General features: G+C 46.9%; 1 protein-coding gene across 1 annotated transcript; it reads right to left on the bottom strand.

Annotated features, from left to right (window-relative positions):
- Positions 1-25,317: 25,317 nt before the first annotated feature.
- On the bottom strand, positions 25,318-50,344 carry LOC147701864 (uncharacterized protein ZSWIM9-like). The gene is made up of 3 exons (XM_086930498.1): positions 50,214-50,344; positions 43,515-44,345; positions 25,318-27,562 (listed from the first exon to the last, which is right to left on the bottom strand). The coding sequence occupies exons 2-3, from the start codon at positions 43,850-43,852 to the stop codon at positions 25,564-25,566; spliced, it is 2,337 nt and encodes a 778-aa protein (XP_086786624.1). The 5' UTR covers positions 43,853-44,345; positions 50,214-50,344; the 3' UTR covers positions 25,318-25,563.
- Between the last annotated feature and the right edge of the window lie 21,745 nt (positions 50,345-72,089).

The following is a 72,089-nucleotide window of genomic DNA, read 5'->3' as shown; positions in this document are numbered from 1 at the left end:
TCGGCTCCATCCTCAGATTGTTTTTCGCCATTAGGGAAATTATGGAGCCTTGCAAGAAAAGGAAGGATGCCCATGTAATCTGTATCTAATTAAGATAATACTGGAACAGACAAGGGTAGCCGGGGATGCGGGTGGGCGTGTATAACTCTGCAGCTCTACATGCCAAGAACAGATGCATACTGGTAAGTAGCATTTTCCGTTCGAGGCATATGAACTGCAGATTACACACTGTGCATAGATTACATCGCAGTACCCACTCTTAGTGGCGACCACCCCTATCTGTTGCAGTAGTTTGAAATAATGTTTTGAGAACAGCCTGGCCCACATTAGCTTGTTGTTTGGTTTGCACATCTACACAATAGTGTTTTGTGAATGTGTGCGGTGTAGACCATATAGCTGCTCTGCAGATGTCATCTAGGGGAATGTTCCCTAAAAATGCCATTGAAGCCCCTATTTTTCTTGTAGAATGGGCTTTAGGAGGAACAGATAACGTACGTTTAGCTTTTTGGTAACAAATCTGTATGCATTTGACAATCCATCTAGCTATCCCAGATTTTGAAATGGGATTACCCTTGTGCGGTGGTGAGAAAGACACAAAAGTTGTTTGGTCTTACGAAAGGGTTGTGTTCTCCTGATCTAGTATATCAATGCTCTTTTGACATGTAGGATATGAAGAGCTCTTTCTGCTATTGTCTGTGGCTGTGAGAAGAAAACGGGCAGTTCCACAGATTGATTGAGGTGGAAGGGAGAAATGACTTTGGGCGGGAATTTTGAATTAGTATGTAGAACAACCTTATTATGATGCATTTGCAAAAACGGTTCTTGAATGGTTAGTGCTTGTAGATCACTAACTATTCGCAGAGAAGTAACAGCTACGAGGAAAGCAACCTTCCATGTTAAAAATTGTAGTTCACATTTATTTTTATTATTATTTATTAATTTTTTTTTAATTTTTATTTTTGATCCTCATTTACGTTCACGGTTTCCAACTGCCAAACAGCAAAACAAGGAAGAAAGGTGTAAAAGAGTTCAGTCATGCTGCCTCAGTCTGGACTGGCAGGAATGGCGATTAAAGAGTGGCAACAAATTCCCAACAGCAACGACTGGCTCACACCGATCGCCTTGTTACCCAGATGGCAGATGACAACCATTGAGCCAGTTGCCACCATTGTTATTGCCTGTCAGAGTACCAGAAGAAGGAAGAGACTGGCATAGCAGGGAGAATGAACCATGGCTGCGTAATCATCGGACCTGGGGGGAAAAAAAAAACAAAAAACCCAGACTCAATGGGACCAATCAAGCAAATGCCAGAAAGCTCTCTTATTTTGTTTCCCAGCCCTGGCGAGGTCTAGTTTCGAGATTTGGAGAATTGAAGGGCACCAGTCATGAAAGGAAGGGATGGAAGCATCCTTCCAATGCTTACAGATTTCTCTGCGAGCGGCCAGGATGGAATAGAACAGAAGGTCCTTTGCTGGACTACAAATTTGGTCCCCAACTCCAAAGATGACAATGCGAAGATCAATCACTACTGTGAATCCTAGAGAAGATGAAAGTTTGCTGCTGATAGAGTCCCAAAAAGGTGCTAGGTGAGGACAGTCAAAGAACATATGCGTGTCCGGGGCCTCTTTTAAGCCGCACCGTGCACAAGCCACTGGACCCCCCCAGGGAAAACTTGGACAACCTTTGGGGGGAGTAGTAATCCCTATGTAGGGTGAAAAGATGGTTTCTACAAAGCCAGGCTAAGTCCCACAGTACTTTGCAGGACATTAACCACAGATCTTTCACATTCAGGCCCGGCATCGAGTCTCCCCACAAAAGCTCAGGAAGGTGAAAATTGCCATCAGTTTCTTCCAAGATCAGATTGTACCATAAAGAGATCTCTTTTTTTGCTGGCGGTTTATCTAGCAAAAGAGATTCAAGTTCACTGCCTCCCCCTAATGGCATGTTGTTCCAGCATGCTGTTTGGGTGGTTACTGCTTGAGCTCAACTCGATATTTGCAAATATTTAAATCTAGAGAGATTGGGCCCCACCTTGCTTACTAGATATTCCCAAGGAAGCAGGGTCCCTTCCAAAAACAGATCTCCCCAAACTGTTATTCCAGCCTCTCTAAGCGGGAGTGCTAGTATGTCACCCACCCAGCCTGGAGCCAAGGGAAGATCCCATATTGGAGATCTGCTGGAGTAGTACCCCAATTTTATTGAAGTTCTCACCTTAGCCCAAGTTCTTGCCAGACCCTGCAGCACCTTCAGTTTAACTTTTTTAAAGAATTTGGGGTCACCAAATTTAAACAAGTAACCAGACTGCCCAACTCCTTCACACTTCAATAAAGCCAGAAACATACTCCCAATACCCTCATCTGTTGGCATTTTTAGGAGCATACGTGCGTGTGATAATTGAAACGCCCACGCATAGATCTGCACATCTGGACCCGCCAGCCCCCCCTTCTCCCTGCGGCGCCTGATTTTCTTCCAGGCTATCCTTGGATTTTTATTATTCCAAATAAATGAAGAATTTCACTCTGTAACTTAGCCAACAAAATGGGGTAAAAAAAAAGTGGAATTGTGTTAAATGAAAAAGAAACATTCGGTAGGATAGACATTTTCACCAGATTTACTCTGCCTAATAAAGACAGGGGGAGGTGCTGCCAAGCTCTCATTAGCTTCCGACATTCTTTTGCAACTGCAGCAAAGTTCGAGGGGGCGATCAGACGGATATCTTTGACGATGTTTAGCCCTAAATAACGGACACTTGACTTTGTTGCTCGTTAAATCCGCTCGCGTCATCATTCCACACCATTATCTCAGTCTTTGAGGCATTTACCTCGTAGCCTGAGACTTCCCCAAATTCCAAGGCTAACTTAATGGCTGCAGGAAACGCTGTGCTAATCTCTGATGCCATTATCATGACATCGTCCACGTAGAGGGCCACCCTCTTTTCCCAATCTGTATAAATAAAAGGCTTGATGGTATCCTCCTCTCAATTTCTGAGCAAAAGGTTCAATATAGAGATCGAATAGCAAAGGGGATAGAGGGCAGCCCTGCCGTGTTCCTCTTGTAACTGCAAAGGGTTCAGACAGGCCCCCATTTACCAATACACAAGCAGTTGGACTATGGTACAACAATTTTACCGCTCTGCAAAAACCCTTGCCTACATTGAATTTGGCCAAGGCCCCCGACAGATATGTCCAATTGACCCTGTCGAAGGCCTTGGTGGCATCCAACGTGAGGATAGCCAGTGGAATGGAGTCCTTGGTCTCGATATCTATAGCACCTATTACATCGTAGGTTAATTCATAAAGTTGGCGACCCCTGACAAAACCCTTCTGGTTAGGATGTAAAATATCGGGGGCAATATGGCCCAACCTGCTTGCCAAAAGAGATGCAAAGAATTTATAATCTGCGTTCCAAGATTGATATAGGACAATATGAACCATAGTTGGTAGCAGGTTTACGAGGTTTTAGAATAAGTGTAATAGATGCGCTATTCCAAGATGTTGGTGGAAGCGCCCCCTCCTGCAGAATTTGATTAAACAGGACAGCAAGGAAGGGAGATATTTCTACCACCAGATTTTTATAGATCTCAGCTGGCAGGCCATCAAGGCCTGTAGCCTTGCCTCCTTTGCTGCCCTGTATAGCCAACACAACCTCTTCCTCTGTAATCACTTTATCCAAGAAGGCACTTTGTTCAGAGGATAATGATGGTGAGATATCATCCAGCCATTTCTCTATACTATCCGAGGCGATGTTCCTATCTTCCTGATATATACTTTGAAAGAAATCTTTAAAGGCTGTTCTAATATCTGTGTCCGAGAAAAAGGTACCTCGACTTGTTATAACAGAGTCTATGATGTTGCGTGCCTGGTCGATTTTTGACTTCCAGGCCAATAGTTTGCCAGCCCCTTTGAAGTGGGCTAACTTGCTCACCTCCCATTTCTGCAGGATGCGTTGATTTAGGAAGGAAGCCAATTTCTCTTTTAGCGCTAGCAAATTCCTATACAACAGTAGTAGATCGCAATTAGGAGCATTGCTACTGTTATCTATTTCACCTTGTGCTGCAAGTAGATTAGTTTCAATGGACGCTATTTCTTGTGTGTATTGCCTCCTGCGGAACACTGCCTTGTTCTTAATTACCCCTCGGAGAAAACACTTAAAGGCGTCCCATACTAGCAAAGCCGATATTTGCTTGCATGAACTCCTGTGTTTCAGATTTAATGAATAAAACATTATCCGATGACCAGAGAAAAGATCGATCAAAAGACCAGGATCTAAAAGAAGATTTGATTACTCCAACTAGATCCAAGGATACTGAGGAATGATCAGACAGGTGCGAAGGCAAATAGCTAACGTTCTTTACAGAATCGACTAAATTACGACTTATTAGAATAAAGTCAATTCTGGATTGGTGTCGGTATTTGTAGTTTCGGTACGAAAATCCAGATTCTAGCCCTGCTCTTGCCGTCCAGATATCTATGTATCCATATTGATTCATAGAGTTAAGAAGGAAAGCTCTAGACTTTGACAATGCTTGCTGCCTACTGCTTGGGGTCTTATCAAGCAAGGGGTCGAGCACTGCTATGATAATTGGCTCAGGGAAGTGCAAAAGGTGAGAAAATAGGAGTTCCAGAGCTGTGGGATCATCTCGATTAGGCCCATAATAACCTACTAAAGTCAAATGTGCTCCACCTATATCTGCAGTGACAATTGCCCATCAGCCTCCAGAATCCACCTTCTGCGAAATAACTCTTATGTTAATAGATTTTTTAAAGAGGATAGTCACGCCCCTTATGTTTAATGTTTGGGAAGTAGATACTGAAGCATCTATCCACCTGTTCTTTTTGACCAACTCGAGCATCTCAGCCTCAATTAAGTGTGTCTCCTGGAGTATAATGACCTGCGCATCCGAATCTCGCAGATATTGTACGATTCTATTTGCTCTTGGTTTGGTGCGCAGCAGGCCATTAACATTCCAGGAGAGGATCTTAAGATTGCTCATGAGTCATAAATAGTGCCTTCCCCACAAAATCCACAAAGTCCACTCAATCTAGCTAAGAGAAGAAAGTCACCTCGACCTCCTACCAAAGTTAAGTCGACTACCCATGTTTTATCAAAAAAATTGTCAGAAACCAATCCGGAAATGAGGAAATTTTGATGCTTTTTTACCCAACCCCCTTCACCCAAGTGCCCCAACCTACCCCCCCCCCCCGTGAGAAACCCTTGTAATGTCTAACCGGATCGGGTCCGGTTGATGGTACCCCCTACCCTGCCCAAGCCCCCACAGAGTGAGTATTAGAACTAGGTTGTTTTTTTATATCTTCTAGTTGTTCCTCTTTTTTTTTCCAATAATTTTTTCCCTTTAATTGAATTACCCGTATTTGTAAAGGCACTTATTGCTTCCTATTACTTTAATTACTTCTTTTTCTTTAGCCCCCTGTTTAACCTAACCTAATCATTATGTGCCTCACTAGAAGATTGACAACAACTAAATAGCTAATTAGCTAAAAGCTGAAAAGCTAGAGAGGGGGGAACAGAGCAGAGAACTAAAAGTAATGCAGGACCTTAGACTGTTGAGTTCAGATCTCTACCTTTTAACCAAAGGCCCCCTTTTCCCCCCCAAAGGACATCAGTAGCTCATCCGCCGCCTGAACAGAGCGGATATTAAACATCTTGTTGTTAAACATGATCTTTAAGGCGGCGGGAAAGCCCAGCTGGACTGTTGCGCCAAGTTTCCGAAACGCATCCATCCTCCTTCCCAGTTCCCATTGCTTTTCCAGAGTAGCCCTGGATAAATCAGATTGTATCTGGAAGGTGAACCCTTTACCTGTTAAGGATTTCTGCCTTAGGGCTAAGTTAAGAATTTGCTCCTTAAGAGCGTACGTGTGAAAGTTTACTAAGATCTTTCTCGGCTTAGTCCTTTGGGGGTTACGCCTGAAAGGGTCTCTATGTATCTGTTGGATGTCTTTAGCAAACTCCTCTTCAGTTTGATCGAGGTTGAGGGACTGCTTTAAAAGCAGAATAATGAAACATTTAACATCTGAACCCTCGCTGCCCTCCGGTACGTTTAGGATTCGAATATTACAGCGCCTTGCATTGTTCTCCAATATTTCCATTCTTTCCGCTATTGCCAGGTCCTCCTTCTTGAGTTTCAGTATATCCTCTTTTGCATTATCAAGATGCAGAGACAGCCCAACAGTCTCTTCCAAAGCTTCTGTTCTTGAGGTGAGACCATCTATTTTGCTGTCTAGGGATTCACAGTAGCTTCTGATCTCTCTCTGGTAGGATGCAGACTCTTCGAACCCCCTTTTGATTTCAGCCGATAAGGTAGACAACATGAGCTGCAGGGAAGCAACTGAAATGCAAGTAGTGGAATTAGACGTGGAAATAGTATCACTAATGTTTTCTGTTATGAGAGGGGTATCCGAGATTGCTTGCAGTGAACTCCCAAGGCTTAACTGCACCTTCGGCGTTTGCCCCCCTGACCTGCTAGGTCTTGATCTGCGCCTGCCCTGCTGGATGGGTTGATAACGAAAACAGCAGGTAGTGGGCTGAGGGAACCCAAGTTGATGTTACAAGCTACATCACCCCCCTCCTTAGTTACCTTAGTTGGGAGACCCAATGGTACCTCTGCCATAGAAACACTTAACCCAGTTGAAGGTACTGGTAGCATAGTACAGTTATCCTGCTCAGTACAGCTAGGGGTTACACTCACCACTTCAAACGGGGAGGCCGACAGGGCACCCTCCATGCTTAAGGTTGGAAAAATAACTGGTACGGAGTCTGGAATGGTGTCTAAAACAGCTGCTGATGAAGAATGTGCCCCAGGGACTAACGAATAATCAGGTGGAGATGAAGCACAAAATACTTCTAAGAGGCCCGATTGTAGAGGAGTATCCGATGAACCGGGGGTGCCAGGGAGAGCAGAAGAGTCGCACTCGTGGGGGGGGATTATCTTGACTCAAGTCCAATACCTGCGGAATGACTTTAAAGAATGAACGCAATGAGGACGCTATCCTAGAGCTAGAAGCGAGCACGGGCTTAACAGCCTTGTCACCCTTTTTTGAACGTTTAACCTTCACCTCAGTTGAAAGAAATGACAAGGTTTTAATAGATGTACAGCCTCCTGAAAGTGTAGTGCTGCCTTGGGGTGACCCCCCCTGACTCCAGCTCAGAAAAGGATTGAGAAACCTGAACAGCTGATAAACCCCTTCTCCCCCCCCTTCTTCTTTCAGGTGTATATTCCTCTACCAGTGCCTTTGCTCTGTAACTCCTTGCACACAGATGGTACAGCAATAGGGGGGGATCAAAGGAGCTGCAGCAACTGAAGTTAGAGACCCTACCGTCTGCCCCACTTCTACTTTCCCCTTCACCTCTGCCGCAAGGGCCACTCTTCTGGTTGTCACTCCGCTATCACTGCTTCTGCTGGCGTCGCCGCCGTCGATGTCGCGGTGTTGGTAGAGACAGCGGAGCCACCAGCGATGACACAAGAGTCTCTCCAGAGACTCAGCAGTCGCCTTCCTCGGCGGAGCTCCAGGGCGGCCCGATTCCACGGCCACAAGCCCGTCTGCCTCTGCCTCAGCGAGATCACAGCAGCACCAACACCAGGAGCCACCGGGTCGGTTAGCACCACGCCTCCCGAGGTGAAGCACATCGACACGAAAGCACAGCGCCGCCACCCAAACAACGCACGAGAAGGGACAGCAGGAAGGACAACTACTCAGTCGGAATACGCCAGAACAATTCCACAGGTAAAGCTTTAAGCCTCTCAATGCGTTTTAAACAATTTTAACATGATTGTGCATGATTCTTGCTCTCCCGCGACCGCTGTGTACAACACTCTGCCGGGGCTTGGGGCAGAGTACCGCGGCAGCTAGCCTGCTACCGCCATGTTTCTCCCCGATGTAGTTCACATTTATGTAATGATTCGAAGGAGGTCCCATTAGCCGTGTGAGAACGGCTCGTCCTGCATGATCAAGTCTCTGCCCCACTGTGATGCCGCTGCCGAGGGTTCGACGCTGCTGTGCCCCGGTAACTGTTTTTGTCCCCTCTGCACTGCCAACCTTTTCTTCCCCATCTCTGCATTTGCTTTACAACTTGTAGCTTGTTACTGTTTTAACTGTATTTTTAGGCGCTCCTCTGTGCCACCCCCCACTCCCCGCTTCCGGCCGGTGCTCCCCCGTGGACCCGCCCCCTTTTTCCATCTGTATCCCCGTGCCCTCGCCCATTGGCCACCCCGCTCCCGCCTCCCAGCTGCTCCTCCCTCCCACTTCGCCTCTTATGGAGGCAGCGCAGCGGGCGCGCCAAAGGCAAGCTAGTCTGCGCCTGGACCGCGCCCAGCGCCAGGACCCCTGGACCCGGCACCCCCCGCAACACCAGACTGCACTACGACTCCAGCACCCTCCACGCACTCAACACCGGACAAGACCACCCCTGCTACCGGGCCACCCCGAAGCGCACCCAAGGGCCCTTCGCCTGCCGGAACTGCAGATTCACCAGCATCCAGCCCACCAAACCACCAACCAGAGAACCCAACCACCTCCGCTGCATCCTCCTCAACACTCGCTCCGCTCGCAAACACGCCATCAAACTCTGGGACTTCCTAGACTCTACCGCCCCGATGTCGCCTTCCTGACGGAGACCTGGCTGAACACGACCTCAGCACCAGACATCGCCATCGCCTTCCCAGAAGGTTACAAGATCTCCCGCAGAGACCGCACCAACTGAGTGGGAGGTGGAATCACCATCATCCACAAAGACACCCTCAGAGTCTCGACCAACACCGACGACACCCTCACCACCGCCGAGCACATGCACTTCCAGATCCATACCGACCCCAACACCACCCTCAGAGGAACACTCGTCTACAGACCTCCCGGACCACAACCACAGTTCAGCGACACCATCGCCAACCTCGTCAGCACCCACGGCCTCGCCTCCACGGACTACATCCTCCTCGGGGACCTGAACTTCCACTTCGAGAACAGCAACAATGCCAACTCCACCGCCCTGATCGACAACCTCGGACTCTAACAGCTCGTGACAACACCCACCCACGCTTCTGGACACACGCTGGACCCCATCTTCTCCACAAGCCCCTACATCTCCTTCAACCACACCACCGAACCCCGACACCCCCGCACACACAACCGATTCCACCACCCCTGCGGCCACCACCCGCACCAGCCGCCTGACCGGCTATCCAACGTCAGCGACGAAGACACTATCAAAACCATGAACTCCATCCACTCCGGATTCCCACCTGACCCCTGCCCTCACCACGTCTTCAACAAAGCCAGCACAACCATCGCACCCCACCTCCGGAAAACAATCAACAGTTCCTTTGAGACAACAACCTTCCCGGAAAGCTGGAAACACGCCGAGATCAACGCCCTTCTGAAGAAGCCGAAGGCGGACCCCAAGGACCTCCGGCCCATCTCCCTGCTCCCGTTTCCGGCAAAAGTGACAGAGAAGATTGTGAACAAACAGCTAACCCGCTACCTCGAAGACAACAACATCCTGGACCCTTCCCAATCTGGCTTTCGCAGCAACCACAGCACCGAGACCGCCCTCATCACCGCCACTGACGACATCAGGATCCTGATTGACAAAGGAGAAACAGCCGCCCTCATATCCCTCACCGAAGACCCCCACACCACCAAAGCCAACCTCCACAGAGGAATGAAGGTCGTAGCCGACTGGATGAAGGACAGCAGACTGAAGCTGAACAGACAAGACGGAGGTCCTCATTCTCGGACCCACCCCATCAGCCTGGGACGACTCTTGGTGGCCCACATCGCTAGGCAGAGCCCTGGAACCCACAGACTACGTACACAACCTGGGGGGTCATCCTCGATTCCACCCTCTCCATGACCAGGCAAGTCAACGCCGTCTCCGCGTCCTGCTTCAACACCCTCCGCATGCTCCGCAGAATCTTCAAACGGATCTCTCCGGACACGAGAAAAACAGTCACCCAGGCCCTCATCACCAGCAGACTTGACTACAGGAACGCCCTCTACTCAGGAACAACAACCAAGCTCCTGAGGCGACTAGAACAAATCCAGAACGCCTCGGCATGACTGATCCTCAACATCCCCCGACGCAGCCACATCACACCCCACCTTAGAGGCCTGCACTGGCTCCCAGTCAACAAGAGGATCACCTTCAAACTTCTAATCCACGCACACAAAGCCCTACACAATGCCGGACCTACATACTTCAACGACCGACTCAGCTTCCACACCCCCACTCGAAGCCTCCGCTCAGCCAACCTCGCCCTCGCCACAGTTCCTCGTATCCGGAAAACCACCACCGGCGGCATATCCTTCTCCTACCGTGCCGCCAAGACCTGGAACGCTCTCCCCACTAACTTACGACAGACTCAGGACCTGCTGGCCTTCAGAAGACTCAAGACCTGGCTCTTCAATCAGTAGCTGCCCCCCTCCCCACAGCGCCTTGAGACCCTCACGGGTATGTAGCGCGCTTTATAAATGCAGTGATTGATTGATTGAATGTTTAAATTCCACACAGGTGAAGGTGCACTCTGGGAGGAATTATTCTCTTAAGACCTTCCATAAAGGCTTTAATAGCAGGCACTCTGAACAGAGATAGATGCTGTCTGTTTTGTAGATATGCTGCTATTGCAGCAAGATGCAGTCTAATAGAGGTGTAGGCTAAGTTACATCATTGGAGGGGTAGTAAGTATCCTATGATGTGTTGAATAGACACTTCTAAGGGATTATTATTATTGTTGTGACAATATATTACAAAGCGTTTCCACTTGGCTGCATAACATGCACTAGTGGTTGGGCGTCTAGCTTCTTTTATGACATTCGTGCAGTCTGGGGGAAGGTTCAGATATCCAAATTCTAAGACCTCAGGAGCCAAATCGCTAGGTTGAGCTGAGCTGGGTCCGGGTGCCTGATATCTCCATGGGTCTGTGTTAAAAGGCGTGGAGACAGGTACCACAGACAGTTGTAGCAGTGTTGTGTACCACGGCTGTCTGGCCCACGTTGGAGCAACTAGGATGAGGGTTAGTGAATGCTGCTGAAGTTTGCGTACTACTAGTGGCATGAGTGGTAGAGGTGGAAAAGCGTACGCAAATCTGTTTGACCAGTTCATCCATATCGCATTGCCTTTGGACAGTGGGTGTGGATATCTGGCGGCAAAGCTTGGGCATTTGGCTTTTTCGTGAGTGGCAAAGAGGTCTATCTGAGGCTGTCCCCACATCTGAAAGAATTGTTGAAGAACTTGTATATGAAGTTCCCACTCGTGGGTCTGACGACTTAACAGATCTGCTACGGTGTTTTGTACTCCTGGAACATGTTGGGATAGAAGGAATATGTTTTGAGGTATAGCCCAGCGCCATATGTCCTGAGCTAGTTGAGAAAGTTGCAGGGAGTGTGTTCGGCCCTGTTTCTGAATGTAGTACATGGCTGTCATGTTGTCCGTGAGGATTAACACAGGTTTGTTTGATACTTGTTTTTGGAAAGCTTTCAGCGCTAGGAATATAGCTAGTAACTCCAGGTGATTGATATGAAGTAACTTTTGTTGTGCTGTCCACCTGCCTTGCATGGCGTGTTGCAGCAGGTGGGCTCCCCAGCCGGAGAACAATGCATCCACTGTCAAGACTATTTGGGCAACTGGCTCTAGGAACGGTTGCCCCTTGAAAAGGTTTTTGGTGTTACACCACTGCAGAGAGCGAAGAGTCCGACCGTCAACCACATCCTAGGTCTGTTAATTGACCTTGAGCCTGATTCCATTGACATGATGGGCCCTCTTGTAGAGGACGCATTTGAAGTCTTGCATGGGGCACTATGAAAATGCAAGAGTCCATCATCCCTATGAGTTGCATGAACACTCGTGCTGGAAGGGAGTGTTGTGGCTGAAACTTTATGAGAAGAGTTTGCATGCTGGCTATCCTGGAGTGGGATAAGCTAGCGCTGTTGAGGTGTTTATTGTAGCACCGAGGTACTGTTGTACTTTGGATGGTTTCAGATGAGACTTGGTGTGCTTTATTATGAACCCCAAGTTGTGGAGCAGTTGGATCGTGGCGTGAGTGTGTTCCACACATTGGTTGTATGAGCTGGCTCTTATGAGCCAGTCGTCGAGGTACAGGAAGACATGTATGTGCGGTCTTTATAAATGTGCTGCCATTACTGCTAGGCACTTGGTGAATACTCTTGGTGCTGTTGTGACTCCGAATGAGAGTACTTTGAATTGATAGTGCTACCCGTCTATTACAAATCTGAGATACTTCCTGTGAGCCTTGTTAATGGGAATGTGGAAGTATGCATGCTTGAGATCTAGAGTAGCAAGGAGGTTGTTTTATAACAGGAGAGGAAGGACTTGTTGGAGTGTGACCATGTGAAAATGGTCTGACTGTATGTATATGTTTACCGGTCTGAGGTCCAGAATAGGCCTTAGAGAGCCGTCCTTTTTTGGAATAAGAAAATATAGGGAGTAAACCCCCTTGTTTTGTTGGTGCAGAGAAACTGGTTCTATTTTTGTCTAGCAGAGACATTACTTCTTGCTTTAACAGTGACAGATGTTCTTGTGACATTGGACACTGTTTGGGTGGTAGGTTTGGGAGGGGGGGTAGATGTTAGTTCTAGACAGTAACCTGACTGAATAATTTGTCGCACCCACCTGTCTGATGTGATGTTGATCCAGGCAGGAAGGAATTGCTGCAGTCTTCCCCCCACAGGAGAAGAATGTTGGGGGGCAAGGGGAGGAGTCATTGGGTAGGGTTGGATACAGAGCGGGAGTTGTTGGTTTTGCCTCTGCCTTTCTTGTTGTTATTGTTGTTACCCCTGTAAACCTCTCTCTGGTAGCCCTTAGTGTATGTGGATTGACTAGGGGTTTTGTAGGAAGTGGAGGGGCTTTCGGAGGAGTAGCCTCTTGTGTTGCCTCTGTATGATGAGCAACTAAAAGAACGTCTGGGAGTTTGCAACTGCAAGGCTCCCATAGATTTTGCTGTGTCTGTCTTTTTTCATCTTTTCTAAAAACACATCAACTTTAGGGCCAAATAAATGTGTCTCATCAAATGGCTGATTGAGGATGGAATTTTGGTTTAAAACCTGAAATACGTAGCCAGGCAGGTCTCCGCAAAAGGGTACTGGTATTGATCGCCCTTGAGGCAGTATCTGGAGCATCTAGGGCACAACAAATGGAAGTATTAGTAATATTGTTACCTTACTGTTGAGTTCATTGGCCCTATTTTTATATTTGTCTGGTAGATGCTGCATTATGGACCCCAGCTCTTCATACTGTGCCCTGTCATATCTTGTCAACAACACTTTAGTATTGGCAATGCACCAAATGTTAGCTGCCTGTAACACTGTTCATTTACCAGAGGTGTCAAGGAGCTTAGATTCTTTATCTGGTGGTGAGGCCTCACCTGAAGTTTGTGAATTAGCACGTTTACGTGCATTAGACAGTACTAAAGAATCTAGTGGCGCTGGACCTTTGATGTAAACAGGGTCTGTAGGGGCAGCTTTATATTTCTTCTCAATGCGAGGGTTGAGGACCCAAGCCCTGACAGGATCTTTAAAAACCTCTGTTGCGTGCTTAACAACGCCTTTAAGCATTGGCAAAATGGCAGTAGGCCTTTGTGTGTTATCAAAAACGTCTAAAAGGAAATCTTCCTCCACAGCATCAGTGTGCATGTCAACCTCATGGTACTGGGCAGCTATTTGGACTAGTAGGTTAAAACCTATAGTGTCCTCTGGTGGGGAAGGTCTGCAAGGGTATACATCATCTTGTGGGACGTAAGGTACATCAGGGGTGTTATAATCATTCCAAGGATTAGGTGACTGAGGGGTAGTATTGGTCCCTGCTGGGTTGTGTGCACCCCCACCTGTGTCATCAGAGTCTGTATCCAAATCATCATCTGGATTAGTGGATGGTGTAAGAGAATGATGTGGTGGAGGAGGTGTAGGAGGAGGAACAGTATGGGGAGGTGGTGGAGAAGGGACCCTTAATGGAGAGATTGCAATGTGTCTCTTCTTTGGAGGAGGAGGAGGTGCTGGCGCTTCTAGTGGTCTTTTCTTGGAGCTAACAGCTAGTTGGCCAGTCTTAGGATCTTTAACAAGAGTTTTTTGGTGAGGATCAGGTGCCGAGACGCCCACGGGTATTCGCCGCGCTCTACAAATGTCAATAAATAAATAAATAAATAAATAAATCTGTATAGGGCAGATCCATCGGCGTCGAAGTTTTCGGTTCCAGAGGTTTTTTCAGCACAGAGTCGGTAGATGGTCTAGGGTCTTTTGGTTTAGAAGTGTGACCTTTTGATAGGTCTTTTACCGGAACATGTTTTTTCGGTTCCGGGCTTTCTTCGGCTCCGAAGCATGTGAATCAGGGCCTTTAGGTGGTTTTTTACTTGGCTCAGGGTGCGGTTTAGGCATCGATGAGCCGCTGCCAGTCTTTGGGGCAGAGTGCTTGGGTGTTGGAGCAGCAATTGGCGTGGTTGAGGAAGATGGCTTCTTCTTTGGTGTCAGATCGGCACAGGGGAATAGACTGGCTCGAGCCTGAGCCACCTGAAGGCTTAGTAGGCTTCTTAGACAGGCCCGAAGGCGGGCGTGGGAAGCAGTCTCTCAGTGTGCACCCGGGCCCGAAGGTGAGGGTGTGACCGAAGCCTTTTTTGAGGGTGTTGAGGAAGGGTTGGGGTCGACGGTCTTACTTACGACCCGTTGAGCTGGAGTGATGTCCGCAACGTCTGAGTCTTCGGCATCAGAAGAGCTGGAACTTTCTTTGGCGTGCTGATGTTCTGGCACGTCGACGCCCTCTCCAACGATGTAGTCTGGGATCAAAGCTGACGAGCGAGCCATTGTTCTTCGAGCTAGTCGGTCCCGAATCGTCTTTGGCCTCGTGCTCCAGTGAGAGGCAAAGGTTGCACACCTCATGTACATCGGTGTGGGGAAACATTGACTCACATTGAGGATACTTCTTGAATGGTGTCCTTTCCATGAGCCAGAAGATGAGACATAGGTAAGCCTGAAGGCCTTTGTCGACGACCGGAATCGAAGACTTCGAAGTTGGTGAAGAATTGCGTCAATGTGGATCGCGATCGAAACAATACCGTTGAATTGGGTGAGGATTGCGAGTCGAAGGAAATTCGGTTCCAAACAGGAGCGCAGGAAACACATCCGAACCCGATGGCGGAAAAAACAATCTGAGGATGGAGCTGATGCCCATGCGCAATATGGTCCAAAGGAGGAGTCACCTATCTCGTGACTTCCAAAGAACTTTTCAGGACAACAACAAACTGCAAACATCCGGGCCCAACACTAGGTGGCGATCTATGCACAGTGTGTAATCTGCAGCTCATATGCCTCGAACATTCAGATCTCTGAGAAAGATGTTATCTTTGCAGTCAATGGCACGAGGGGGGATGAAGTCGGGATGACTGTGCAGAAGCTGGGGAGTGGTCCAGGTGGTCTTCAGATTAGGGTGGCCCTGATAGTGATTTTTGCATCTGTTTGAAGTTTAAGTGTTTCATGGTCTGCATGGTGTCTTCTGTCTTGGTGGTGCAGTGGATGATTACGATCCATATTCCGAGTTTGTTAGTGTGGTCTCGGTGCATGATCTTGTATCTGTTTAGTGTTGCTGTGGCGATGTTAGGAGTGGACGGGGTGTGAGCCAGGTTTCGGTAAGGAAAATGACATTGGGTGAGAGTGGTGATGAGGTCACTGATCCCTGTGGTGTGTTTGCAAAGCAAGCCTGTGTTGAGGAGGAGGCAGGCAAGTTGTTGAGAAGTAGGTGCGTTGTGTCACAAGGTGATGGGCGATCTGATGATACAGGAGGAGAAGTGAATGCAGGAGATAGATCCTACCCAAGATTGTGGTGAGGTTTGGCAGCAGCGGTTGTTGTGGCATCCATCCAGGGTTTAGAGTTTGACGATTATGTAGATGCCAGAGAACCAGGATTCCTTGCGCAGGGCACAGATAGATTTGCCTTTGGTGCACCAGCAGTGCAGCTGCCCTGCAGCCTCCATTAACTAGGTCCGGGAGGAGGGAGGTGCGCGGCAGGAAATAGGCAGTGGCAAAACAACTGGGGGAAAAAAAGAGGGGAAAAAACGAGGCTCAGGCACAAAAGAGAAATGGGCAAATAAAAAGGCACAAAGGGCAAAGACTAGAAATGGGAAAAACAAGATGCAAGAAGAGCATCCTGCTGTTTGGGGGCCGAGAGCGAGAGTGAGAGCTGGGTGACAAACTAAACTCCAAATAATGAAACTTCAGCATTAGGACCTTCAACATCCCTACTTCTCACAAAAAAGCAGAAGCTTCACATTACAGAAAGTCACATTTCAAGGCACCTTCTTGTAGAGGTAACTGGACTTTTCAATCTGAGGCAATTATTTCCCACCAGAGAACATTACCTAACACACTTTGGGACCAAGTGGGCCCCTTCTCTAATGGTACCTATTCTGTTCTCACCGATGAACCAGTTTCCCCTTACAGAGAAATAGATTATACTTCCCTCAAATCATTTTCTGTGCACCTCATTTCATGTGCTTTGCACTCGTTGTTTGCTTTGTGAATTACTCGGTCAGTTTCAACAACTACATTGGTGCATTTGTCACACCATTTTTATCAAATGATGTTACTTCAAAACACAACTATGTCTTCCCAGGCAGGTTTGAAACTGTTACAAAGCTCTGGCTCAAGATCAAAATCCTAGAAGGTACAGCACCGGCCTTAAACAGTGCTCTGTTGCTCCAGCTATGTTTGCACTTAATATAATGCTACATATGTGCATACCCTTCTATCTAGCTTATCAGCTAAACCAGTGAGACATTCAAGCCCTGCTGTAATGCAGAGAAGATTGTAGGCAGAACACAAACATTCCAAAGTAAAAAAGAGAGAGTTGTGTACAACACAACAAATTATTTAGTAGGTTTGTAGAGTGCTTCTTGTCCCCCATGAGGGTATCCAGGTGCTGCCAAGGTCCAGTTGATTAGTAAGTAGCAAGGTCTTCAGGGACTTTCCAAACTCTGGAAGATATGGGGAAGTCCGAAGATGAAAGTGTACATTGTTCCATGTCTTTGCTGCTAGGAAGGAGAAGGAGCGATCTCTGCATCTACTACATCGGATGCAGGGGGTGAGGGTTGGAGAAAGGGAAGCAAAGGTTTCTGGTGGGCTGATGAAGTTTAGGCTAAGGTTCAAATAGGGTGGGGCTGAAGTTGTGTAGGGCTTTATATGCGTGGGTGAGAATCTTGAACTGGCATTTCTACAGTACAGGGAACCAGTGGAATTCCCGGAGGTATTAGGTGATGTGGGTTCGTCTAGGGAGATCCAGGACGGGTTTGGCTGTGATCCCTGCCTAGAGAACGTTGCCATAGTCCAGTCGGCAGGAGATGAGGGCGTGGGTGATGGTGCATCTTGACCTTTGGAGTAGTCGTTTGAATATCTTACGAAGCATGCGGAGGATGAGCCGAGTCAACATGGTTAGCCTGTTGTCCAGAACAATGCCAAGATTCCAAGCGTGGTCAGTGGGTATAGGTGCTGTTGGGCCCCCCCAACACCTGACAGGAATTTCTGGAATCTGGTACACTACATAATTGACCGCCGCACGCATATCCTGGGCCATATCCAGCATATAATGTTCACCATAAGTCCCAGTCTTGTGATTAGGGTTGCCAGCTCATTATTTTGATGTCCCAGGCGGTACAGAAATAAGCAGTCACCTAAAGCTGTTTTGTTAGTACTTGTCCATGCATACTTTGAACAGCAAATATAAGTTCAAATAACTTTTACTTATGTTCTAGGGTTGCCTGAATAATCTATGGCTGATAATAAAAGGGAACATGCTTCTTTATTTATAGTCAAGCAATTTGCAGTCTGTTTAAAAGAACACATGGCTAGCTGGCTGGCATTTTGCGCGCCTGCCTGTGTATTTTTTTCCCCCCACCTATTCAGTGTTTAGTCAAAAACGTAACCATCGGCAACCCCAGAAAACGGCCTATCCCTGCTGACGAGGGGTGATACCCCGAAACACGTGTCCAGGGATGGTGAAGACAGCGAGGATAGCAGAAGATCGAAAGATGATGCATCGCGAACACGTTACTACATTGACCAGAGTCCTTAGGGGCGACTGCGCCGGTGTGTGAGTAGTGCGCGACCCCACCCCCATTAATAAGAGATTTTAGCTTGCTTACTGCAGTGGCAACACAGCAAAGCCGCAAAATATCACTTGTGAGTAATCCGCATTCATGTTTTTACAGTGTTCTTTGTAGGTTAGCAGCTATATAAAAATAGTCTCATTAAAACACACATAAAACATTAAAACTATACCACAGTGCTTGCTTGACATTCCAAGTGCATTCTGTATAAGCTTTAACAATACTTTTTTCTTTACAGTGATAAAACTGCTCACCATCTTAAATAACTACTCTCGATTTTTAGTGTTACATTTTTAACCATCTTTAAAAGTGTAGACTCCTTCGGATTCACTCCTTTCTTCAAACTCTCAGATTTTCCTTCATTGTTTGTATCTGCTACTGTTATTTTAAAACAATTCATACAGGGAGTGCAATTATAAATGAAAAACAATATTTTCATTGTTTCATACAATGCATACATGTCACCATTAAACACAAGATTTAACACTTGCAACAGAATCAGTACCCTAAATTGTTTACCTGCAAACAATAAATGAAACTGACTCCTTTCTGGGAAGCGCTAAACCTCTCAGGAGGGGGTTAAGTCATAGAGCTGAAATGCTTCAGCTGCAGTCAGAGGCAGGATGTCTCCTCTACTATAATATCGAAGGAACAGGCCTGTCGGTTCGTCTTCGGATTTAGCAGAAGAGACTTCCTGCCTCCTCACTACAGCTGAAGCTGAATGAATTAACCCCCGCCTGGACGGTGAACATAATAAAAGTATGGGCACTTCGTGCCCGGTCGATTTCCCCTCCCTCTTCCCTTGATTTACACAGGGATCAAAGGTAAAATTCGAGTGGAGTGCGCGCCCCCCCCCTAGGATAGTGTTGCGCCCCACAGTTTGAAGAACTCTGGCATAGGATATGATCTTGAGTTCTTGGGTTACGGCGATGATGGCCAGAGGTGTCATAAGTTCTGAAGAGGATGGGGGTTAGCGATCATCTTTGGGGTACTCCACAGATGATTTCCTTGGGTTCAGAGGTGAAGTGGGGAAGGTGGACTTTTTGTGTTCTTCTGGTGAGAAAAGAGGTGATCCATCAGAGTGGCTGCTTGGATGCCTGTGTTGTGCAGATTTTGATAACTGTGTGGCGAGGGACCTTATCAAAGGCTGCAAAGAGGTCTAGGAGGCTCAGAGCTGCAGTCTCTCTTCAGTCAAGTATGCGTCGGATGACGTCAGTAGCCACTATTGGTGCTGCGGATGCTGCAGAATCCAGATTGGGAGGAGTCGAGTAAGAGGTTCCATTCCAGATGTGAGAAGGGTTGTTAGTTGATGACCTTTTCTAATCAATTGGCCAGGAAAGGGAGGAAGGAGATCGGCTGCTAATTGTTGAGATCGCGGAGGTCTGCCAATGGTTTCTTTAGTAGGGTATGTTGACTTGTACGTGTTTCCAGTTCTTGGAAAAAGTGTCCGTGGCAATAGAGGTGTTGAACAAGGTGGTGAATATGTGGCTGATTCTGGCTTCGCCTAGGTTGGCAATGTGGTGAGTGCATGGGTCGGTTGAGGTTCCTGAGTGGACCAAGTTCATGATAGAGGCTGTCTCCTGTGGCGCGAACTGGCTCCATTTGGTTAGGCGGATCTTTGTGATGGGAGCGGGGGTGTTGCTGGAAGAAGTCGGTAGCCTTGGGCATGGGTTTGAAGATTCTGTAGATGTTGGCAATCTTTTTGTGGAAGACTTTGCAAGGTTGTCACAGGGGGTAATGTTTGTTGCAGCTAAGGGGTTGGAGAATTCTTCGGTGATGTTGAAGAGTTCATTGGAGCTTGATGTTAGCCTAATGCCTTTTTAGGTCGAGAACCGTAGGCTGCGCTTGCGCAGTCTCGCTCCGAGATGTAATCTTTCTTAGAATGGGGGCTTGAACCCGCCCCTCTTCTCCATTGGCTGGCTTCCTAAACGGAGGCCAGCCATTGGAGGAGAGGGGCATCACTCCGTTCAAGCCCCGTCTTTTTCCGATTCGGGGGCGTTGTTTTTAGCTTCTTTCTTGTTTTCTTTCTCTCCTCTTCCCATTGGCTGGAATTTTACCTTCCAGCCAATGGGAAGAGGAGAGAAAAAAAAAACAAGCCCCCGAATCGGAAAATGTTGGCTATTTCAGCTTGACCGCCACCGGAGAAGCAAGGGAGAACGTCGGAGTCCTCCCCCTCTAGTTTTTTGATGCTGTTAACCTCCAAGTTGAGCTGAATAGATTGGCTGCCTGGCGCATCACTCTCGAAAAGGACATGGTACAGCCTACTTCGGAGTCTCATCCGTCGATCTCACCCCCCCCCCCACCCCCCCCCCCTCACTGGTTGTGCTTGCTCTCCTGCCACCCCCCCCCCTCTCTGGTTGTGCTTGTTTCTTCTTGTTGTTCCCCTCCTAGAGCAACGGGTGAGCATCGAATGCTCCACCCGCCTGTCATAGCCTTCTGGTCTACAATGGCCGATCACATATCAAGTAATAACATTACATATATTGTAATACCCCCGTAACCTGCAGGGCCACTATGCGGCTCTCGTACAGCAGTCACTGAGAACACCGGCGCCAGCCAAATGGGCACGCCCAGCCAGAAAAGAACAGACTATCAATAGTGAGTAGCCGGCCGTGAACAGGCTTTCAGTCATGAGCAGACGGTCCGTCACCTGGCTCCCTGAACTCAACGCTCACTCAGGCAGACCACTAGAGATCAGTCCTGCTCCGCGCCACCACCCTTTTAATCCAGATGGTCAGCCCAGCTCCGTAGATAATTATAGTCCGTTCCAGAAAGGTAGTCCCTTGTTAGCTGTAGCCCGCCAACTTGCTCAAAATCGGCTCGGGAAGAGGCAAGTAAATAAACTCCACAGCTCAGGATTTATGATGTGCTTTACATTAGCGAACGTTAAATCAAATGATCCATTTCTACGTCAGTTTACACATTGTGGTACCGCCCACTCCCAGGTAGTTCCCAGAATATGCTTATCCGTGGGATTGGTTGTTATGTAACCCGGAAGTGGTAACATTTCAGAAACGTGATATCCGTTTTAAGATGAGCGCGGGACAACAGACTAAGCTGAATTCATGGAAGATCATTGTAAGTAATATATGAATGATTGTTTATTATGGGATTTCTATTATACTTAGCAGTTGGAGGCACGACGCCCCGTGAGGCCATTGTTTTTCAATTCAAAGGAACACATCATTCGGATCAAAGACATTCATTCCACAGGGGAGGGGGCTGTTTGCAGCACGCGATATCGGCGGCACAATGAGCGGCGTGTTTCCTTTGAGAATTCAGATCTGCTTGCTCTCCTGCCCCCCTCTCGCCTCTGCCCGGCTGTGCTTGTTTCTTCTTGTTGCTCCCCTCCTAGAGCAACGGACGCTCCACCCGCCTGTCATAGCCTTCTGGTCTACAATGGCCGATCACATATCAAGTAATAACATTGCACATAATGTAATACCCCCATAACCTGCAGGGGCACTATGCGTCTCTAGTACAGCAGTCACAAATCCCAGCGCCAGCCAAATGGGCACGTATGGAGGGGCTTCCACTCACAGTTGTAGATATATTTGAGAGTGTTTTTGGGTAGCATACTTGTTCTTCTTGCTTGCTGAATACACTTCCAAAAAAACACATAAATAGACGACATCCTCGAAGGTAAACGCTTTGTAACTACACGCACTGACAACGGGGGACACTTGCAATGGTACATGTCTCTTGAACAACTCATTGCACGCATCTCCCTCCCTCTCCCGCTCCTCAGGCTGGCCGCCATGTTACGCACCGGAGAGGGAGTGAAAGGAGGAGGGGCAGCGAGTGCAGCACGCGTCCCTCTGGAGATGGAGCTGAGTCTCTCCTGGTCGCGGCCCGCAGCTTGGATAACGCAGGTAAGGGGTTTGTGCTTGCTCGTCGTGCTTGCTTTTCTGCCCCCTGCCCCCCTCCCATTGTGCTTGCTCTCCTGCCCCCTCGTTCGTTGTGCTTGCTTTCCTGCCCCGTCGTTCGTTGTGCTTGCTCTCCTGCCCCCTGGCTGTGCTTGCTCTCCTGGACCCTCGCTCTGCTTGCTCTCCTGGCCCCTGGCTGTGCTTGCTCTCCTGGCCCCTGGCTGTGCTTGCTCTCCTGCCCCCTGGCTGTGCTTGCTCTCCTGCCCCCTTACCCTGCTTGCTCTCCTGCCCCCTGGCCGTGCTTGCTCTCCTGCCCCCTGGCCGTGCTTGCTCTCCTGCCCCCTGGCCGTGCTTGCTCTCCTGCCTACTGGCCGTGCTTGCTCTCCTGCCCACTGGCCGTGCTTGCTCTCCTGCCTTCTGGCTGTGCTTGCTCTCCTGCCCCCTGGCCGTGCCGTGCTTGCTCTCCTGTCCCCTGGACGTGCTTGCTCTCCTGCCCCCTGGGCGTGCTTGCTCTCCTGCCCCCTGGGCGTGCTTGCTCTCCTGCCCCCTGGACGTGCTTGCTCTCCTGCCCCCTCGTTGTGAGGGTTTTTTCTGGCCTCTGTTCCCTGTCTGTGGCTGTGTGTGTGTGTGTGTGTGTGTGTGTGTGTGTGTGTGGCTCTGGTTGTGTCTCTTTGTGGCTGTGTGTGTGTGCGTGTGGGTGGCTGTGTGTGTGTGTGGGTGTGTGTGGGTGGCTGCGTGTGTGTGTGGGTGGCTGTGTGTGGGTGGCTGTGTGTGTGGCTGTGTGTGTGGGGGGGGGCTCTGTGTGTGTGTGTGGGGGGCTCTGTGTGTGTGGGGGGGGCTCTGTGTGTGTGGGGGGGGGCTCTGTGTGTGTGGGGGGGCTCTGTGTGTGTGGGGGGCTCTGTGTGTGTGGGGGGGGCTCTGTGTGTGTGGGGGGGGGCTCTGTGTGCGTGGGGGGGGGCTCTGTGTGTGTGGGGGGCTCTGTGTGTGTGGGTGGCTTTTTGTGGGTGGCTCTGTGTGGGTGCAAATGCAATAGGTCTCGCATTTGCGAGCGATTAAGCTATTGGCATTGTAAATGAAAATGCAATTTATTTATGTTTTAAAAACAAAAACATAAACAAAAATAATGTCATGAGCAATGCCAATAGCTCTAACTTTAACAATGCCGAGACCATTGCATTGTAAATGCTTGTTCTTCAATTCTCTCAACCGTCTGTGGTGGAGGTTGAGGGCTGTCTTAATGGCAATCTTGTTGGTTGTGTTTTTGCTGGTGCGCAGTCTCCTTTACAGTGTTATTTAGTGGTTCTGAGGTCTTCGGTTTACCAATACCACTTGGCTGGCCTTCTGTGGGTGTTATCGCCGATGGGAGCTACACTGTTGACGTTTCGGACGTTCTAGTCTAGGTTGTTGGAGGAGATGGGGTGGGGTCGTTGGTGTTAAAGGCATTGATCTAGGGGTCCTATGGTACTTAGCTGCAGTGGGGGGGGAGGGGCGTTGTGGAAGCTGGTGGTGGAGATCCGTGAGCTGGTGATATTGAAGTGGACGATAGAGTAGTCAGTCCAGGGGAGTACTGTGGTGTGGTGTGGTGGTACTCAATGGGGTTGCTAGAGGTCAAGATGGGGTCTAGCATGTGGCCTGCGGTGTGCGTGGGGTCGTGGACGAGTTGTGCGAGTCAGATATTGTTCATGCTGTCAAGGAGGTTGGCAATGTTGATGTCATTGTGATCGTCGAGATGGAAGTTAAGATCGTCAAGACGTGGTCCTGGAGAACGGCATGCATGGGTGTCCCGGATTAAGGTTTTGCTGTGTGTTTAATCGGACGTGGAGATGTTCCATGGCTGGGGTTGTGTCATTATTTGTGGTGGTGCACTAGATGGATTCCTTGTGTATGATCCCTCAGCCAGGCTTGTTGATTCGATCGCGGTGGGTGATCTTTTATCCTTTGGGAATTACTGTGGGAATGTCAGGCATGGAAGTGGGTGGGGCCAGGTCTCCGTGACGAAGAGGATGTTGGGTGTGAGGGTGGAAATGAGGTCCCAAATCTCAGTGGTGTGTATGATAGTGAACATTGGTTTGAGAAGGGCGCATGCAAGTAGGTGTTTTTGTTCAGATGGTGTCTGGGGTGTGGGGCTAGTCGGTGGGCTGGTAGGTGCTGTGGCAAGTGAAGGAGCAGTGGGTGCAGGTGAAAGGTCCTACTGTGGGTTGGTGCGCTGGCAGTGTTTGTTGCGGCATCCGGGGTTGAAGGTGTAGAGCTCGGCGAATAAGTATCTGCAGGGCAGGAGGGCCAAGGGTCGTGCCGCTGGGTATGGTCTGCGCCCAGTTGTGCTGTGACCTACATTACGTAGGTCCTGCAGTGGGTGGCACGTCTGTTGGCGGGAAGAACAGTGTGCAGGGTGGCATGTTCGAAGCCCCCACTGATGTGGATTGAAATATTAGTTTAAAAGACAGAGCAAACACCCACAGGGTTATATGACAGAGGTTGTAATCTAGGACCTTTATGTCAAAGGACAGGTATGATCAAACTGGGCATCTTACAGGATGTGAACCTCGGACATGCAGAATGCTACAAGTTTTCATTAGGTATTTTTACGTATTGTCTATTTCCCCCATGTTGTTTCTGTGCTCTTCCTGTAACGCAAGCCATATGTGTTGCCTGTCAGTAACTGGCTAGTAGGGCACCTGCAAAGTGTTAACAAGCGTTGGCAAAGCAAATAGGAGTGTGTTTTTGGTTGGCAGAGGTGTTTGGTGATGATCGGTCGACTGTGTGCGTTGCCTCCAGCTGGGAGTAGGAACCCTTTGCGGAACAGTCTATAATAAAATTAAGATGTACCTTTAAATAAAAGTGTTAAGAAAATGAGTCCAAGAATGAACTTTGCATCAAGTGGTGAACTTAAAAGCTAAACACAGTAAAATATTGTATACTTGATACTGTTGACAAAGGGTCCACATTTCACTGCATCTTTTAGAAAAACCAGTGTGAAAACAAAAAATGGCTGCAAGTTCGATATGTTATCATGTGAAACAAATGAACATGCAAGTCTGCCTGACATCTTGTGGAGAGTGCAAGACCTAAGCAATGTTAAGGCAGGTTTTTGGCTTCTGAATAATGACTGGCTGCCACAGCACCATGCTCTGTTTCTGGAAGAGAAGGCTGAATTATCCAACACCTTCGGCCATAACATACATAAATATGTTCACATCCTGTGTGTCTTTCTATGGTAAGCTCATTCTCAAGCAGAGTTCTAGTGTGGTGAAGCGAGATGTATGGGACAGTCGCTAGTCTGCGTTAGAAGTCCTCTGACTGCTCAAAATTGTACGAGAAAGTGAGAAGAACGCAAAGTTACCTTTTCAGGTTTTTTATTTATATAAATCAAGTTATTCCCCTATTGTGCAGCACTTTTACTGCTGCTCAAAAATACAAAAAACTGACATACAAAATTTTGGACTACAACGGCCGAAAATTATTACAATTGTTCCCTTCAACATTTGCTGCTTGTGAGAGGTAACTGTCAACCATAATACGTGTGGACACCACACAACACATTTTTCTCCCTCTAATAGCACACTACAAAACTCTTTAACAGTCTGCTCATTTTTGAAGCGTTTTGATCAAGGAAGTCTTGTTCTTCTGCAGAAGGCTTACATCAAACAGAGTATCACCTGTGCGGAATCGGGTGACAAAGAGGTGGCGGCATGGCAGGAAACTGGAGGTATGGAAAAGACAACTGCAGGTGGTCAACTTATGGTCCAGCAAATACTTGGAAGTGCCATCCCCGAGAGTGTACCCGTCCTCTGTCCCTTGGATGCTGTAGGATCCCTGGCAGACCACGCCAAGCTCTCTTTCGATTAGTCTAGCGGGTTCAGGATTACAAACAGATCGGTAGCAGGCAGCCACCTCCTCCCCATTTAAGTTCTCCAAGTCTACCATTGGTGCCTGCATTGCCACCAGGTCCAGAATGCACTGTCCAAGTGTGGGCGAGGGGCTCAAGCCAGAGACCAGCTTCTGTTGGTGTTCTCTGATAAGTGTGTTGGTTCCTTGCTGTGTCTCGGGCCCCCAACAAGGCACCCACATTTTGCGGCATGAGTGCCAGTACTCCTGGAAGTACCTCATAAACTCCCGGGAGAAGGCGAATTGCATCTTTTCCATTGTTTGAGCGTATACCTCCTGAGAGCTGGAGGAAGCCAAGTCACAGAGAAGTGGCCAGGACTTTTCATCCTGAGCAGATCCAATCTCCTGTATCTTATTCAAAAGGGCCCCGAGGACCTCCAAGCGACATAGCTGAACACGGGCACCAGGCAGAAACTCGTTTACTACCCCCGGATCAGTGACTCTTACGCCAACAGAGACACATATCACTTTAGACTTCACCTCTGGTATGCTCTGGATTAATGACAAAAGGGTGAAACTAAGGAGGTCAGGTGTCCCTTTTCGTGCAAGGCAGAAGGCACACTCCCTGCCCCTGTTGTTAGCATCCACACAGAGGAGTGTGAATAGAGCAAATTCCTCATTGAAGCCCATCATTCGATCAAATATGAGTGTTTCTGGGAAACGCTGGCAGAGGGACCTCATCAACGAGGTCTGGATGAAGACTGTTTGAATCATGGCATTATTTTTAACAAAGATGACTTTTACTTTAGAAGCAGGATCGCTGGCAAAAAGTCCTTCCAATGCCTTTAAGGTTTCCTGTAGATCAAGATCACGGCCTTTGCAGGATGAGAGGAGACGTCGAATGTCATGGTCCCCCAGGAACTGCTTTGCAACCTTCTTGGAGCGCACAGGCCGAGTGTTTCGGCGCACAACTCTAGCATTGCGGCGTACAGCCTGGAAAGCATGGCGCACAGCTAGGGAGGGATTTCGAATGGTCAGAGATGGTTTGCGTAGTGCCTTGGAAGACTGGCGTATAAGGCCCTGAGTGGACAGACGTACAGCCTGTGTGGTACGGCGCATGACTCGGGAGTGATGGTGAACTACTTGGGAGGGCTCATCTATGGCCTGAGAGGGCTGTTGCATGGACTTGGGGGAATATTGAACAGGATGTGAAGAATTGTGTATAGGCTGGTTGGAAAGGTGCATAGGCTGTGGAGATTTGTGCACAGGCTGTGGAGAATTGTGCACAGACTTGGGTGAATGATGCACAGACTTGGGTGAATGATGCACAGGCTTGGGTGAATGATGCACAGGCTTGGGTGAATGATGCACAGGCTTGGGTGAATGATGCACAGGCTTGGGTGAAAGGTACACAGGCTTGGGTGAATTATGCACAGGTTGGGGTGAATGAATCACTGGCTGGGGTGAATGATGCACAGGTGCAAGAGGATCTTGCAGAGGCTGGGAAAGATAATACATGGCCTGCCGTTCTGCTTTGGAGGGGCGGCCAGGTTTGCCAGGCTTACGAATAGCCACGGATAGCTTGCTCAAGGATAGGGAGTTGTGAGATAGCAGTTGACCCTTCTTAAACTGGCGCTTGAACTTATCCGGGCACAGTACATGGTTGTGTGTGAACTTGCAGTCCACAATAACCAGATGATCTTTTCTCTGGTTCAATCGAACTGCAATGCTGCTCTGGCAAATCTTCTTTTCTGTACCGCTAAGAGAAAGAAACAAAACGTTATTAACATTTTAAGATCAAAAATAAGTGCCCAACTTCAGATTCAAATCAGACCACCACCCTTCCTTCCTTCCCCTTTGTGCACAAGCAACGCTAGCAAATGAAACAGGCCTGCACGTGTGTAAGCCTCTTCTGTGTTACGTGTTAGCATTAAGTTAATATTTCCCCTATTTGCACAACTAATCATGACAACATACTGCTCTTCTACACGCATGTACTGTCCTCCTACAGAGCGCCTCTTTCTTTAATATCATTGTGAAGTTTGAAGAGGTTACTTACCTGTAACTGTTTTTGTAGTATAGTGCCAGTTACAAATGTAAATGTTTTGCATTGTCTGACATCAAGTCTGCATGCAGAATTATTCATAATTCTCGAAAAAACGAAGGCATAGAGAGATGGTATATCTAGGATTAGATCCCATGAAGTAGAAAGACAAGTCATTTTAATTTGACGCAACCATCAGATGTATTTGGTATTTAGAGAGACCCCGACAGCAGCCCAGTGTCCACTTTCCTTTCCTAATTTTAACATATTTACAGCACAGGCTATTTTGCGCAGAATGTAGTGGATAATGTTTCCATGTGCCTACAGACCTGGCGAAACATACAATTTCTAGCGTGTCTAAAACTAAATCACAGCGGATTGACTACCAAATGTTTATAGGAAGGCATCTCATGTAATCTGCAGAAGGACGCTCCTGTAGTCACATGTTGTGCATTCACCCTTCTACATGGAAGTGGGCTTGAGGCCGGAGTGCTTGCAAATAGGTCCTTAAGCAGTTCTTGCACCAAACGCCTCTTCAACTTAGAACAGATTCGATAATATTTGGTGACAATGTGCGCAGTAGCACAAGTTTCAGCTTTACAGGACTTGCAGAGGAACCGTCCAAGAACTCTGCGTGTCGCTCTTATGACCATGTAGTATAAAATGAACTATGCATCTGGCACATCATGGTTTCTGCTTTCCGGATTCTGGTTTGATCCAAGTGACACATTGCTGCTGCCTGGCATTTAACGTGTGTTAGCATCTCTCCAGAGCGTTTAGTGGATCTTTCAAGAAACTGGGTGGTTGAATCAAAGGGGTTGGATCACTAGCCTCGCGAGTACAACCACATTTAGGTTCCAACTTCATGTGGTATCATTACTGTTCCTATTGTGAAGCGCTCTGACACCTTTGGGTAAAGTCCGCGCTATATAAAAACGCATAAATAAATAAATACATACAAATATGAGTAATTGGAACTGGAAAGCGCATCCCAGAGACGCTGTACATAGACAACATACGCAGAAATAGGATGGATACCATGAGGTTTGAAATGGCATTTTAGGTGAGCTACATTCTCGTTCTTAGTAGCTTGACAGTAATAGAGCATAACTTAAAATACACAACCTACAGTGATTACCGGGAGGTTAAAGATGTTCGAAAGAACCTCAGTCACCCAGAGTCGCCTTCAAAACTAGGATTAGTAGACCTTAATGGAGCCCGAGTTAGTCCCAACAAGCTTTAATTACCGATTGTATAATTTTCTTATATGCAGTAAGGAGTAATAGGTGCGTTTTTGCGGTGAAACACCTTAGTGCAAATCTCTAACGTTCTGCTGAAAGGGACATCCTTGCGGCTGCCTTGTCTGTTAGCACTTGCATCCAGTTTTGGGAGTTGCAAGTAACAAAATTTTGGTCTGATGTACTATTATTCTCTTTACTTGTTAAACATTTGGTATGGTACTCTATTTGCCATTTACATATTGCGTCGCCACAACTGGGGTGGCCCCAAAGCGTTTTGCAACCCAGGTCCCATAACTGGGCAGTGTAAGGATGCTGTTACTTATGTGGAAAGGAAGCATTGGGTATTCCGTATCAGGACCTCACGGGTGCTCTGGCCTTCCTGCTGCGCATAGGTGTACTTTTATCGTTGAGAGCAAAGCAATAAAACTGCTGGTGATTAAAATCCCACAACAGATGGTCTGTTTTTGGGAAATCATTTTTTTACTACAACCCCTTCATACTGATTGTTGGTGCTTTAGTAGGTGATCATTCGAATACATTTCTCTTGTACCAGATGTGCCTTAATGCCAATTGAACAGTGGCTGGAATAAAAGTGGTTGCGGGTGCAGGCAACAGACCTGTTTTTATTGCTCTTCGAAAAAATATATGGGTCGTATTGAATGGTTGGGATGTATCCTCAACTTTCTTTACAGTATAGACACAATTTCTATGGAGGATTCTAACATGATTGCCTCTAGGTCTTCCTGAATGCCTGGAGTGCTATCCATCCCTCCCTGAGATTAACAAGTGTTCGTTTAGCAATATCACAGATTCTAACACAGTATTGTGATATTATCACGTAGAATTGACACACAGTTTTCTGAAATAGAACTTAAAAGGACAATAAACGATCAGGAGAATGCAATCATGGAACAATAAAGAATGTACAGTAGGTTATATCCCTACTCTAACCAGTTCTTTCTTTTAAGAAGGCAATATTTGACCCACATATTTAATAAGAAAAACCATTATCACAAGTGAAATGCTGCGGGCACTCACTGCCAATTCTATGTGTATGAATGGCAGAGAAGTCAGCCCATGTTTTCTGTACCTGTGTATTATATTTTGTAAGAGGGGTTTCCTGATCATTGTGAGGAAAACATTCATCTGGGCACATCTCGTTTGGCAATTTTCAAACCTGACAGTGAGAAAGATGAAATTTGCCGATTTATAGTTTGTCATTTTTGTTATTGTTTTATTTTTATCATACCAATGTAGCACACAAAGGCATACACAGGGTATCCAGGAGGGCAAGATGGCAGGTGTTTGAGGGTCAGAGCCTTATTTGCTGTCTCAGTGAAGATTTGGTGTCCCTCCTTCTTTTGGTGCTGGGAGAACAACCCCAAACCAATGCAGTGAACCATGCTGGGTATCTGCCCTGTGGAAAATAAATCCTTGCTGCACCACTGGTAGTGGACCAAGGCAGCCCTGGGAGAATAAAATAAGCTCAGAAAGACTGACAACACGATGTCAACTTCACGAGCACGTGAGTGCTGCTTGCAGTCTCAGTGAAGATTTGATGTCCGAGGGCAGAATCCTGCATCTTTTAGAACTAGGAGAACACCCCGCAAATCAACGCACTGAGCCCTGGAGTGTAGGACCCCTGATGAAGATTAACTTTTGGTGCACCATCGGGAGTAGCAACAGGTAGAGCTAGGAGGATGCGTTCAGTAGGACAGACAGCCTGCATCAACCCGTACACCCAACCCCGACACACAGCTCTTCAGCCCTTGCCACATGGTCTCAGCCGCATTATGAGCAACTTGAGGAGTTACCCTCCTAGAGTGCATCTCTAATCTGGCCCACGTTAGAACAGTTTTGATCCTAACGATATTGTACAAGAATTTTTACGTTTTTATTCTACCCTTTATAGTAAACCTGACACCTGTCCTGAATCTTTAATTGATTCTTTTTTAAATAAGTGCAATTTGCCCCATATTTCTTTATCAGATAGAATAGGTCTAGATTCACCAATTACTTCTGAGGAAATTTTGCTTGCCATTAAGTCACTTCCCAAGAATAAATCCCCAGGTCCGGATGGTATCCCAGCAGAATTTTATAAAGAATTTCAATCTCACCTCCTCCCTAATTTGAATACACTTTTCTCTCATTTTGGTTCCTCTGGTACTATCTCAGGCTCTTTTACAGACGCTTTAATCATTGTCCTGCCCAAGCCTGATAAAGATCCTACCTTGGTATCTAATTATCGTCCCATCTTCCTAATAAACCAGGATTGTAAGCTTTATGCGAAAGTCCTTGCTACCAGATTAGCTCCTGTCCTCCATTCCATTATTCACCCAGATCAATCTGGTTTCATGAAAAATAGATATTCTGCTAATAATACTAGAACTCTACTACACATTATTGAACAAAGTTCTCACCTTACTTCTCCTGCGGGAGTGATGGCCTTAGATACAGAAAAAGCATTTGACAAGATTCACTGGCAATTTTTATTTAAAACTTTATTGTCCTTTGAGTTTGGTGCCCCTTTTATTCGTATGATTTCTGCTTTATATTTTGCCCCTACTGCTCGTTTGTTTATTAATGGTCAAATTTCTAGTCAATTTCCTCTCTTTAGAGGTACTAGGCAAGGTTGTCCCCTTTCCCCACTGTTATTTCTCTTAGGTATTGAACCTTTTCTTAATTATATTCGCCTTTGTGATGACATTCAGGGTATTGTGATCAATGCTGTAACTGTTAAAACTTTAGCCTATGCAGATGATGTTTTATTATTTATTAATAACCCTCTTTCTTCTGTTCCTTCCCTATTAGATATTATTGCACAATACTCTATGGTTTCAGGTTACAAATTGAATGTGAGCAAGACTGAATTTTTTCCTTTAAATATGTTTTGTACCTCGGAGATGCTCCCGAACACAGATATTCTTTGGCAAACAACTAAACTTAAGTACTTGGGTATTCTATTTGCTTCATCGCTGCCAGCTACATTAAAACTTAATTCTGATTTCATAATTGACTACATTAACAGCATCGCTGCTGCGGCGATTTTTGCGCTGTGCGGCTTTTTTTAAAAAGCCGCGTTACATGACGAGTTCAGCTCGTCATCAGCACACGCCACCCGTGGCTGATGACGAGCTGAGCTCGTCATCCGCAGCGAAGGGGTTAAAAACAAAACGTCCAAGTGGTCTGCCCTTTATCTCACTTGGTGGGGAAGAATGGAATCTATAAAAATGAATATAGCGCCAAAAGTCTTTTACTCTTTAGCTATGATCCCCACCCAATTTCCTCTCAGATTTTATAAAACTGTTGACACTCTTATCTGAATTCCTTTGGTCTAACAAAGTCCCCCGTATTGCTTACAAGAAGTTAAAAACTCCTAAGTCCCAGGCTGGTTTTTCCCTTCCAGACTTTCACCTCTACCATAAAGCTTTTATCTTAAAGCAGAGTTCCCTTTGGTTTAATACTTCACATATGGTAAAACCTCCAATTTGGTTGGATATTGAAGCCTCCATTGTGCGGCCCTTTTCTTTACCCTCCTTGATGTCGATGTCATCTACAGCGAAGGTTGTTCATCTTTCCTCTATCATTAAGTCCTCCAGATTGATAATTAATGATTTAGATTCTAATTTTGAATTACCCCTACTCTCCACAGTCCACTTGTCTTTATGGCACAGTGCCCTACTTAAATTGAACAGAAACATTACCTTCTGGTCCTCTTGGATTTCAAAAGGGATTTTATATCTTAAAGATGTATTTAATGGTAATGCTTTTATTCCTTTTGAGCAGCTACAGTTAAAGTTTGGTATCCCAGCTACTGACCTTTTGAAATATCAATTTTTATGTAACTCTATTTTGGATTCCTTCCCCAATGGTATTCCCTCTTCCACCACAAATGACTTATTAATTTACCTTACAGCTGTAACATCGCCCCCAAAAGCTGTCTCTGTTTTTTATAAAAAAAACTTACCACCTCACAGGGCTCCAATATACAGATTATTTCATCGTTCTGGAACAATGAACTTTCCCTCTCCCTGTCAGATGACTCCTGGTCCTCTATATGGCTTAACAGTATCTCTGGCTGGCTCCCAGTGTCCCTTTACCAAACCAATGCTTATATTTTATTTAACACTTTATGGACTCCATCACGTCTATGTCGTGCAAAACTGTTACCCTCTGATGTTTGTTGGCACTGCAACGCTAGCCCTGGTTCACTTCGCCATATGTTATTTGATTATCCAGTTATTATGACATTTTGGTTGGAAGTATGGAGTGTAATTTAGAAAATTTTACCTTTACAAGATGATATTTCCTTTACTTTGTTAATTTGCAAATCGATTGCCCCAACTCTTCCCCTTACTGAGTCAGAGGCAAAATTGTTTAATTTTCTAATCACAGCTGCCTTGAAATCCATTACTTTCTGTTGGAAAGATGCTTCTTCTCTTTCAGTCCATGCTTGGTGGTCATGGATCACCTTTACGAGGAGAGGTGCACAGCTATCTCTTAAAGGCGTCACTCATAATTCACAATCATTTCAGTCGTTTTGGTCTCCTATTGATTCATATGTTCTGCAATGATATTGTTATATATTTTCTTATGTTCTCTTTTTACATTACATTTTCACTGTAACTCTGTCTTTTATGAATTTATGATCCTATGACATGTTATTTCCCTCCCCTCTACCCCCCCTTCTTCCCCCTTCCCCTTCCTCTTCACTTGCGATTTTCTTTTTATTACTATATATCACTATTGCGAATTTTGGTTTAATGCATTTCTTATTGATTATTTGATCACTTACGCTTGTAACTTCCTTCTTTTTTGTATTGTACTTGTTTTTTTTCATTTTGTCTTAAAACTTAATAAAATCTTTCTGAACATAAAAAGAACAGTTTTGATCCATTTCCTCTAACCAGACATGCCCCGGAACGCCTTTAAAGATCAGGAGGTGACGGGTAAGAGGAAGTTTCCTTTTTGCTCTGTGAAAGCAAAAAGGGGTACTGTAAACTTTGCGTGGCCTATCTGACCCAGAAGAGTCTTAACAAAGTTAGCAAATGGCTGAAGTGGGCTGCCCCCCACGCGGTATAGTGCAGAGAGTGGAAGAAAAATGTGAAAGACACAACAACATCCCTTGGATGAACAGGACTGGCTGAAATTGCTTCCAAGTACAAATATGTACAATTTTAGCAAATTCAAACGGTTTTGCCTAAGTTCAGACCTAAAACGTAATGGGAGAAATGCTTAACTAAATCTCAGACACTGGCAATAGTTTGGCCTCATCCCAGTCCATCGTCATTTTGGGTTCCCACAAAATTCCAGGCCATTGAGGGTAAAACACAAGAATTCCCCAAATCAAAAAAAAAAGTTGGACAACAAACCAGTGGATGAAACCTTGAAAGTCAGTGAGCTAATGACACAGGTCAATAATTTAAGAGATTGCTGGTGAAATGATGGGACATTTAGGGATCGTTAGGATCCTACTTCTTGGGGTTCTTTGGTGTTCATCTCCATTAAAGAGTTTGATCCATCAGTAGGCACAATGAGTGTATTGAGGGAGCCTGACTAGGTGATACACAAACTCACAAGGAAAATGTTTCTGGATTAGAATGTACAGCTGGAACAAAACTGGTTAAACATATACACTAGAAAAGAGAGGAAGAGTTTCTGTCTACATCAGACAACTGACTAGTCAGGTATTTCAAGTGATAGCTATTTACAAAGGAGACACTTACAAAGGAGACACTTAAGATGATGAAAACGTGAGGCAGGTGGTGGGACTGAGCAAATTACCATTTACATATATATGATGGTAAATATAATTTACTTACAGTTTTTGGGAAGCACCGCTAACAATCCTCTGGTAGTTTTGTGGTATGAATACATTGGATACATCTAAAGAACAGTGGGTCGCAGGACAGTACTCTGCGAACATCTGATGCTGTAGACTCAGTAGTCCATCAGGTACGGATGAGGCATGCTGAGGATGTCTGCCTTCAAATGTGTTCCAAACGATGGGGAGAGGATCTGGCCTAATTGCTAGGGCAGTCGAGCTAATATCTGGGGAACAGGGTTCAAGTCTTGGCAATGACGCTCAACATCCTGTGATTCTGGGCAAATTACTTAATCGCCCAAACAAAAATGAATGTGTGCTTGTGTAACGCAACTGGTGCTCATGTAAAGCGCCCTGACCTTTGGGTCAAGTTAGTGCTGTATATAAAACTCCGGGAAAAAACGATTCATGACAGAGCCCAACAAGAACAGTCATGAAAAGGGCAACTACGTCATGATGGTCTCAGTCTTCTGCCTGTCACAACTTCAAGGGCCAACTGAAGAGCAACGCCTTGAAGACGGTCTTACCCAAATGCCAGGGAGAATAGGCATGTCTTCAAGGATTGTCTGCTTTGACGAAGACCCCCCTCAAGTGTTAATATGTAACAGTAGGAAATTCCACAAGGAGAAGCCCCGCACATAATGAGTTTGACCTCCAAACCTTTATGTACCTGTTCAGGCTAATAGTCAAGACATTTGTTGGCAGACTTCAAACTTCCCAGTTGGACAGCAGCGGTAAACAATGCTGTGAGTTAATTTAGGTGATCGACCATGGATCAACTTTAAAATTAAGCCAAGAGTTTTTGAAAGTTGTTCTTTGCTTCATTGGGAGCCGGGCTGTGTGATAAGGGCACAAAACTGATTTAAGCTGCCAGAATATGTTTACAGGCTTTCAACAGCTAATGAGATGCACTCCAGCTTGTAATAGACACTGTACATACATACTCTTTCTCGTTACTGTAGGCAAGCTAAAGAGGGTTAATACTTGGCTGACTTGACAGGAATACAAAGACATTTTCACTAACAAAAATGGGGACATTCAACAGTGCACCACGGGTGGAAAGCCACACATACACCTGAACATATCAGGGTCATCAATAAAGCCACAGTACCGCCATTTGTAAAAAAAAAAATGCAATTCATTTGATTCACCATTAAATTTAAGCTATCATTGCCGGTATTTAATTCGGTCAAAATCCTTTGAAAGAAAAAGTATCCTCAACGTATCTTGCAGAACGATGCAGAACAGTCCAACTTTACCCTAGTCACACAAGACCAAAAGAGCAAATTGGTCTCCAATATGTATTTTCATAGTGATTTCGGTCCAGCCTGTTTTAGGTTGACTGTCCCCACTGCCTACTAGCAAGCAACTGCTTTTTTAACTTGGACGGGCAAGTCGGCTCTTCCGTGAGAGTGGAGGAGCGTCGCCCCGCCACCTACAATGCCCCCCAAATAAACAGAGATGAAAAATGAAATGGAAATAAAATTACCATTTTCTTTTTTATTTACCTGTCCCGAATCGAGGGTCAGGACGGGGTGGAACTTGCAGAGTCAGCAGCTGCGAGGACGGTGGGATGCCTGGGCACTTTTCAAAGTGTGCATGTTCCTATGCCCTGCCGTCTTGCAGCCAGACATGCATACTTTGAAAGCTATAACACAGCTGTCTTGAGACAGACAGCCAGTGCCCTCAGGAGCGCTGAGAGTGGCCACGCCCTTCAATCCTGGTGCTTCTCTTATGCTGGTCAACAGTAGGAGCATGAGCAGTACCAGGTCTGGTTAAGGCAGTCGGCTGGGGCCCGCGCTGAACATCAGCCTGCAGGAGGAAGACGTGCAGCGAGGGGGAGGCCATGTTGAAGGCAAGTGGGTTATTTTACCCACCACCCATTTGCTCGCCCCTCCACTCCCCCACAGATGCCAGCCGCGACTGTCAGGTTGCCCTCACAGTATTGTGTGGCCCTCACTTTACTTTCAGCAAAATCTAGAGAAGCTGGTCCCCAAATTGCTTACTGCCTTTCTGGAGAAGAATGCGCTAGATGAATGGCAAATGGGTTTTATTCTGGGGAAGAGCAGAAACAGCTTCAGCAATTGTGATTGACATTTTCAGAGATATCTTAGATGATGTGGACACAGAAGGCGAGATTCTTTTGCCAAGTTTGATACTGCAGATCACACCCATCTGCTAACAATGTGTCAGATTTGAATTTCCAGGGAACAAGTTGGGCATGTGTTTAACACCATGCGCGCTAGCGGAATTCCGCTCGCACGTTAGCATTTGCGAAAACGCACTTTACATGACGAGCTGGGCTCGTCATCAGCGTGCGAGGAGGCTACGCCATGACGAGTCCAGCTCGTCATCAGCATGGAAGGGGTTAAGTGTTTTCTTAAAGAAATATCCCAGTATCTTACTCTCTCCTCCTCCTGGTCTAAAAAAAGTGTCCCCAAGCAGGTGAAACGTCTCAGGGATCATTACTGTGCCTGATACCATTCATCGTGTGTGTTTAGCATCTTTCCAGTCTTTGGTTGCCACGTGTTTTTCTGTACTGATGAGTACAGTGCAGGTGGTGATCCTTTTAGACAAAAATGCTCCCAGCTCCATGATACACCTGTGAGATTGTTTGTGGGCTATCCAGCAGAGGGTGGACCATAACTTTCCTAAGCTCAATCACGATAGGACTGAGTTGCTTCTCCTGGAGATTAATGAAATGTGCTGGAGTGACAGCATTTAGGGGTCATTATTGGAGATTAGTAAATGTTTTCTAGTGTTTCGGGAAGAGTAGCATTAAGGGGTAGTTGTTTAGGGTTCTGGGATGGGTAGCGTTAAGAGATAGTACATGGTTATAGGTTTGAGGGACGAGCAGTGCTAAGCGGTAGTAAGGGATTTTTAGGGCTATGAGAAGGATAGCATTAAAGGATAGTTTTTTTAGGGTTTAGAGAAAGGTAGCATTAAGGTGTAGCTTGGGTTTTTAGGGTACATAGTTGGGAAGCATTTAGGGTCACTAAGTGACTATTAGAGTATAGTTAAATTAAGTAAAGAATGCAAGTAATAAAAAAACGACTTTGAAAAGTCAACATTTTAGGAATTGCCATTGGTAATAAATACTGAAGGATAAAATATTGCTACTTGACAATTTAAACTTGACTTTTATGTTGTCGACATTTTAAAACTCTACTTTATTACATACAACCTTTTCAGCAAACCAGTAACCGTGTGGATTCTAGGAGAATTTGAAAATCTTTCTTGTTTTAATTTGTCCCTGGTTGTTCGTGCCAGTGTTTTAGCTCTTCATCTTAACATCAAGATACCGCTGGGTGGTGTACGTAGACTTCTATAAATCAGCCAACCTATCAAAGAGTACCCCCATTTCGGAAGTTTTATTCCACAGGGATTTCAGGAGAACCCATACCTCAAGCCAAGATGAAGGGGTGGGGAGGGTGTTAAAGAACTCAGAAGCAAAAATTTATTTTTGTCTTCTTTGAGTAACAGTCAGTCATCTAACTGTGAACCTGTGAAAGGCAGAGAGATATGCTATGCACCTTATTAGGTTCATCATCATGCTGGAGGAATAACATTTTTTATCTGCAGCCTAAATCTGATAAGAGGTGTAGCGCAGCAGCCAGAGCAGCTGATTTCGGAGCGCGGGCTCGCAGTTCAATCCCCAGGGCTAGCAGCAGCGGAGCTCAACATCATGTGACTCTGGGCAATAGCTCACTTTATCTCCCTGACGGCCCCCAGCACCTTGAGATCCTTAGGGGTGATTAGTTTGCGCTTTACAAATACCAGATTTATTTGGAACATATCCTGTAGGAGTCCAAAACAGAATAGCATCTGTAACAAGGCAGAGCGACTGAAATGCCATAACTGAAGTTTGTTTGTGATGTGGGTCTAGTTGACTTGATGAGAATGGTTTGGTAAGAATGAACAAACCATGTACTTGCAGTTCTGCTTGTGCAGGCTAATACTGATGATCTTTCGATTAGCACCTGTTGGTTGATGGGGTTAAAAGAGTGAGAGGTCCAGAGGGATTATCGCAAAGGTAGACCTGGTCGCAGGGTCAAGCCATTCCATCCTGAGGTTTATGAGAGTAGCATACTTATCTTATTGTGAGAACATTCCTCAACCTCTGCCGAGATCAACACATCCAGATGAATAGAAGCACCCTGGGACTGCCCTCTCCTCCCACAACAGAAAATGCACAGAGGGAGTCCATTTCAGTAGTGTAAAAGGTAAAATTCACAGCCCCTAAAACAAATGGGCTGAAGCATGAAAGGTATCTATAAAACCAAATGGGGAGCCTCTAGACCGTAAAGCCAAAAGGTAATTTCTTCCCTAAATGTCAATACTTTCTTTGTTGGCTAAGCAAGCCATACTGCCTGGTGACAAACATACAATTTCTCTAAAATGTAATTAGAAAGCCACAAGTACAAAAGTTGGGTAAGAAATATGGGCACGCAATTTCACATTTTCCAAAACACTTGCAGTAATATAGCTTCGTTTTCAACTCTACACTCCAGTTCCTTTCATTTTTTAATCCTGCCCCTTACAAATATATTCTCAGTCAGTATTCATGTCATTTTGATGGAACAAGGTGAAAAATAAAGTTACACAGGCATGTTTAGGAAAAACACTTTGTATGTTGTAAAACACTATCTTGTCACGTACATCATGTACTACTGCCCCAAATTGGCTAGTACTGCCTTACATGCCAGCACAATGCTTCTAACGGATGCACAGTTTCTGCTTGGCTTTTGCTGCCACTCTGTAGTTTTGCTCAACTTCAGACTGACAAAGGGACAAACACTCTTTTTGTTGGGGCTCTTCACCAACACCCTAGAGACCAGCTACTGCTGGGACTGGTGGTGAACCAGCCGTCCCTACACTGTGCAGAAGACGACATAGATAGATGTCAAAGAGCGTTTACTACGTGTGCAATTTAGAGTTTAAAGCCCCCATTTTCGCAAGGGGCCATGTTTTGCCCCTCAGTGAACTCGACAATAACAGATTCACTACTTATGATTCACGATTCTGTCATTCAGCAGGAGGAGGGCACCCAAAGAGCACTCCCTCCCCCGAGCAAAAAGCGGATACTGCTTCTGACTAGTAGTCAGAGACTGTCAATTACTGGACAATGCGAACATAGTTCAGGGGCAAAGAGTTTATGTAGGGACGCTGGAAGATGGCCAACCAACGATCACATGGAAAATCATTCCACAACCCCAGTAACCAGGCATTTTCACTTCCACTTCACGGATGTGATCTTTCATAACGTTGAGTATTCATTAATTTATTTATAATGTGTGTATAGCACTAGCTAGACCAGAAGGTATCGGAGTGCTTTGCATATAATGCAAGATCATTTGAATGAGGTACATGCATAAATACAGAGAAAAGAAAGTAGGGCGCAAAGTTAGTTACAGTATGCAGACATAGGTACAGCGTGGGCTAATAGAGTACAAGACAGTACACAGCTGAAACATTAAATGGACAGCTGCAACTGGTCAAGTCAGAATGGGTGTGAGCTTTGGGAACATATCTCAGTTAGGGTGCATGGTAAAATATTTGTTAAGCAGTAGGTGTTTGAGGTTCTGTTTGAAGCAGGAAAACGAGGGGTTGCAGCACTGGTCTCTAGGGAGTGAGTTCCAGGTCCTGGGAGCATTTCAAGAAAATTAGCGTGTTTGGGAGAATTTCTTTTTCAGTTTGGGAGGTATGAGAAGAAGTGAGTTGGAGCTCCTTAGAGATCTGGCTCTTCCAGCTTTGGAAAGTTTGCTCTCCTGATAGTTGGGGTTATGTGTGTGAATGGCTTTGGGGGTGACGCATGCAGTCTTTTAGAAACCTCTTCCTTCGATTTGGAGCCAATTGAGGCTCTTGAGAGCCGGTGTGATGTGCTCAAACCGTTTGCAACCTGTTAGTAACCGGGCTGCTATGTTGAGAACTGAACTTAAGGGGGCAAGGTGAATTTTTGGAGTTACCATAATCCAATTTTGAGAGGACTAGTGATTGCACTACCATCTTAAAATCTTCAGGGGGAATGAAAGGTTGGATATTTTTTAGGTGTTTTAGTGTGCAGAGTGCTTCTTTGGCCGAGTTGTCGAGACATTGTTTTTATATGTTACATGTTTATGCTGCATGGTCAGAGTCTTTTGCAATGGCACACGTTTTCAACACAAGATGGAGGGACTCCGCCGTCATACCAATGTGGGGGTGACCCTACTCATATAGCGTCCTCATGCAAAGCCCTAAGCTTTCTAGGAAACGAATGACCAGAATATGTTCTGTCTTTATGCTCTACCAAGGCCATCTAGAAACAATAAAAGAGAGCTCAGGGAGTTTACTTGTCACGCCCCCTCTCCTCTCAGAAAAATCACCCCTTTTGAACTTTAGGTGTCTGTTCCCTCCATTCCAGTGAAAATGCATACCCTGCATTGAACTGGCGAAATTTAGGACTTTTCAGACAGCATCATTTTGTTTGAATCACCCTGGCTTCCTGTCAGTCTGCTACTACACCTTCCTAGAGGTCTCTGGAGCAATGAGAAACACACAAGTGGGCCTCCAATCCTTATGAGTATCCAGGATACAGGAGGATATCTTCTTTTCATCGACAGAGTTCGCTCCTTCGGCTTCCTCTGCAGTTGGGGACTCAGTAGTGGTTTGTCGCAGCACTGTGGAACTGAGCGCCCACTTTCCCTTCCATCAGTGCCTAATGGTCTTCTTTGAAAAGAAAGTGTTATTTTATGGGCAGGCACTTTCGTTGTGGCTCCTGGGACAAACAGTTTACAGAGCCAATGCTAGTCTGACCACAAGTATTCACAACGGGGGTGGGGTGTTGACTATAAATTCCCCATATGCAGTCCTCCCACCTCCCCAACTCAAGGCATTCTCATATAACCTTCTCCACGGTCAGTTTGAAAGCATCAATGTATCTTCAATGCATTGAGATATCTGTGCGCCGGCGTCAAAATATTATTTTGTGGCGCAGCAATAACAGAGCAGTAAAACAGGACCAAACCAAATGGCAGTATGCACAACAGCACATTCTGTGCAACCATCTGAAATGTGATCTGCTAATTGTGTATATTTTCTTTCTCTATGTGTCCATATATTTTTTAGGTCGAGCCTGGGCATCGCATGCGCTGCTGTGAGGCATGCAGTGTTGGAGTATGGGTTTGAAGCCCCGCCCACATTTGTCATTGGCTTATGTAATTGTCCTTCGTAAACGCTGGCTTCGGAGTCGTTATTAGGTTTGTTAGTCCCTCCTCTGTACTGCCTTGTCTGCATTTGGTACCTCCCATAACGACTGGACCTTTTACTAGTCTTGTTCCACGGTCTGCTTTATCTTGGCTGTGAGCAGTATTCTGTTTAATGATTTGCCCATATACCACCCACTACGTCGCAGCACACTGCCCGTTTTTATTTTAACTTGAATTACTAATGGCGGTCCGCTATTAACTATACCGTCAGCATTTCTTTCTTTTTTTCTTTATTTTAGCAGCATGGTCCCCTTCAAGTAGAGCGGCTGCGCGTACTTATTTTTTTTGTTTACTAGCACCCATGCAGAGCTTTCACATGCATGGAGGCTGCACCTCTTTCTTTAGACAAGCCATGTCTAAAGAAAGGTGCAACGTCGCTATTAAAGTTAAAGAGTGGCATAGGCACTTTTACCCAAAAAAAATAAAAAATGAAGATTTGTCAAACGGATGCTTTTTTTGTCAAAGCGCCCCATGCCGCGGTTTCACTTTAATGTCAGCCACGCCCCTTTCTTTAGACGTGGCTTGTCTAAAGAAAAGGAATCACGGCCTCCATTAATTTGTAAAAGCGCCACATGGGCGCTAGTAATTTGCAATGCAATAGGTTTCGTATTTGCGAGAGTTTAAGCTATTGCATTGCTAATAGCTCAAACTCTTGTAAATGTGAGACCTATTGCATTGCAAATGATTGTTATATATAACCTTCATTGGCTACTCATAGAACAACAGGTACGGTTCAAATCCCTGTGCATTGCACACAGGGCTTTTCACAGGAAGGCACCGCAAATTCTTTGCGCTTTTCGACCCATACAACCCCGGCAGATCCTTGAGATCTGCCACCTCCTTTCTAACAACGACAAGCAGGATGCACCAATCCAGACAGGGTGGTCATTATTTTAAAAACTCATAGGCCCAGAATATGAAACTCCCTGCCAATCCAATAGCATCGTCCTTCAGGCAAGCTCTTAAAACATGGCTATTCGTTCAATAACTGCCTCTCGCTCAGCTCTCAGGTGGCCGGGTCTATAGGATATGCTGGTTTGGATCAGCACTGGGAAGCCTCCGTGTAGCCATGTGCTTTACAAATGGACTAAATTGGAATAGCACTGCCATCCATTTGATTCAAACGCCTAGTAATTGATAAAATAGCTAGATCACACTGCCACATAAAGTGCTGCATAATGGGCCTTTACTTGATGCATAATTTAAACAGCCCAGCCACATAACTTAGGTATCAATTGAGACATAATTCCAACAGCCAAAAATATTGCCCATCTACTAATATGTGCATAAGCCCCCTAGAGTTTAATAGTTCAGAATCATACATTTTTGCACGTGTCACCACAGCAAGTTGGCCTTACCCTGGATCCAGTTTCTTGGACCGCCTCCTTCCTTTGCAGACAAGTCGGAGGTAGCTGTATTTGAGAGCTGCAACCGCCTCGGGGCTCATCAGGTCTGCCGCCCATTCGCATCGGCTCAATGGTATAAATTCCCGGATAATGAAGATGGTCGCCTTCTGCTCACACCAGGATTCGAGGTAAGTGCAGAACGCCTCCCAAGAAGGGAACTCCCTCCCGCGAAGCTCCCGCTCTTCAAGCAAGGATGATGCCGGTGGAAGAGAGAGGTCCAGGGGCAAGAAGGCAGCTGGGGGCTCTTCCTTCTCCTCCATTGCAGGGCTCATCGAGTTAAAGTTGTTCATGGAAAGGGGAGGGACAGGGTTAGGAGTCGGGAATGTGAACAAAGGAGAGGTGCAGGGAAGAAGAGTTGTAAGACTTAAGGTTAGAAAGCGAAGGGAACTTATTTCCCTCCCAACCCAAAAAAAGCACCAAAAAGCCTCCCCAGAATCTTTAAAGTGATGCAAACACCAATTCTGAAGGAAGGCTACAAGGCTAACATTGTGTTTCAAAATGTATTAACACCAAAGGGCCAATACTCTTGTATGCAGCCTATGCAGGCTCATAACTGGTCCCACTCAGACCCACTGGAGCCCGCCTTCCTTGCCGGTGGGGAAGCCCATGAGGCTATTCTAAAAATATCTACGAAAAGGGAGGGGAACAAGGACTGCAGAGGTAACCATCCCTGGAGCCAAGTTAGAGAGAGCGCAAGAGCTGAGAGGAAACTATGTTGCAAGTAACGAAAAAGGGAAGCAGAAATACTCTTGCCCAAGGAAGTACTGAGCAGAGACAACCAAGCTGCAAGACAAAAAACACAAAGAAAAAACTTTTAATATTTTGTTCTTGTCTGAGAAAAGAAAGCAATGGTGGTCATGTCATGTGCTTACAATATTTCCATGGCCGAACCCCACTCGTTTCCATCAATAAAGAGGAAAATTAACAACTCCCAAATCTTAACACATGCTGCACATTTCACAGAGATAGGTGCCCCAATCACACAGTATACAACCAGGTAAGTGGCAGGCCTAATGGAGCTCACTGGAACAAGGCTTAAATGGCGGGACACATTCATCACTACAACAATACTTTCTATATCAGACAAAACTTTTACAAAAATGCCACTGTAGCCTTAACACGTTCTTGCACCCAAATTCGCTAGAACTTCTATTAGAATAGTAAACTGCCCATGCTGAGGTACTTGCCATGTCGAGCTTAAGATTTTATCAATGTAAAAGTATTTTATCTGTAAACGATCGATCAGATGGTAGTGAACCCAGGCGTCCGGAAACCCCTTATTCTAATTTATAAAGAGTTCCGAAAAGAGTCTACATGGCACCTCTGTCACATTGGGCACTAGAACTCAAAACAATCCTCAGCACTAAGAAAATGCTTACGGGAGGCCAAAAATAGTATACACATTGCTCATAAAGGGAATTTAGGGTCGCTAACACAATTCTCAAGCTAGATATTTTGCTCACATTCACTCTCCGATACAAGCCACATTGTCAGCTGTTCGTGCCTCCTTCCCATCAGGAAAGACTGTGCATTGTCAACTAAATCCGCTACTAGTCACGTTTTTCAGGTATCTGACAGCACTTGTGACTGATGGAGCCATTCACAAGCCCAAAGGCGCGTGACTGCTGGAACACAGTGCACCGATGCAAACATTAGCAAAAACATGCAAGCCAACCTGGGAGATGTTTTAAGGCATGGGCAAAGTGGCAGTTACTTAGCATTTTTATTGTATCAACATGATACATTACATTTTCCAAAACTTAATTAAACAATAGAATCAACAATCGTCCATTATTCAGGTATCCTATGCGGAAGTGTGGCTCACTGGTTGGAGCAGGCAGACCCTGAAGCAGAGGTCAGACCCAGGGCCAGGGTTCAATTCCCGACGCGGCAGGGTCTTGAGCTCAAATGTCCATGGACTCGATAATTCTCGCTTCGGTGCCTGACCTAATCATGGGTTCACACTCTGCAACTCTGGGCATTAAGCTTGCTTAATCTCCACAACGGCCCCCCGCTGCGGGATGCCTGGCTTTCACCTTGGGGATGCCCTGTAGGGGCTATCTCACAGGGAAAAGCCAGGACGGGTTCCCAAGGCAAGCGCAGAGATACCCCTTCGGGGGTCGATTCAGGCGCTATATAAGAAACATAATAATAATAATGATGTGCCAAGTGCCTCGGTCTAACCCAATCCGAATGAGTGATTTTCGTCATAAAAATAGAACATAATCTCATAGCCACTAAAATTCCTATTCAATCTAAAATATTCATAGTACAAAGACGGGAATATATACACTGATCTGGTTTATAACGGTGAACCAAATTAAAATATTGCCCAAATCCTTTCCTTTGGGGACCAATGGCGCAGTTCAATCTAGGAGGACAAAATTATTGTTGCACTCTAGTCTTGTCAAACGTAGAGCCTCCTATAAACCTGTTTGAGCTTAATGCCTACTGAGCTTATCCCTCCCATTACCTCTGCCCTATCCTACTGTTGCCTCCCTCACCAGCGGGGAATGCCCAGATACATGGGTACCCACTTAGATGCCTTACCTAATCTTCTTTAAGGAGCATTAAAATATGGCAATAGACCAGTCGCCCCCCACACCTGAGGGGTTCCTCGAGAAAGTAAACTTTCTATTTATTTGACTTCTGTGTATTAAAAGTATCTCACTCTCTGCCTACCACACTACCCGTCCCTCTAACTAGTTTTATTGTAAGGATTTTTGGGGTCCAAAGGAAAACATTTCAACTATTTTTGTGACCTTGTTAAAGTTTAACCAAAAATGTAGTACTTTTGGGCTTTATGCAGACTTATACTCGTAAGAAATTGGTAATAAAATTCAAATGCGTTGCCCATAGGGGCCCTCCAAATAAGTCTTGACCAGGGCCTCTAAAACCCTTTAATCCTCCCACAGAAACACTCCTTTCATGTTGATGGCAACAGTAATGCTGGATGAATTGCTGAAAGTGCAGACCACGTGAGTGGTACTTGACGTGAGAACAAGGATTTTAATGGTGTACCATCAGAATGGGATTCAGGGGGACATATCCTAGATATGGTCTTCGCCAATCAGACTGAGACTAAGATGATTGATATCCTACCTCAGTACTGGACCGACCACTCCTTAATCCACTTCCAGATCTCCATATCCACCGAGGGGAACGGAAGTGAGCGCTCAGGGACTTATAGGAAGGGACGGAATTGGTCTAAATTACCAAAGGATAAAACAAAGCCTATTTTTATAAGCAACGTTCCCTATGATCCAGAGGAATCGGTAGACCTGAACTATCAAAAGTATTGTAATCACATCATAAATACCCTGGATAAATTTGCCCCTCTGAAAAACATAAAGAATAAGAGGAAACCATCTGCCCCCTGGTTTAATGAGGAGCTGAAATCCCTACGCAATATACGCCGACAGACTGAAAAGAAATGGCGTAGAGGCTATTCAGAGTCGGATAAAAAACTGCTGAAAATGGAACAGGCAAAATATAAAGGAGCTATTGCCAAAGCAAAGGCACTCTTCTATGCCACTACTATTCTTCAGACCCCCAACAGTACTAAAACCCTTTTTAATATCATAAGGGATCTCTCACACCCCACCTGTACGAGTAATAAGGTGGTTGCTACTCAAGAACTATGCGATGAGATTGCGATCTATTTTGAGGAAAAGATTGCTAAAATTGTGGGGGGGCTGAAGGAGGAAAGGGCTAGCTGCAAAGATGCAGTGGCACAGATTGAAGAAGAGGAACCTCTACTAATACTGTCATCACTGGAAAACTTCACCACTCTTACAGAGGAGCTCTTTTTCAGTCTGGCCCACCTCTAGACCCCCTTCCGCACAGGATCTGGAAGGAATATGGGCCAGAGCTGTTCCCCTGGATGCATCAGATCTGTCGCCAATCTCTTGAGGAAGGCATAGTGCCGGAAGCATGGAAGCAGGCAGTGGTTACCCCCCTGCTTAAAAAGCCTTCGCTGGACCCTACTACTCCGGCGCACTTCAGGCCCATTTCCCTCCTGCCCTTCCCGATAAAAATCGTGGAAAAGGTGGTCAGTAGGTCCCTGTCAGGATATCTGGAAGACAACTGCCTATTGGACAAGGACCAATTTGGCTTCCGCCCAGGCCAGGGAACAGAAACTGCATTGGCAACCATGTTGGACACCCTTCGAATGCGAGCCGACAATGGCAACTCCTCAGTCTTGGTGCTGTTGGACATGTCGGCCGCATTCGACACGGTTAGCCAAGCAGTTCTGCTAAGTAGGCTGGAAAAACTGGGCGAGAAGGGCAAGGCCCTGAGGTGGATACAATCCTACCTGACAGGTGGACAACAGGTGGTGACCTTAGCACCTTTTTCATCTCCCAAGTCCCTGGTAAGTCATGGAGTACCTCAGGGCTCCTCGATCAGCCCTATTCTTTTTAATATTTATTTGCAGCCCCTGATCCCTATGATTAAATCCTATGGTATAGATTTGATAAATTACGCCGACGACACGCAACTGGTGTTCTCCTTAGAAGGAAGACAGGCGGTGACCATGGAGACCTTTCAGAACTGCATGAGAAGGGTCTCCAGGTGGCTGACAAACTCCCTTCAATTTATTGAGGGGAAGACAGAGGTAGTTTAGTGCTCGTCAGCCAAACTGAGTCAACAACCTTCCCATGAGATCAGCCTGCGCCGGGAGCTGATCCTTGCATCCCAGTCCCAGTCAAGACCGTGCGCAATCTAAGGGTACTGTTTGATGCGGATCTCCAAATGACCTCTCAGACCAATAAAACCATCAGTGAATTGTTATTCTTTACTCTAGAAAGACACTTGTTTTTATTACCAATTCTAAATTTTATTACTCTCACATCAGTGTGTTTTTAGTATATTATCATATCTGTATTTTTGTAATGGTTTTAATTAACTATACAATAAAGTTTCACCACCACCCATCAGTGTCTGTTTTGGACTGCTGAAGCGCTCAGACAGATTTTGCCCCTTCTGCCTGATGAGTCTAGACCGCTAGTAGTTAGGAGTGTGATCCTGGCCAGACTGGACTACTGTAATTCCTTATATCTAGGGGCCCCCTTATACATCTTACAGGGGCTCCAGAGGGTCCAGTCTATAGCGGCCAAACTGGCACTTAAAAGACCTCGCAGCTCCTCCACTACGTTGGCGCTAAGAGACCTACACTGGCTGCCAATCGGGAGTAGAGTTGCTTTTAAGTCCCTATGTATTGTGTACCGAGCCCTGCACAACACGGGACCTATCCCTTTACAGGAAAGGCTCACCTGGTATAAGCCCTCCAGGTCCCTGCGCTCCTCTAGCCAGGGTTTGGCAGCAACTACCAGGATCAGGAGATCGAGGATGGGAGGCAGAGCTTTCTGCACTTCTGCATCTAGGCTGTGGAACGAGCTTCCCCAAAATATCAGGTAAATTGACACCCTACTGGGATTCAGAAAGAGCCTGAAAACATGGCTGTTCGCCAAAGTCTAATTCCTGTGATTCTATCTAATAGTTCCGGCAGCTGTTGTATTTGTCACGACAGCTAGTGTATTGTTGTACCATCTGACTACCTCCTGTTTGTGCGCCAGGATAGCCGTAGGGTGACAGTTGCGCGTTACAAATAATAAATACAATACAATACAATGTCATCGAAAACGTTTAAAGGACTTCTATTCTAGGTCTATAATTGGGAATCATTCACGTATTTCTTCTGTGTTGAGAGACCCTTTTAGGTAGGGTGTTCGTGTGTCTGCGTGGCTGTCTGAAAAAAAGTAGGGTACCAACTTATTTTCGAAAGCTTTTTTAGTCCCACTCCAAAATAACTCATTCATAATTTCACTCTGCAACCCATCACTCGCTCTTTGTTTGGTTGGAGCCACGTTTTGTTCTCTCGCTCAACCGGGCGAGGTGCTGATCAAAAACCAATCTTGGCAAAACCTAGGCAGCTCTTTCTGTAACAAAGATGATAGACTTGAATGCACAGTGACAGCAGGAGCACTGGGTGCTGAGGCAGGAAGGGCGTAGCTTCAGCACAGACATATAACTTCGAGAGGCATTGACAGCGGTTACTTTATTCTCTTGTGAAAGGGGAAGAACAACAATGGGCGCAGAACCATGTCTGTAACACGTCTTTACATCACACTCAAAACTTCAATGAAGATGCAAGGAATGTGCACCTTCCCTCGGAAGACTAAACCCCCTCTGTATCAATGCAGGAATCAATGGAGGCGGCGCGTCCGCTCTACAAAGCTGTTTAATGATCCCCACCCTCACTCAACCTATGAACTTCTTCCCACCTGCCGCCGCCTGGCGTTGGGCTATCTAACACCTACAATTGCAGGCGTTCGCTGGACGAAAGTCCGGGATGGACACGGAGTGCACGGCGGCACGAGACTCAGCGGGTGATCCTCGTCACCTGCCATGCGCTCGCTGCTGCACGCCCACACCTGGCGTCTGAGCTCTGCAAACTAACACTCTGGCATGCACCATCATGCACATGCACACGCCCACACAGATCCCAAACAAACCCAGCCCTGCAACTGCACACAAATACAGAGCCGGCACGGCACGCTCCTGCAATCCCTTCCGCCCCGCCGAAGCTTTCCTGCACGTGCAGTGCGCCACTCACATGCCGCTCACTCTTGCATTATCAGGTGTACTCACCCCAGTACTTGCAGCATAGACGCCCCTCCACTGCACCCCTCACACTCTCAGCTCCCGCTTTCACCACACTCCCTGCTCCACATGCTGAACCTCACGTAGCCCCTCTGCTCCCACAAAGCACCGCTCCGCCTGTGGGGGAGGGACGGCTGCAACAATACCATCCCACAAGGCTACGCTCCGCCGCCGAGCGTTAACCCTGTCAGTGCGGGCCGTGGAGCCGCGCGCCCGGATTAGCCTCTGGCCTCCGATGGATGCCTCGCACCCTGGCCAGCCCCTTCTCGGCCTCCCCGATCCGCGCCTTGGCCCCTTGTCTTTCATGTCCCCTTCAGAGCCGCACAGCACGCTGCAGAGTTGCCCCCGCCTTCCCCTCTGCCCCCTCTCACCTCTAGGGGGCTTTGACCCCGCCCGTACTAGGCTCGGAATCCGTGAATCTGCCCCCTCCCCAGGGCCACTAGTCTCAGAGCCACCACCCCACGCACCGAGTCTCGCGTCCACCAACTCCCTATAACCGCCACAGTTCCTTCCTCCGTGTCCTGCCGGTCTGGACCCCGGCTCTGTCTCACCGCCTCAGGGTCGCCTCGCTGGGCCGGGGCCAATCGAGGCCAGTGCTGTTTATTTATGCTTTTTTATACAGCGCGTTCAAGAGGAGAACGTGACATGTGTGCAGGTTACAAGAGCAAACAAAGTACAAGTAGAGCTATAATACTGCAATATATGGCAGACACTCGCGCACAAGAACAAACGTTACATAGGCAATGCTGGCACTAAGTATCTACAGCAAACAAAGCGAGAGGTAGCAAACTGTTACAAGAGAAAAGTGGCGTGTGCATGTTACAAAAAAATACCAAACACAGGTACAAGGATAATACTGCAATAAACGGCAAACACTTCTGAAGGCCTGGGAGGAGGTGGTCCGGAGCTGAGGTGGAAGTGAGGTACAGATTCTCGCTGTGTTGCCTGAAAAGGATTGAGCCATCGATCTTTCCTTCTTGAAAGTGGGAGGTTCAAGCAGTAGATTTTCCACATTATGTGATGGTCTAGAGCTTCCAGAGAGTTTCAGTTTATTCGCCAGGTAGCATGGAGAGGAGGAGTGCAAGGCTTTGTGGGTAATACAGGCAGTCTTGTAGATAGCTCTAGCCTCGATGGGAAGCCAGCGGAGGGAGAATAACATCAGTGTTATGTGGTCGCTTCTTTTGGCCCCATAAATGAAACGAGCTGCTGAATGGAGAACATATTTAAGAGGTGACAGGTGTGATCTGGGGAGGCCAGTAAGAAGAGAATTGCAGTAGTCCAGTCTGGAGAGGACCAGCGATTCCACCAGGGTTTTAAGGTCTTGCTCCGGAAAAAAGCTACAAATACCCCAAAGGCGCAGTTGGTATCGAGCAGACTTTGCAATGGAAGTGATGTGGGAGATTAGATTGAGTTTTTTGTCGAGTATGACACCAAGGGATTTTGCGCTGTCGACAATGATGGGTTTATTGTTAAGTAGATTCATCTGATCCATCCATGATTGAACCGGGGGAGGAGAGAGCGAGGAGGAGGAATTCAGTTTTGAAAGGATTCAGAATCAGTTGATGAGTTGACATCCAGTTTTGAATGGAGTCGAGAGTAGAGCTTAGGATGGCGAGATCGTGAGTGGAGGCAACCTTGAGGTAGATTTGAGTGTCATCTGCATAGAGATGATAGTGGATCCCGGATTTACTTAGGAGATTTCCCAGTGGTTCTAAATAGAGATTGAACAATGTGGGTGCAAGTATAGAGCCTTGAGGAACACCTTGACCTACTGCCAAAGGCAATGACAGACTGTTCGCTATTTTGATCATTTGGGACCTATCAGAGAGGAAGGAAGCAAACCATTTAAGCACGGTGCCCTCCATGCCTATTCTCTATTGCAATGTGTTGAGGAGAGTGTTATGATTGACAGTGTCAAAGGTTGCAGAAAGGTCAAGGAGAATTAGAAGACAGGAACCCCCCGAATCGAGTATCCTCAGTGCGTCATCAACCACTTGCAGTAGGGCTGTTTCAGTGCTGCAGTTTTGGATGAAGCCGGACTGACAATTGTCAAGAAGATCATTGTCCTTGATATGACGAGAGAGTTGTTTTGCTACACATCTTTCTGTGATCTTCGCAAGAAAGGGTAGGTTAGTGATGGGGCGGAAGTTGTTAAGGTCTTTCCCATCAGCAGTGGGTTTTTTAAGCAGAGGGGTGACCTGCCCAGTTTTGAAGGAGACAGGAAGGAAGCCTTGACAGAGGGAGAGGTTAACCAGAGGGGTCCAATAGGAAAGAGAATGGGTATAGAAGGCAATGGCAATGGCACTGGGGATGGGGTCCAGAGAATGGTTGGAGGGCTTTGTTTCGAGGATGCAATTGAGAAGGGCATCTTCAGAGTTGGGGTCAAATTTTTGCTAAATGGCTAAGGATTTGCACTCCTCTGGAGGAGTAGGATGAGCGACCTGATCCACAAGGGATTTCACTTTTTCGTCAAAGAATATAGCAAAATCCGCTGCTTTCTTTGTAGAATCCTCCAACTTGGAGGTTGGGGGGAGAGCAGTTAGGAGGCTTGATGAGATCGAATAGTTTTTTGGGTCTATTTTTGGCTGACTCAAGGAGGGTTCTGAAGTGCAACGCTTTCCCAAGTAAGATGTGCTTGTGGTCCTTGAATCTTGCTGAACGAAGCGTGGCCAAATTATCGGTGGAGGGCGCTTGCCTCCATTGTTTCTCCAGGAATCTTCACCCCGGCTATGAACCACATTTCCTTTGTCGTTGCTACCAAGGGTCAGGATGGGCTGGGATTGAGGAGTTTTGTCTTAGAGATAGGGCTTATATGACTGGAGATCACCGTGCCCCCCTCGTCTGTTGGCGATCGGCGAGAGAGCTCATTGTAGGTGTCGCCTGCGTGATCTATTTTATTTTTAAAACAAGATTTGGCGAAGCCTATATGCGGGAGCTAATGCGTTAGCCATGTTGTACCGCAGCGGGGCTGCTCAGCAGCATGGCTGAAAGTGGAGGAAAAACAAGCATTTGCAATTCAAATTGGTCTCGCATTTGTTAGTGGTATTGGCGATGTAAATGACAATGTCTTTTACCCATTTGTTTTCGAGTGGAGTGTAGTGGATGTGTGTGGAGTGGAATTATGTGGGTTGGATTTGTTAGTTGTGGAATTGTGTAGATTGGAGTGGAATTATGTGGCATGGTGTGCAGTGGACATACGTGGATAGAAATTATGTGGTACTGAGTGTACTGGAATTATGTGGAATGGCATTTTGTGTTGTCAATTTTAATTATGTGGTGTTTTGTGGATTTTGTGGAACTCTAGTGTAGATTGAATGCATGTGGTGTGTTGCGTAATTGTGTTGAGTTGAAATATTTAGTTTGTTGTCGTATTATGTGGTGTGGAATGAAAATGTATAGTTAAATTGTGTGGCATGGAACTGTGTGGCATTGAGTGAAATGCTGATTGGAATTATGTGGCATGGTGTGGAGTGTATTTATGTGGATTGTTTAAAAATGCAGAATCATAATTACTAAGAAAGGCTGCCTTTCGTTGCCCACACATTTACAAAACATTATAATATGCAAAGACTTGCTCGAATATCAAAATGAAAACATGCAGTCAACCCCCAGTGACGTTTATGTTCATGAAATGTAGGGGGGGCATGAACATTGTGGAGTGCTGCTTTGGTTGGTAGTGCTCCGAGGGCTCTGCACATCTCTGCTTCAAAACTCATTTTACAATGGGAATCCCACAAAACACAGTGAACGTGCAGTACCAGCGGAGCTCCCTCCAGGCATTTGCAACGCCAAGAGGTCTCGGCAATGCGAGATCTACTCGTTTTGTCAATGTTAATGTGTTTCTAGATGGTAAGTGTTCCCCAGGCAGATGCAGTACCCACAGCTGATGCACTGTTACTCCTTTGTGTAATCAAAGGCATAAACACTGGTGCTGGTATCACCCCATGAGGCACTTCCTCTGATGGTGGTGGTGGGGGAGACAGTGCGCATGCGTCTCGAATGAAGGTGGACGATGGGTAGCGCTACCAGGAAGAACAAGTGCAGGACTGCTATAGAGGAGAGAGTCCTGGTACTAACTGCATAAAGAACAAATGACAGGAAGAGAACTGCCATAGAGAAGAGTCTAAGGAACGGTAGTGAAGAACATGTAAGACAGATGTTATATTCCTTGTTCAGGCAATCAAAGTATTATAAATAATCTTGCTTCGTTCCATCTGTGATTACCATCAAGTGATTACAAAGTCTAAGCATGGCTTGGAAAAGCAGTGTACGTTTTTTTCTGTGTAGTGCTAGTCAAGACCTCTACAGCATACAGCATGAGGCAATGTATCTTCCCACTTGAGTTGTAGCCAGAGCCTCTTTGACGTTACTAAAATGTTACGTATAATGTACTTGGTAAAGGGCTTTGAGACAGACCTCTTCATCCATTGGTCTGTCATTCACAATTTTTTCCACTCTACAGCATACAGCCAGGGGTTACACATTAGCCATTGGCTAACTTCACTATGAGTAGGAACATTCTGCCCTTTCATAAATAGCACGCTCACAAAAGCTAGTTCCCTTCAGTGCCATGGACTAGGCAATGTGTGCTTTTTGAGACCCAAAAATATTTTTGCTATCAGCCATTTTTTTACTTTAGAGGTTTGAAAAAACAGAAGAAGCATTGAGAAATGCAAAAGGCTAGTGGCCAGCACCAGACATACTGCCTTTGCCAATGGTTGTTTGATTAGCCTTGTGCCAAATTTCTCAGTAAACTCAACAAACATGAGTGCCGTGTGGGGGAGTCCTAATTTTCCCCCTACTATACGTAATCAGATATGTACATGATTTTGAAAGTCTAAAGCAGTTGTTTATGATACATTACAAAAAGTGCGGCATTTGGCACATAAAAGTAATTTTGAATACAAGGTTCTTCAGGTCCGTCATCATGTTGTGCTTTTATAATAACTAGAAGAAACGTGAAACCAATACATGGAAATTATCTCACGTAAATCACCCAGGAAATGTAAACATAAAAGGGGGGTAAGCTTGGTAAGTTTTCTGAGAAGAGCAAAGGGGATGTTTGCAAACGCAGAGCTAAGCTGTGGCTGTGTTTCAATAGCAGGCTCTAACCACAGCAATTAGCCCCTTAACACCCTTAAGAAGCTGGGTCTGTAAGTGACACAAGTGCAGTAATACAGCCGCACCGATGAAGGGATGACTTGATACATTTTTCTTCAGCTGAACTGCTGCTCACCCCAGGGCCTCACTGGGATGCTTTCTTTGATTCTAGGACAGTCCTGCAAAGTACAGTTTAGGGCAGGATACTGCTATTAGGGCAGAACAAATATGGGTTCTTTGTACAAGCTTTAAACGAAGTGCACCAGAGTCTTTTTTGAACCAGTGCAAAGTTCACTTCTATTGATCCAAAACACATTTGGCAATACATTGTGTTTTATAGTGCCAAAAGTACCTTGCAAGCTGGACTTTTGATCCTATATTTATGAATCTTAAAACAAAACTATAGACCCTAAATGCAGTGGTGGAGGTACAAAGGGGAGTTTATTATATGGAGCTCAATACTTACATAGTACATTAAAGGAGTACAGAAAGGAGCATGAAACTGTAGATAAAAGAATACTTGGTCTAAGAAGAATTGAACCTGTGAGGTTTTAGCTGAAGATAGGAGGGTAGTTTATTTTTCCAGTTGTGTATAGCTTAAACACGAGCCAAAAGTATTGGAGGGCTTTACATTAGCACCATTACATGAAATCACATTCATGTTTTTAAACACGGGGAAGGTATTTTCCCAGAATCACAGGATGTTGACCGATGCAGAGAATAAACCTGGTTCCCCAGTTCTCAAGTCGACAGCTCTGGGCAAAATGCCACATGATCTTTAGTTGCAAGGGAGAAAAGGGAGGGACGTTTGACTAGATAACAGAAGGGTAGGAGGGTTACGAGGGAAAAGGGGGAAGAGCGTTTATATAGGGGGCATGGGAATTAGAAGTGTGGAAAATTACGCCATGTATTTATGTGAGTGAACACAAACAGAAAGAATCAAAATGTTTAAGGCATCAGTAATACAGCAGAAAAACGGTTTTGGTTACAAGAAATGCCTGCACACCGTTTGTCCCTACTAATTCTTCAAGGACAATGCTCACTCTTTTGGGTCAACCGAAAAAACCCAAACTTATTCCTACAAATCCACAATTTTGAGGAGCACTATATATATATTTTACATTCCACCAAGAGGCCAGAGTTACTCAAAGATACATCCAAAATTCTACATTGTTTGTATGCAAGCATACTGACTGCACCACACCCACTCATAGGGTGCTGTGTGACAATCACTATCAACACCCACGCCCATAGAATGGGTGATGCGCCACACATCTATTGTTAGAGGGGCGATCCCAGGGGAGAACAGACTTGGCACCTGACCACAGTGTGACCCACCTCTCCTAGGAACACAGCCGAGCACTGGCGGGAGACCCTCAGGGAGAGGATCTCAAATCTAGAGTTGTACGCGCTGTGCTAGCACCACTCGACAAAGGGACACCACACCGTAGGATTAAGAGAACGTATTCTTTATATCTTCACGTAAAAATGAATCTTTATGATCCGCACTTTCTTATGCACAGGCGAGCAAGGACTCAAGAGTCTCGGTAGGGGTAGGGTAGCGGGTTAGTCTCAAGGTTCAAAGTATCCGGCGCACAGCTCTCAATCCTCGAGCTGGGGGATACGGGGTGATCTTGGGTCCAGCCGTACTAGAATAGTCTCCGAGCCGCGATCGAATCAGCAGGGCTCGGGCAAGGAGGTCGCAGTTTTTACGGTCTTGGGGAGCCGCAATCAGATCAGCAGGGCTCAGGAGTTCTCAAGTTTGCAGGGGAGCCGCGACAGCGTCAGCAGGGCTCTGTGGTCTCTTCGGTTGCAAAGGAGCCGCGACAGCGTCAGCAGGGCTCAGATAGTTCTTCAAGTTGCAGGAGAGCCGCGACGAGGTCAGCAGGGCTCATGTAGTCCAGGATACAACTGGCTTGATTGTCCCAGAGCCACCCTTGATATAGGACTCCTTCCCTTTGATGTCCGGAGTCCTCGCAGGCGGAGGTCTTAGCACCTGGGGGTTGGTTGTTGGGGGTCCCGCCTCGGCGGCTCCTTTCATCCTTTGAAGTTGGGTCTGGAGGGATACCAGACACTCAGCAGGCTTGGAGCCAGCCCTCAGGGAGGCCGGATGGGTGATCGAAACTCATCTCTCAAGGGGAGGTAGAAGGTGTGACCTAGCTACTCCTCCCTCTCTCGTTCACAGGGAGCGCTCTACCCCCTCGCTGGGTATGGCGCCGAAGGCCGAGGTCGGGCTGGGGCCGGGGCGGCCATCTTAGGTGCAGGGACATGGGCCTCGACCTCGGTTACCAGGAAAATGGGGGGCGAGGACGGGAAGCCCAGTGTTGGGGATGTAGGTCGTGGCGGGAAGGGTCGGGTGGATCAGGGTCATGGGGAGCTGCACGGGTCAGGGAGGACCACGCCACAAGGCCGGGTCCAACATCTATCATACAACAACATTAGGTATGTCAGCAAAATACATCCCCCTTAACATCATGACAACCATGTGTAGGCTATTGTAGAACCGGGGGGTCTTAGAAGTAGACCACCCAGCGGTGCAGGAAACACCCAAGTCCACAGCTTCCTCCAAGTACGTTAAAAAAGGGGAGAACACACCACTGGTAGTGAAGAAATGCAGGTTTGTTAATCTTACACAGGAATCTCTAGAGATGGAAAAGTGTCCATGACCCACTGGAGGTAGGTAATGGGAGACTTTTCGACTTGCAAGGAGCACGCAGCATCCTTTATAATATGTGGACACTCCCCTCGCAAGAGAGAACACAGAAAACTCCATATAGCCTGCGGAGATGGAGATACAGATTACCTGCCCTTTGTCACGGAGCTCGATGCAGGAATGAGGCAGTCTAAGCCTTAGGCACATCACCTGCCTCTTTCCGAGTAGTTGGAACAGGAATGAAACCCCTGGGCGAGGTCATCTACCATCTCAACATTCCCTGAACATTTTAGCATGGGTGAGGGGAAAAGGTCAGCTCGAGTGCAGGTCGACATGTACCTGGTCAGTGGAATAGAGGTGAAATGGACGCTGTAGTCACAAAGATGGTGGGGCACATGGCAACTTAGCAGATTCAGGTTTCACACTGTGACAAATGCTTACAACAGTGAATATGACTTCGAACATACAATGTAACTCCCATCAAATATGTGACCAAAAACTGAGTGTGGGCTACACAAGTCAAGCATCACATGAGCACTGTGCCAATGTGCTCTAACCCCCCATCACTATGTAGAACAAAAGTTAAGTGTGGGGTTCGAAACTGCAGCAAATGTGGAGCATTGTGGTAATGGGGTCTAAACCCCCATCATCACAGTGACCAAAATGTAAGTGTCATCATGGTAAATGCTGCAAATGCCAAACAGCATGTATGATTCCTGGTCCCAACACATGAAACACTTTTGTGGCAAAGTAGTGGTTGTGTCCCATACCCATAGAGATGTGGTGAGGCTAACAGTGCAGTGATAATAAAACATACTCTCGGCCATGTGCAGACAAGCACCGCCCATGGGGGCAGACATTGCATACAGTGTACAATGACACAAAAGCAGAAGTGACCATCATAATACATAAACACATCTCGAAAATAGACACACAAATCAATACATCCTGTGTAGACTGTAGGTGTCAGGTCACAAACTCCCATTCCATGGCAGCAATGGGACCTAACAACCAGGATGATTGTGCAGAATGATAACATATGACTCACTGGGCCTGCAGGGAAAATCACCCAAACAACATCCAGCCAATGGCCCACAACAGCAATACCAATGCACTGGTGCAGATGCACAAACACAAACAGGTAACCTCACACTGCACATCTGACACAACATGTGTTTGTGATGTCTCAGTATCCCCAGTCAACTACACAACACATGAGGGGTCTGAACTACAATGTCACAGATGTGGACACAGTGCCATACAAAAGTAACCCATGACTTGGGCACCCCTTAGTGGGCAATCAGGTATTGTAAGATGAGAGGGATCCCAACATCACATGTGACACAAGCTGGAATGAACAGCAAATAAAACAGCAAGAGACAGACCCACAACAGCACTACCCCCAGGGACCATACGTTGGGGTGACACAAGCCTGCATGATACTTCCAATGTGATGACAAAGGTAGATGTCGTTCAAACTGTGAAACCCAGACGTGTCCTGTTCCACAAACGTACATCACACCTACACAAACACAAATCACTCAACATGGACCGTCATCCAGGGACAAAAGGGAGGTAGGGGCTGAGCCATGCAAACATTCACATTTGTCCACCCTCAACACCACACACCCTGAACTGCACCAATGTGCATCAATGAAGCCCACATGGACTGGAGACATCGCACATGCACCCATGACAAACACAGTGATGTTGGGAGGATCTAAGGTGCACAGACTCATCACACAAGGACAGTCTACAACCTCAGTGAATGACAGACATACTACACAGTATGCGGTACATGGCCATGACATCAAAGCTCCCGTAATCTTCGGAATACCTGCCACAGTACCAGGACAATGTAGAAGCCAAGGAGAACCACTAGGCACACATGCTGACACCTGCCAAAATTGCACCTCTGAACCTGACGAGTGGGAGCAGTCACACACACATACACATGTCTCAATCACTGAAAGAGATCATCTAGGGACAACTACATGATATTGGGAACAAACAAGTGCCACGAGGACCCCTGACTGTGTCCCATCTGCGTCTGACCACATCATCACCACTCAGAACTGACAAATCCAAATGATGACACACCAATGAACAGTAGTGTGTCATGCACCCACATTTCTGGAAGGCCAGGACAAAGATATGGGGTGAGCACAGGACAACTCAGCAAGTATCACCAACACAAACATATTAAGGGAACACAGCCTGTGTAGAACAAGCACTGGCGTTGCCAATAGGTCTCACAGTAGGAAAGTTGGAGCTATTACAATTGCAAATAACAATGCCTTTTATTTTTGTTTTCATTTTAAAAACATAAAGGGCTTTGTCATTTACAAAACCAATAGCTCCAACTTTCCTACTGCGAGACCTATTGGCAACGCCAGTGCTTGTTCTTGTTGGAATATCGCCAGCGGCCCAGTGGGTGTCTGAGTGGCCTTTCTAGTGGCAGATGGGCGCTCATTACCCCCGTTTAGCAACAGGAAGAGGTGTCACACTCCCTTTGTCTCGCTGGGCCGGCCCATTAATGTGTGCACATATTGAGCGGGGGCAGGGGGCCTGAATAGAAGGGGCCTCACTTGTTTTCAGGTGTGTTTCTCCAGTGCAAATGAATGCGTGCATTTTTTTTACCCCCTTCTTTGAGGAAAGGCATTATGCAAATGTGGCCGATTTTTTTTGTGTGCCCGGGCCGATTTTCAATCCCAATCCGACCCTCCCACTACATGAGTGACAAGAATAGAGCAACAGGGTTTGAGCTGCATATGTGATTAGAGGCAGGTAACGCTGTAAGAAACGGAGACCAGCTGAATAATGCCAGGACAGGACTCCGAGACAAAACCTTACATCATCACTAGTTACACAAGACTGTATGCTGTACCCGATCACCACAACAAAGGGGTCCAGCTCAGATCATTTGTACGCGCATGTATTTGAACAGCTGCGGAAATGCAACCACATGGAAATACTGGTGAAAACACGGACAGTGCACTTCAAGCTCCAGGAGACACACCATTCCACCTAGGCACCGTCACATCTGTCTGCTTAGACCTTTTGCAGACGGAGAAATATTCTCTTTCATGGTATTTGTTGTTAATTTCCCGTCTAGAATTTCTAATATCCATTGTCTCAACATTCATCTTCCTTAAATCGCGTCCAATAGCATTCTGGTTTTCCGTCCTAAACCACATCGTCCGCGTTGAAATAATAGGCGTTGACATTAGTGTACTTTTCAGTGCAATGTGCGCACTGTGCCTTGAGAGCACGAGAGCTAAATGACGGCAAATAACCGCAGTACAATGTTGCTGCTCAGGGGTGAGAAGCAAAAAAGCCACACGCTCGTGGCACCTGGAGAGCCCTCTGATGGCGCCAAGTGCACGACGGCAGCTCCATCCGGGTGAATGCAGACGTGTTAGTCAATCTCAAACAGCAATCACAAACTGTTAGCAACACGAACTCAATGTCAAAGCAAACAAACAGAGTGCCTGCTACCAGAAAACCACCCGCACTGAAGTCAAAATGGACTGGAAAAAAATGTCCCTTGGATTACTGCAGGGATGTCAAAACCGCGTGTCACCCAACAATGTGAAACGTGAATAAAATGCGTACCACGCAGTATGTGATCGAGTAGCGTTGTATGGTGGTTATTGGCACTAGCGCCCCGTGCTCAAACCCCTTAAAACCTGGCCTAGAAAACAACGACAAATGAGATAAATCGACTGCGTGGAGTTCATGACACATAAGGAGCGGCTCCAGATGCCCAGCCTGCGCGGATGCCATGGTTTATTCAAGTGCGTGGACGTGGCAATTAATTCCAATAGTATACTTTGCCCTCGCGCTTTCGTGCGAGGCCATTGCTCTGTTCATCATCACGCGCATGAAAGCAATTTTTCCAAAAATGACACTTCAAACAATTGCTCTAAAGACCATTTGTGCTGAGATAGAAACGCGTTTTGCATGAGTGATGAGGCTGCGGGAGGTGCTGCATGAACGGACATGCATGAAGAGGCAAGGTGTTACAACCGGATTGGAAGATGAATGCACTAAAACGTTCGAGGCAAATGTGACGCTATACCTCACAGTAATATTCATTATGGATTGCCTTAGGAGGATGTTTTAGGTGAGTACTGTTTAAGCCATGTTGTAAAGTGTCCTAAATGTACCAATTACAAGATTCTACGAGAAAATGTATACAAGTAAACTATTCTGAGACTATTTATTTAGAAATACCGTAACAGGGACCAAAGAGGCACACAGAAGCGAATGCAATGAAGCGACATTGCTTAATCTGTTATGTCCACAAGCCATCTTGGTCAGCTAAAGGATTCAAGCTGGACAAGGAAAAGGGTTATCAGATGTTTTTCTTATGTGTCACTCAAATGCAGGCAATGCAAACACAAGCATGCACGTTTCGACAACAGCAACATTTTGTCAGGTGCACTATATCCACGCACTTCAAGCTTAAGAAGAAAATATTATAGAAAACCTGATACATTCTCGCTTCAGTGAGCAGCCGAGCAACTATCGGGGGCCGGGTGCAAATGCAATGCACGAGGCGTCTTGTGACGGAAGCCGGATGGGGGCGGGAGAGCCTGGGGCGGGATTCCGAGTGAGGGGAGGCAGACGGATTAGGAGGGAAGCTGTATGGGGGCGGGAGAGCCTGGTGGGGGGGCGTGAATAAACAAGCGTTGCCGGGAAACTGAAAGTACGGCCGGCCTGTGGCCGGCCATGATTCAATTAGGGGAGGAGAAGCCGCAGAGCGCACGCTGGGCGAAGCCCTTTGATGTGCTCTGCGGCCGTGAATGCGCGTGCTTGTTTGGTCACGTGATTCACGTGAACTCAATGAAAACCGCAGCGCAAGAAGCCCTTGGTTTCACGAGGATTTTCGAGACATGAATTCTCGCTCCGCTCAATGCGCTTGCGCGCATTGATAGGTCGCGATACCTAAAAAGGGATGGGAACACACACACAGACATGCTCACACAACACACACTATGGGCCCAGGCAATGTCACGGAACAACACGCTTACTTGAGGTGATTCAACTCCTGTGGAAGCTCAGCTGTGCCAAACATAGTTCCAGCAGGTCTCAGTCCAGTCAGCAGAACACTTGGTCAGTCAGCCATCAGTTACCACACAATGAAGGCTCTGGTCACATCAGCCTGGGTACAGGAGTGTCCCTTAAGTCATCTGCACATACTTAATACATATGTCTAGCAAGTTGCACAGAGGACACAGTTGACTCCTACACCAATGATGCCCACACCTGCATGTCCAGTGGAGATGGGTCCACAGTCAGGGAAATAAACAAATTGGAGAATGGGAAGCACATCATATTTGAATGGGTGCAAGCCACAGATGTGACCATGCAAATGAAATGTTAACATCCCTGTGCAAAATGTGTTAATCATGACACACCCAGTTTGCTGCAAAAGATGACATGGATACTGACCAGACTAGGATACATATCTTATGGACCGCATGGAGTACATTCATTTACAGGACAATGGACAGTCCATAGCAATAGTCCTAATAAGGTGTGAGTGACAACTGTCACCCGTTGCTTGCCTGCACTGCTAAGGACAGGGGACATCCACTCAGAGGGGCATACATGGGGGCAGGCCAGGCACAGCAGGGACAGGATCAGAGCTCAGCAGAAGGAGACAGTGAAGAGGTGGTGGGTGCAGGAGAGTCACTGGCAACTGCAGTGGAGGTGTCTGACATAGTGGTTGCCGTCACAACTGTGGGGCACAAGTCAGATGGGGTGTGTGCCGGCACAACTGCAGTGGGCAAGTCAGATGGAGTGGACTGGGCCCCCACTGCAGTGCCCAAGTCAGACGGGGTGGTCGTGAACTCCACTGCAGTACTAACTCCATGGGAGCGGAATGGGGTTCAGGTGAGGTCAGCAGGACAGAGGGGAGGCGGAATGGTCCCCACACCAGTGGCACAATTAGGCTGACCGGTGGGGGGTGGAGATGGATGAGCAAGTGGTAGGGGGAGGGCTGGTGTGGTGGCCTGGGCGATGGAGGACGGAGACTGTGTGACGGGGCGGTTGTGGGGTCTTGCCCTTCCGGGTCCGGGGGGATTTGCGGGTGGGGGCCTCAGTCTGCCTGCGCCTGGGGGAATGTGTCCGGGTGTGAGGGGCACTCCCCTCTGTGTGTGGGGACTACCTCTTCCCCTTGTACGCTGGATCGGTGGGGAAGAGGCCAAGCTCATGGAGGAAGAGCTGCTTGGAAGGTGGGGTAGCAGGTGAGGCAAGGGAAGGGGTCATGGAGGGAGAAGTATCGGAGGACTGCGGAGTGGTTGTGGATGCCTGTGTGTGTGTTTGCAAACCATCCCCTTTGAGTGTGGTATCTGTCCCTGAGGTTGCTTGCGTGCACGTTTAGACATTGGTTTGGGTGTTTGTGTGCCGCTCGTGTCTGTGGGTTTGCGTGAATGTGCTGGTATGTGTGTGCTTGGGACAGGTAGGGTTCCAGGAATTGTGGATGGGGCAGAGGAAGGAGGGGTGAGGGATGGTTGGAGGAGGGACACTGCTGCCGTCAGGGAGGAGGCCATGGACGGATTGGTCCTCTATAGGGCAGACATACCCGATGACATGCCCTCCATGAATGACACCAGTTGTGTCAACAGACTGGTGTGTGCATGGAGGACACTCAGCATTGATGTATGCCCTACATGGATCTTTTGAAGCAAGTTCACAGACTCCACACTCAGGGCAGAAGGGGACACAGGGGCAGGGGGTGATGTGCCTGGCACAGAAGAGACATGCTCCCAAACACAGGAGCCTCCATGGACCTCTGGGATGGGAGCCGATGGGAGGGTGGTGATGGTGGTGGCGGTAGCAGGAACAGCCTCACTAGCTGGGGTTTGGTGGCTGCCGACACCTGCCTCCACAATGGAATCATCCTCTGAGCTGCTTTGGTCCTCAGCTTAGGTGGATAGGGCTGAGGATTCCTCGGTGTGGCTCCCCTCGCCCTCCGTGCCACTGGGTTCCTCCAACTCCTCGGCTGCTGTCCCAGTCTGGCTTTGCGGCTCCTCATGGTTCTTGGCGCTGTCCCCTCCTGTGGCCGTGGATGTATCTGAATAGAATTAGGAAAACCAGACCAACATTAGTCACATGCAGTGACCGCACACACCACAGTGAGTACAGCACATCACAGGGCATCATCTGCTGAACATTGCTCAAAGTGCTCACACTGATTTGAATAAGCTAATTGTCAGTCTGACCATCAACCATGTCACTCATATCACTCCTGGCCTTGTATCCATATGTCTGTTGCATGTTGGATGCCAATACCCCAATGTGCACACATGCACCACCTACACAGTTGTTGTACATGCAAGTGATCATGTTGAAGTTTGTTACTATAAACACATCACATCTCTTGCCACTGACTCAGTACAGGTGTCAGGATGAAGGGATGGCCAGAGTCTCATTTGACATGCCTGTGATGCATACCAGCACCAGACACAATGATGTCCTCATGTCCTGATAGTCAATCCCACAATGGGTTGCATGGAGCACATTTGACTCAACTGCAGGATCCCTCCTAGCAAGTTCAATGCCATGGCACTGGCATGCCTGGAAAGTCAATCATCACTGCCTCCTGTCACGGGGGAAGGCCATCCAGACAACAACAGTCTGCAAGGTGTCACAATCATAGGTCATGGGGAATGCAAGCTCTGCCGCTGACAAGTGCACATGTCTATCCCCTGCAAACAACATAATCTGGACTCTGATGACCCCACATCATACAAATTAGACATATGAGTGACTGCGAACACAACTCCCTGAACATAAGCGCCTAACAGTCTGCTGTGAATGAAACACAGCTGCCTGAACTTCACAGTTGCATACACCATTGTGCACAGTCAAGTGATCACACAGGCCTCATTTCCTATAGTCACATCTCAGATGGCCTGCTGACCCTCAAACATATGAACACCCCAGTTGTCCTAAAAAGGAAGCCACACCACAATGACACAGAGGCAGGCACCTGAGGGCACATTTCACTAAGCACAATCTGTAAGTTGATGCACGAGAGTGGGAGTACAGAATGTTTTAATGCCCTGGAGTAAGCATGACTGCCCAGGTCAACGTGAAACAGTGTATAGCCCTGGACAGTAGGCAGGTGGCTAAGCAAGTGTGACACACTTGATATACATACTCCTGAGGCCCCAAAATTGGTCTCACCTGCTGCATGGGTGTGTTTGAAATACCCCAGGCACATGTGGTGAGTCAGATCAGCAATTGGAACACATATCAAAGGCACACACAGATCAAATGTCAGATCTCAGGCATTGTGTAAATAATTGACCCACCCATGAAGCACACAACAGAGTCCCGGTAACAGATGCTGTCCGGAACCTTAAGCATAGCTGACTGCAAGGACACAGTGCCCAAGTGAAACAAGTCACACACTGTAAGGGCCACACCTGTGGGTTAGATGAGGAGGGTGCATTACAATGCACAGTTGAGGGACATGAGTCCTGGACCACAAGACCGACATAATGTGGAAGTGTAACCAGGCCAAAAGTCTGCAAATAGCATGTCAGACATAGTTCATAGATTAGGCATGGACTTACCCCCTCCTTGCTGCTGTCTGGCCTTCAGCTGCCCATCCAGGCCCAGGATGACCACTGCCAGAATCCTGAGCATGTGGGGGTTCAGGATCCAGTGTCTGCCCCTCCTGCTTCAGCTGGACCCTTGCGATCCTCCGGGTCCAACCCAGAAGGCCCTGCCACCTCTTCTGGCAGTTGAGGATCCGGTGCTTGTAGACCCCCACTGCTCTAACTGCCCGGGCAATGGTCAGCCAGATCTCCTGCTTCTGGTGGGCATCAACCTGTGAGAATGACACAGTGAAAAGGCCATTTCCACACATGCCACATATTTGTGCTGCACTCAGTTGGATATACATGTAGTCATCACAAAGGTAAATGAGGTACACAGGTAATGCACCCATGGAAATGGACAATTGTCCTGCATTACTGACATGGTAACATTGCCTGGGAAGTAAAAGTTTGCACAAATTCACTTTTGCTGCAGAACACCTGTTCATCACATGTACCTACACACTTTGGGGGTTGAAACTACTCAGTGAGTATGCTTGTCACTGATGTACACACTGCTAGTACTGCTAGTCAGATAACACGCACAATTAGGAAGGCAGTGGACTGCACACTCACCTGCTCCCCTGGTTTCTCATACAACTTGCAGTACTGTGGAAGGAGGCTGTCCAGCAGGGCCTGGTTCTCCTCCTCTGTGAAGGCTGGGGCTCCCTCCACAGTACGTGCCATAGCAGAAGCCAGAGGATGCAGAGACAGCAGCAGTGGTAGCAGAGATGTGGTCCAGTAGCATGTAGTGCAGGCAAGTGAGCTCTCTGGAGGCCAGCCAGCCTTATATCTGTGCTGCAGAGGCAGAATCTGTGGCATGTGTCCTGAGTGATAGGTCCAACACGGTTGCATCTTATGAATCTGGCCAATCTGTGGAATTGCGCGACTCGTACACGTCTTCTGCATCGTTCAAAATTTCACCTTCATGACACCATAGGATTAAAAGCATTGTTGTAGGCAGCCAACTGAATTTCCAGCGCACTACTCGTACAAGTTTAGAATCAACGTCCGTCTCCGTGACAGTCCATAGCCAAGAAGTGCGCACGGCTCGGTAAGCTAACTGTACGACGCATAGTTTAAAAATCCACACGCACCCGTCTCCATACGATTCAATAGGCTATGTGTACACACGGCTCGGTCCATGCCTTCACGACGCGTCTGCATACAAGTCACCCGCGTTGGTTTACATTGCAGTCAATGGCCAATTGTAAAGCACTCTGATATCCTTCGGGATCATGTTTGCGCTATATAAAACTTTATAAATAAGGCGTGCACACGGCTCAGTCCACAACTGCGATGTGTCTGCATAAAAGTCACGAGAGTCAGTTAACATTGCAGTCAATGGCCAAGGAGTGTGCACGGCTCGGTCCACAACTGTGCAGTGCGTCTACATAAAAGTCACTGCGTCGGTTAACATTGGTGTAACTTGTTAACGGATTCCACACACAATTACTTGCCAGGGACTCAGGTTTACGCCTACAACACCACAGCCTGTGTCACACTGTATCCCAAGGCATGGATGGCTGCATTACCTGTGTGTGTAGGGGGGGCAACATTTGGTTTGTTGTGTGGCACTTTGGTGCAGCCACTCACAGGCTGTGCACGGGTTCATGGGGACAGAATCCTTAGTGTGTTGTGCACATTACCACTGTGATGTGCAAATGTTCAGTTATGAGCATGAGCCATGGACACAGTTGCAGGTTGGATATGTGTATGACATGTCACATACACCCTGAGTCCTGAGTGGGTTGGTATGTATGTCGCAGCGAGACCCATAGCCATTATTCTGATGTACACCCACAGTCTGTGCGCATGTTGTGTCTCAGATGTCTCTGATTCCATGTGCCCAATGGGAGACTGTCTCCACATCCATGTGGTTTGTGCATCAACATTGATGTTGTGTGTGTGTCTCAGAGACATCCATGTATGGCCTGAAGAGACAACAGAGGCCACTACATGTGGGACTCATGGTTGTTTTGTGGTGTGTACATGATACGCCATGTTATGCCAGTGTCCATGTGGCAATATAGGGACCCTGAGTATCTGCCTGTCAAAGAGCTGTGATGCCTGGGAGACATCAGTCCTCACTTGTCACTGTGGTGTGTATTTGGAACGTGACAGCAATACATAGGTACTGTGACACAGCCTAATGATTTGCCATTGCAGTACATGGAACTTATGTACACATGTTGAGTTGAGATGTGAGATGATGGGCATGTAGGTGATATATGTGTCCATACTCAACAGCACACACCTCAGTTCGTTGTGTATTGTCATGATGTATCATGTGATATTTTGCTTGTTCATAGCCACATGGGTGGATGAATGGACAATCTTCCTTTGCCCATCTCTGTACTGCAGGGCACCAGCTGTCCTTAGACTGTTCCCTGACCTTGAAACCAATGGGGGAACGCGACTTTAACCAACAGTACTGCTTCACCAGGCCACTGATTGAGGAGTTGGCAGAGCAGTTGGCGCCACATCTGCTACCTGGCCGCACATACCCTACAGCACTGAGACCAAAGGTGAAGGTGATGGCAGCCCTGCACTTCTTTGCTACCGTACCTTCTAGTACACTGTGGCTACTGCTGGTGGGATGTCGCAAACTATGTTCAGTCGTGTGCTTCGCAATGTCTTGGAGGGGATGTTGCATTTCCTTGACCTGTACATCAAGTTTCCTAGTCCAGGTCAACTCACTGACATAAAGGGTGATTTTTGTGCACTGGGGAGGATGCCGAATGTTATCGGATCCATTGATGGTACAAATTTGGCCCTGGTACCACCACGGGCACATGAGCCGACATACCGGAACAGGAAATATTTCCACTCCATCAATGCTCTGGTGGTATGTCTAGCGGACATGTGTATCACAAGTGTGTGGACGTTTCCCCGGTTCTGAGCACGATGCCTACATCATGAGGAGTAGTTGCATCTTGACGATGATGTCACAAATGCCGAACCAGCGTGCCTGGCTTGTCAGTGTGTACTGACTGTTTACCAGTTTGTGTGTTTGGCAATGTTGTATTCCACCCTCTTTCAAAACTCAGCTAATGTGCAATTGTTTGTATGTAGGTGACTCCGGTTACCCCAACATGCCGTGTTTGCTGACACCCCTCAGGAACCCTGTGACACCAGCCGAGATGCGCTACAATGATGAACATGGTCTGACCAGGAGAGTGATCGAGCAGACATTTGGTCTCCTGAAAAGCCACTTCCGCTGCCTGGACAAGACAGGAGGGACCCTCCCATATGACCCTGCAAAGGTGTGCAAAATTTTCATAGTATGCTGCATGCTACACAACATGGCTGTGCGGAAGGAGTTGCCTCTCATCCAGGATGACGATGACCAACATCCGCCACCTGTGGAGGATCCTGGCCTGGGCCACGATGCCAGCGATGATGATGATGATGAGGGTGACATCCGCACAGTGCTCATCAACAACTTCTTTACCTGAATGTGAGTTTATAGGGTTGTTATATCAATGTATTGAGTTAGCCTGAAATGTGTTGGTGCTGCTCTGTTGCTGTTTGAGTGTGGCTGTCTGCTACTTGACTGGATGCGTGCAGTGTTATGTTATGTTATGTTATTGCTATTTGTAAAGCACAACTGTTACCAAAAAGGTGTCCTGGCGCTAGGAGAAAGCCTGAAGAGGAATCAAGCCAGACAGAGAGACATGCGTATCGGTTGAGATAAATTTGTGAAAAGCCAAGTTTTTAGTGTCTTCTTGAAAGCAAGGAGGTTGGTCATGCTTCTTAAAGGATGAGGAAGCGCATTCCAGGCCTTTGCTGCGTTAACTGTAAAGCTTCTGCCCCCCCAGTTGGCCTTCTTTACCCTAGGTACTGTCACCAATTTGGCGTCAGAAGATCCTAATGTTCTAGTCGAGGTGTACCAGTAGGTAAGGCACTTGAGGAATTCAGGCCCTATTCCATGAAGGGCCTTGAAAACCAAGCACAAGGCCTTGAATTGGGTGTGTTTCCTCACTGACAGCCAGTGTAGGGCTTTGATTTGGGCAGAGATGGAATCAGACCTAGGTGTGCGAGTAAGTAATCTGGCCGCTGCGTTCTGAAGAACCTGCAGTTTGTTTAGTGATCCCTCATGTATCTTCAGATACAGACTGTTGCAATGATCCAGTCTTGGCATAATCAGAGCAGTGCCGCTTTGGGGAGTAATGGTGTGTCTCCCTCATATGTGTCACATCACCATGACTCACATAACAGTGATCACATTGCTGTAGTAGTTAGCATGCACTGTGTTCTTTAGCAGATCATCATCTCCATGACACACACCAAGTTGGAATCACAACAGAGGCAAGTATAGTGCAATAATGAGTTTATTTACAAACATGTATGAGGATAGTGCAAAGGATGGTTGGTGCTGTACACTGGGTTTGGAATCAAAAGTTCACAGATGAGTTGGAAGTGTTGGTAGCTGAAATGTCCAGAGTAGAGTCCACAGTCATCTGCTACATTAGACCAACATGAACCCTCCATGTCATGTTGGAGAGTTGGGTTATATTCAGCAAGGTGAACGGTTTGCACACAAAGAATAATTTCCAGAACAGGTTTTGTGTTCCTGGGCGATGTGCATGGCCATCTGCGTCTCACTTGTCCTTCTTCGGACGACTTCTCTTCGTCTTCCGGGGGGATCCTCAGGTGCAGGCATCTGTGTTGCAGAGGACTCTCCACCAGAGTCATCCTCCCTCCCTCCCTGTGGAATTTGCAGATCTTGCAGCAACATATGTTGTGGGCACACAGGGAGGTGTGGACATGTTGGTGCTTATCTGGCGGAGGCATGTCACTATGTCCTTATGCACCGCAGTAAGTTCATGCCACTTGGACTCCATGGGAGCATGATGGCCAGCCTGCTCCTGTTGAATGTCCTTGAGGATCCCCACTACCTGTCCGAATCCCAGGGTGTTAGCTTGGTATGCATCTATTATGCGCACCAGTTGGGTGTCATCATGCAGTCCAGACCCCTCTGCAATCCGTGACCTCTACCTACCAACCCTCCCACCACCCCTAGCCAGACTGGAAGGACCTGCGGTGGCACGCACAGGTGACCCTGGGCCCAATTGGGTGTTGTTACTGGTGGTGTTGTCCGTAGCTTCACGGATGGCCTGTGTCCCTGTGCTGTCGGAATTCTGTATCCTTGGTCTGTCCGTGTTGGCGGCGACGCTCTGTCTGTTGCCAGATGTTGGAGGAGTGGGTGCAGGGGGTGCAGAGGTTTGTACTACTGGTACTGCATGATGCCTCACACCGGAGGTGCAAGGTTGTTCTCCCTCATCCGAAGAGGACAGAGACTGATCCACACATGAGAGCTCAGGGTCCACCGGAGTCTGGGACAGGGACTCCTCTTCATTTGCTGCTGTGCCTCCAGCACCACCTGTGTTTGGAAGAGACACACAATGTAAGTTATGTTTCTACAGGCATCAATGTTTCACATACATGACAGTTGCAACTGTACATCAGGATGCGTGCCTGTACACTGCATTG

This window comes from Lissotriton vulgaris, chromosome 7 (genome assembly GCF_964263255.1).
Source record: "Lissotriton vulgaris chromosome 7, aLisVul1.2, whole genome shotgun sequence".
Taxonomy (NCBI): Eukaryota; Metazoa; Chordata; class Amphibia; order Caudata; family Salamandridae; genus Lissotriton; species Lissotriton vulgaris.
Note: the sequence above shows the minus strand (reverse complement) of the source record. Positions and strands in the feature narration are given on the sequence as shown.

Bases quoted from the DNA above. Each gene is read 5' to 3' on its own strand.
- LOC147701864 (XM_086930498.1), bottom strand. From the start codon at position 43,852: ATGAACAACTTTAACTCGATGAGCCCTGCAATGGAGGAGAAGGAAGAG. The intron at 27,563-43,514 runs GTAAGGCCAACT...TCTTTCTCTTAG, and splicing joins TCCAAGAAACTGGATCCAGG to CGGTACAGAAAAGAAGATTT.